This window comes from Arachis hypogaea, chromosome 11 (assembly GCF_003086295.3).
Source record: "Arachis hypogaea cultivar Tifrunner chromosome 11, arahy.Tifrunner.gnm2.J5K5, whole genome shotgun sequence".
NCBI lineage: Eukaryota > Viridiplantae > Streptophyta > Magnoliopsida > Fabales > Fabaceae > Arachis > Arachis hypogaea.
Window position 1 is genome coordinate 53,638,593 of NC_092046.1, and position 72,089 is coordinate 53,710,681.

Consider the following 72,089-nt stretch of genomic DNA (forward strand, 5'->3'; position numbering starts at 1 on the left):
ATCACCTCTCTTAAATGAAAAATGTTTTAATTCAAAAGAACAAGAAGTACATGAGTTTTGAATTTATCCTTGAACTTAGTTTAATTATATTGATGTGGTGACAATGCTTCTTGTTTTCTGAATGTATGCTTGAACAGTGCATATGTCTTTTGAAGTTGTTGTTTAAGAATGTTAAATATGTTGGCACTTGAAAGAATGATGACTAGGAGACATGTTATTTGATAATCTGAAAAATCATAAAAATGATTCTTGAAGCATGAAAAAGCAGCAAAGAACAAAGCTTGCAGAAAAAAAAAGACGAAAAAAAATAGAAAGAAAAAGCAAGCAGAAAAAGCCAAAGCTCTTAAAACCAAGAGGCAAGAGCAAAAAGCCAATAACCCTTAAAACCAAAAGGCAAGGATAAATAAAGAGGATCCCAAGGCTTTGAGCATCAGTGGATAGGAGGGCCTACAGGAATAAAATCCTGGTCTAAGCGGCTAAACCAAGCTGTCCCTAACCATGTGCTTGTGGCGTGTAGGTGTCAAGTGAAAACTTGAGACTGAGCGGTTAAAGTCAAGGTCCAAAGCAAAAGAAGAGTGTGCTTAAGAACCCTGGACACCTCTAATTGGGGACTTTAGCAAAGCTGAGTCACAATCTGAAAAGGTTCACCCAATTATGTGTCTGTGGCATTTATGTATCCGGTGGTAATACTAGAAAACAAAGTGCTTAGGGCCACGGCCAAGACTCATAAAACAAGCTGTGTTCAAGAATCATCATACTGAACTAGGAAAGTCAATAACACTATCTGAACTCTGAGTTCCTATAGATGCCAATCATTCTGAACCTCAATGGATAAAGTGAGATGCCAAAACTATTCAAGAGGCAAAAAGCTATAAGTCCCGCTCATATGATTGAAGCTATGTTTCATTGATAGTTTGAAATTTATAGTATATTCTCTTCTTTTTATCCTAATTTTGATTTTCAGTTGCTTGGGGACAAGCAACAATTTAAGTTTGGTGTTGTGATGAGCGGATAATTTATACGCTTTTTGGCATTGTTTTTAGTATGCTTTTAGTAGGATCTAGTTACTTTTAGGGACGTTTTCATTAGTTTTTATGTTAAATTCACATTTCTGGACTTTACTATGAGTTTGTGTATTTTTTTCTGATTTCAGGTATTTTCTGGCTGAAATTGAGGGACTTGAGCAAAAATCAGATTCAGAGGTTGAAGAAGGACTGCTGATGCTGTTGGATTCTGACCTCTCTTCACTCAAAATGGATTTTATGAAGCTACAGAACTCAAAATGGCGCGCTTCCAATTGCATTAGAAAGTAGACATCCAGGGCTTTTCAGAAATATATAATAGTCCATACTTTGCCCAATTTTAGATGACGCAAACTGGCGTTCAACGCCAGCTCTCTGCCCAATTCTGGCGTCCAACGCCAGAAACAAGTTGCAAAGTGGAGTTCAACGCCCAAACTGGCACAAAAGCTGGCGTTCAACTCCAAGAATGACCTCTCCACGTGTAGACTTCAAGCTCAGCCCAAGCACACACCAAGTGGGCCCCGGAAGTGGATTTATGCATCAATTACTTACTTCTGTAAACCCTAGTAGCTAGTTTATTATAAATAGGACCTTTTACTATTGTATTAGACATCCTGGATTGTATTCTGATCCTGTGATCACGTTTTAGGGGGCTGGCCATTCGGCCATGCCTGGACCTTTCACTTATGTATTTTTAACGGTAGAGTTTCTACACTCCATAGATTAAGGTGTGGAGCTCTGCTGTTCCTCAAAGATTAATGCAAAGTACTACTGTTTTCTATTCAATTCATCTTATTTCGCTTCTAAGATATTCATTCGTACTTCAACCTGAATGTGATGAACGTGACAATCATCATCATTCCCTATGAACGTGTGCCTGACAACCACTTCCGTTCTACCTTAGATTGAATGAGTGTCTCTTAGATCTCTTAATCGGAATCTTCGTGGTGTAAGCTAGAATGATGGCGGCATTCAAGAGAATCCGGAAAGTCTAAACCTTGTCTGTGGTATTCCGAGTAGGATTCAATGATTGAATGACTGTGACGAGCTTCAAACTCGCGAGTGCTGGGCGTAGTGACAGACGCAAAAGGAGGGTGAATCCTATTCCAGCATGATCGGGAACCTCAGATGATTAGCCGTGCCGTGACAGGGCATCTTGGACCATTTTCACAAGAGGAGGGGATGTAGCCACTGACAACGGTGATGCCCTTGCATAAAGCCAGCCATAGAAAGGAGTAAGACTGATTGGATGAAGACAGCGGGAAAAGCGGAGGTTTAGAGGAACGAAAGCATCTCTACACGCTTATCTGAAATTCTCACCAATGATCTACATAAGTATTACTATCCTTAGCTTATTATTTATTTTCGAAAACTACTTAACTATTTTATATCCGCCTGACTGAGATTTACAAGGTGACCATAGCTTGCTTCATACCAACAATCTCCGTGGGATTCGACCCTTACTCACGTAAGGTATTACTTGGACGACCCAGTGCACTTGCTGGTCAGTTATGCGAAGTTGTGAAGATATGTTTAGACCATGGTTCTGTGCATCCGTTTTTGGTGCCATTGCCAGGGAATCAATTTCGAACAACTATTCACAACCTAAGTAACAATTTCGCATACCACCTACCCTATGGCTGATGATATCATCTGTTGATTATATAGCCAACCCGACACGTCCTGGTAACTAACCATGGACAAAAACACCCATTGCGGAGCAAGTAAGTTTGAGCTACAACCCCCTTGGTACTACCTGCTTAACCCAAAGTGAGTAGAAGAACCACTACAACCGCTACTACCTAGGTGGGTGTTTGAAAGCTCAACCTGGAGCAAGTGGAATAATCCACTACTGTTGTTACTACCCAGATGTCACAATCACTGACCTGGAGTAAGCGGGATGTAAGAACCGCAAATTAATTAACCGATTAATTAACATAAAATAATAATAATTTAATTACCCAGAATAGGTTCAAAATTTTAGAATGTTAATTAGAAAATATAAATATGATATTTGGACTCAGTAGATTTTTTTTACTCGAAAAATGTAATTTTCTTCGAAAAATTGTATAAAAACACATACCGGTAAATTAACCGGCAGTGCCAACTTAAGTCTTTTCGGTACTACATGAGAATAATAAAAACTGTAGAAAAACTTAGAAAAATAATTAAAGTTGAAAACCAGATACTAATTTAAAAGGTTTGGCCCAAAGTTGGGTCAAACAGACCAAAAACACTAATGGGTTGGACCGGGTCCAAGTTGGGCTCAAGCCCAACATTATATAAGTCCCTTAAGTGGCCATTTTAGCCACTTTGAACACCAAACAGTAGCAGCAACATGAAATAGAAGAGAGGAGAGGTGAGGGTTTTATTTACTATTCATCATCTTCTTCTTGGAGCCATATCTCACTCTCCGAAGCTCCAATTCGTGTGTCGTCAGTTGCCACACGAAGCTCTCGTTGAGCTCTTTAATTTCATCTAAACAAAGTGGTAAGGAACCTTTAATTTCTTGCCCATTTCTTCCTTCTATAACAGATTCAAATTTGGCTATAGTGGATGAGTGGTTCTTGTGATTTTGATTATTTAGGTACAAGTTAACACCGGATACTTAGTGGATTTTGTCCTAATCAACTGTGGATAAGGTAAATTTGCTCTTATCCCTTGTGAATTCGTGTATTTAGGAACTCTAGGTATTGATCTATGGTAAATTATGCATATCTAGCTTAGAATATTGATTGTTGATGCTTGTTGAAGTTGATTGGTGGCTTTTGGTGAGTTGAGGCTTGTTGGAATCAAATCTTGGTGATTTTGTGCATATTGGGAATCGGCCAAGGTATGATTTCAGTTTTTCTATGTAATATATAATATTTCTGGACACATAGGCTAGTGACACATAGGATAGGTTGGATTGAAATGGCTTGTTGAATTTGTTGCATGATGATGCATGATGCATTGGTGACTTTGATGATCTGGATGAATAATGTTGTTGATGTTAATAAATAGTGTTGAATATTGATATTGTGAATGAATAAAGTTAATTATTATGATTGGTAGTGATAGAATGATGATTGATGAGGATGTTGGTGGATAAATGATTATAGTGTCATGTATTTGATATTTGAGATTGAGGATTATGAAATGTGAGTGAAAATTTGGTATGAATAGTAAACTGTGACACAAAGGGTAAGAATTGGTTATTGCTCTGCTTAGTTAACCTCTAACTATGAAGGAAAGTCAAGTGGAGATAATCAATTTGAGTCCACAAGTCCTAGTCAAATCCTAAGGAAAGACTAGAGTTAGTGTCATTCAAATCAATTAGCAATTTCCAATTGTCAATTAACAAAAGGCTTTGACAATTCAAGTGTCTCTAATTATCCAACCCCTAAGCCAAGAGTGAAATTCTACTCCATAGCTATAGTTGACATTTTCTCAAATAATTAGTGAGTAATAATAAAAGACATTGTGAAATTGAGAATAAAATTTGAATTGAAGCTATCTAATACAAGTATTTAACAACAATGAAGCAATTAACAACAATGAACATGAAATTCCTCAATGCATCAATAGAAATCAAAGTAACAAGATCCAAATCCAAGATTTACAATGCTAGAGTAACAAAAACACTAAATATAGAGTAGAAGAGTGAGATCTATGATGAGTCCATATTTTTCGATGTATTTTGGCTGGATTTGAATGGATTCTAGCATATAAACTCACACTTAAGCACCTAAGTAGCATACTTTTGTGTTTGATCCTTAATTTGGTTCTAAATGTGAAAACATGCGTTTAATGCTTAGATTAGTGATTTTTAATCCCACCTTTATGTCATTCGATGCCGTGATATGGTTTGTGAGTGATTTCAGGCCTTTGAGGCAAGAATGGATGGCCAAAAGTGGAAGAAAGCATGCGCAAGGGAGAAAACATGAAGAAAATAAGGAAAAGCACACAGAGCGAAGTGTGCGTATGCACGAGTACCTGTGCGTATGCACATGACGATTTTTAGCCGCGTGTGCGGACGCACACGTCTGTGCGTCCGCACAGGTCCCTGCACGTGATTGCATTAATGAATCATGTGCTGCGTGAATTTGGAGGCCTCTTGGCCCATTTTGGAAGGTTGGAATGCTGTCTTGGAGTGCTATATGAGGGGAGAATCAACACATATGAAGGCATGAGGACTTAGACTTAATATTTACATAGTTTTTCATAGTATTAGGAGTAGGAGTAGTATAGAGTAGAGAACTCTCCTAGGATTTATGTAGTTGTCTTGTAGCATTTTATATAAGCTTAATTTTGGGTTTTGATCATCTTTAATTGTAAGTACTCTCAATTTCCTCTTTAATTACATTGTCTTTACTTTCATTTCCTTTTGCTTCAAGTTACTTGTCCATACTTGCAATTTTGTGTTTTTTTTTTTTTTGAAGTTTTGATCAATGAATTTTATGTTTCTTGCCTCCTTTATGTTTGATTGCTCATTTATGTTTGGTTTTGTTGATAGTTGGTTATAGTTTTACATTTTCCTTTACAATTTCTCATACTTTACTTTCATGCACACAAGGTGTTTGTGAAAATGCTAACTTTAAGTTTTGAATAGATTTTTCCATCTTGGCTTGTGGTTTGAGTTCCTAGGATACTAGAGTCATAATGTCCGATATTTAGTGGTAATTCTTGGGTAGTTAGTTGATTCTTGTTTCCATTGACGCTAGCCTTTTATCAACTCGTTTGGTGAGTTGGTTAGGACTTATGGATTAAGGTCAATTATGCTTGCTTGACGTACTCCTCAATGGTTGGGGTTAACTAGGCGAGATTGACTCGTGATAATTACCATAGTTGTAGTTATGGCAATGATAGAATTCCTAGATTCTCACTCCCAAGTCAAGGCTCCCTTTATTGCATTTCTCGCAGTTTCGCTAGTTCTGATCTCATTTCCTTGTTGCTTGCATTATTTACAATTTTGCTCATCTCTTGGTTCTTTCATTGCTCAGTTCTTTTAATCTTTTGTTCTTTGATTGCAAAAATCCTTTTTGCCCTCGTAACAACCAAAAGAGTAACATTTCATTTGCATTCCTAGGGAGAACGACCCGAGGTTTAATTACTCTCGGTTTATATGTTTTGAATTTAATATTTGATCTTGAGGATTCATTGTTGGTTTGGACTATGCTACCAATGAATTGAATCTTGTTTTTGATCGATTCTGAACCACATAAAGAACCTCTTCGTCAAATTTGGCGCCGTTGCCGGAGATGCAAATGGTGTTATTTCTTTTGGTTGATGTGAATATATTAATAATGTAAATAGCACTTTTTGGTTGTTTGTTTGCTTTTGTTAGTAGGTTCTTGTTTATATTTTCTTCATGACTTTTTTACACCATTACCACAATGCACCCCAATGGAGACCAAACACTTACCTTTATAGTCACCAACCTTACACTCCATCCCCTCACTACATACAAAACCAAAACCCCTACCCTTATGAGTTTGGTTGTCAACCTGCATCACCTCAATCTTCATCTTCCTGCATGGATCAAGCCACATAAGAAGTACTTTTCATGCTCATTCAAGAACAACAAGAGTTCCGGAAGAAGCAAGAGCAAGTCATGTCTACCTTAGTGAAAGCTTTGGATCATCTACCTTCGTTACATTCATGCCACAAGCAAGAGAAATTGGTGGATGAATGTGTGGAACCAAGTGAAAAGTGTGGAGTGAAATAAGAATCGCAAAATTGAGAAGAATATGTCAAGTCACAACATGAAGTACAAAAGGAGATAAATGAAGAGTTAGTAAGAATTGATCAAGAGGATTCCATCGTTCAAGATTTTTTGTCCGACTTGGGTAATTCCTTCAATGACCTTCATGAGCCTCCTTTGGTTGATTTGGAAGGAGATGTTGATGTAGACTTCACACAACCTCTAATTTTTTACTTGAGTGATGATGAAAGAGATTCAAAAGAGGTTGAGGAAGATTCTAGTTGCCAAGAGGTGAAAGCATGTGTTTTAGAGCAATTTGAGTGGGTGAAGACTTCTCCAAAAAGTTTTCTAGCCCACATCAATATGCCGTTTTGGAGACGGATGGACAACTTCGAACCTTTCATGGAGTAGTGGATGGTGAAAAGAAGAACGTTGATTGGCCAAGAAATGGAAAGCTCATTAAAGGAGCCAATCCAACATTTGGAGCTCAACTTTGGTGCAAGAGTCAATCTAGTGGATTTCGGGGAATGCAAGAACATGTCAATGGTGATAGAGGAACTCAAGTATGAGATCCAGGCATTAATTTCAAGAGTCAACAAAGTTAGATCCTAGTTGCTAGCCTGAATTCTCTCATGAGTTTGATGCAATCTAATTGGGACCCCGGAGGTCAAATCAATAGCAAACTTGGTTGGAGATTCAAGGAGGAGTGGAAGCATAAGCCGCCCTGACAAGGATCTCCTCACCAAGTCCAACTTAGGACTATAAACCAAAGTGTTAGGTGGAAGACACCCCACCATGGTAATATCCTTCTAACTCTCTCTCTTTTACCTTTTGTTTCATGAATAATTGGCTATATTCCTTGGTTAGTTAGATTTATTTTGATGTTTGCTAAGTAATTTAAGTGGAATAATGTGTTTTTGGGAGATTTGTGATGTTTTGGGACTTGAAAACCTGTTTTGGATGCCAAGTTTGGTGCCTTAGAGTAAAAAATTTTGTTGTAGGAACAGAGACCTGTGCGTCCACACAGATCCCCTGTTTTCTCGTCCCTGTGCGTCCGCACATAGATGTGCGCTTGCACAGCCCTAAACACTCCCTCTGCTCGCAGCGAACGCACTCTTTGTGTGTCTGAACACAACCCTTTCTTTCCCTCTGTGCAACCACACACCTTTCGTGCGTCCGCACACTTACTCTGATCCTTAAAAAAAAGAGAGAGAAAAGAAAAAAACCACTCGTGCAAGCGCACACCGCGCACGCGTCCGCACAGCCTGTAGCGACCCCTCTGGTCGTGGCGACTGCACCCCTTGTGCGATCGAACGCCAACTCCTTTTCTTCTTTTGTGCGTCCGCACACCCCGTGTGTATCCGCACAGGTCGCGTTACACCTTCTGCCCGTAGCGTCTACACGACCTATGTGCGCTCGCATACCTCCTTTTACTTTCCTGTGTGCGTCCACACAGGTCCCTTTTCGAGCATTAATTCGAAATGGGGGAGTGTCACGCTTCAGTTCCAAACCCACACCCCTTTTTTTCTTCTTCTCTCCTTCTCTGAACACCAACCTCTAACCCCTCCGTCCATTCACGCAACCACCGCTAGCGACTGCTCCACCGCGCCGCTGTCGCCCCTACCTCCTTTCTCTCTCTATCTCTCTCTTTCTTCCCTTTCTTCTCATACATTTCCTCTGCCTTTCTGCTACTTGTGCGCTGCCGTGTCCCTACGTCAGAACCCTAGCTGTGCCCTCCAGTTCTGGCGAATAGCGACTAGCAGCAGCGAGCTTTTGTGCCGCTGTGACCGCACCCCCCGCCGTCCATCTCTTCTGCTTCTTCTCCCCTCTATATTACAGGTTTCACCCCCTGTTTTTCCTTCTCCTATTCTGTTTTCACTATTTTATTTTACATGTTTTTAATTCTGATTTTAATTCTGTTGTAGTTGCTAGGTGGTTATAGGTTAGATAACTTCTGATTTCGGATTGAATATGTGATGCTGGCTGTGTATTTTAGACTAAATTCTAGACTGAATATTGCTGCTTTGCTGAGACTGAGTGTTGTTCTTACCTGAATATGAATGTTGTCCCTGCCTCATTTTACCTGCCTACTAACTTTTGCACATGCTATGCTTGTTGAAATGCTGAATAAGAAAATTTTTGACTCATCTTCTATGTCTGATCAACACAGATTTTGAATTTTGTTTCGATTCTGCATTGTTGCTTTTTAATTGTGCAAATTTCTATTATTTTGGATGCTGCCTGAGATGATTAATGCCCTCTGTGTTCATGCTGAAGTATCAAACTGAACTCCATTTTGCTGTGAGATTATCTTGTTTGATACCAATTTGGTGGTGCATATCATCCTTTACTAATTAGTTTGCCAACTATGCACTTCTTTGCTGTTTTGTTCTTGAAACCAAATTGGATTGAAATTTACAGCGTTAACCATTCTATCAGGTACTTTTAAGGGCATAGCCTACTGATTTATGGCATTATGTGCTGATTGCCATTCCTTTTTGCTCACACACCAAACTAGCTTTAAACTTCCAATTTTGAAATCTGTTTGGTGTCATTAGGAGCAGTACATACATTGCTTTCTACGTGAATTGATCAAATGCTTATTCATGTGCCTTTAACATCAATGACCATATACATAGCCACTTGTTCCTTCATGTTTTTCAGCAATGCAATCTGTTTCTAATTAGGATATTGCTTTGACCAAGGGATTATGTATATGTAAATATTTCTTACTTATCAACATGAATGAGCACATGCTTTTACTGTGACTTTGATTTTTTCTCTTTTGTGCCAATTTTTGCAAACTCTTTCAATCTTCAAGGCACAATGGCAACAATCAATTTCCTTAATTTAATTCACATACATAATGCACCTAAGACATATCTATACTTTCATTGTTTGCTCACCCATTCATTGGTTACTTAGGTTGCTTAATCTTGGGAAACCACATTTCTTTTAAAACATCTCACTATTTTGTACATCTTTTCCCTGGATTGAATGTCTGTTTACTTTAGTAGCTATTACTTGAATTGTTTGATTATGTCCTCTTTGTTCTGTGAATTCTATCTGCTTCTCCTGAGTTGTATTCTGTTTTTGTCTTTTTCAGGATGACTTGCAAGGGGAAAGAGAAAGCCAATCCCTTGGCTCGCTCTCTTCCTGCGCCTCCCAGTACCCTACCCGACACATTCATCAATTTCGAAGCCCAAGAACAATTTAAGAAACTAGAAAACCGGCCTTTCATTATGAGAGAAAGCTCAACCTGCCTGAGAAATATGCGGATCAGATCCTTAACAGACTAAACTTTTATCATTGGAAATTCATAAAATTCGATCCGGTGGAAGTAAATGAACACCAGGTCAAAGAATTTTATGCAAATTTTCTAAAGAGGGATGCCCCAACCGTTTTTCTGAAAGGTGTCACCTTGGACACCTCTGACACTGCTTTAGAGGCCCTCTTGGATATTCCGCATATTCCTCCGGCTTGCGACGCTTACACTAAAATAATGAAGGATGTGTCGACGGGCAAGATTTCTTTGGATGTGGTTCTGGCGAAGATTGGCCAGCCTGAGGCTAGATGGGAGTACAGCAAAGGGGACAATGCGGTTCCGTTGAGCATTGCGTGCACTGATCTTAACCCAGAGGCAAGGATCTGGCAGCAGATCATAACTGACTATATTCTTCTGAGCATGCATGCCACGCATATTAGAGTCCCTGTGGCAGTGTTACTGTGGGCCATTCTGGAGGGAAAGAGGATCTCTGTTCTTCCCCTTATCAGAGAGTCAATAGGAAAGGTGAACCAACAGCAGAAATACAACATTACCTTCCCATCGTTGATCACCAGATTGGCTACTATGTCTGGAGTGGAGAGACGGCCAACAGACCGGATGTCTATCTACGTCAGCAAGCAGCCATTCCTACCATACGGTGACTACGACGGACCGCCGCAGAAGAAAAGAAAGACCACTGAGCCAACAACATCCTCTGCAGAGCCATCAGCACCTTCAGCACCTGCTTCAGCTCCTGCACCCACACTCCGTCCTCAGACACCAGTTGAGTTATGTCGGGAGATCCTCCAGGCCGTCCACCGCTTTGAGCGCCATAACGCTCGCCGCTTCCAGTGGATAGTGGCGAAATTTGAGGGTAGAGACCCTAGGCCACCTCCTCCAGATACACCTGAGCCCGAGACCGAGGAGCCTGCATCTGAGGAGCCAGCAGCTGAAGCTGGCCAAGCAGTCGAGCACCCTGAGCAGAGACCTGTGGAGCCTACGGTTGAGGAGGTAATAGTTCAGAGGGCTGAGGAGCCTAGAGTTGATGAGCCTACAGAGCATATGGTTGAGGAGCCCACAGCTGAGGAGCCTAGAGTCGAGGAGCAGGCAGTTGGACCTGAGCCGATAGTGGAGATGGCAGTTGAGACAGCTGACCCAACAGTTGAGCAGCCGAGAGCTGAGGCCGGCCCAATGACATCCAGAGCCGTCATTGTTTATCAGCGTCATCATCATCCACCACATTCTCATAGTTGACCCTCCCAAATCAATTATTTTGGCACGGAGGACCGTGCATCATCTAAGTGTGGGGGAGGTTCTTCTACTTTTGGGTGTAAATATTCTCTTCCAAACACTTGTCCTTTTAGTTTATTTTCAGTCTTTGTTATGCTTGTTGTGGATACTTTTAGTACTTTGACTTATGCACTTTTTACTTTGGTATATACGTATTAGTTGCCTCTAGTTATATCTAGTATTGCACTTTTATTTTGGTATATACATACATATCGCATCTTTACATTGCTTGGTATATAGTATAGATATGGATTGTGATTGGATAATGTGAATAGCTTATGCCTAGCTCATTTTGATCCTAATTGTTCATGTTACTTTTTGCTTGTTGAAAATCGGGAGAAGAACTAGGAAATTTTGAAAAAATTTTCCATCCATCTCATCATACATACGTATAGGAAATAAATTTTGGTGAAAAAAGAACAAATTCTTCAAGAATTTTGCTTCAAGGGCATTCTATTGAATTGATTTGAAAATTATTTTCAAACTTGCTTGAATGATTTCTTATGGAACATAGAAGAGTAAAGAACAAATACCTTGTGAGTTTTTTTAGCTATATTGAGTGGTTGCACATCTTAACCACTAATTTTGTTCATTTCGTGTTATATCTCTTCTATGATTGTAATCTTGGTTTTGCTTGATTTGTTATTTCCAATGATTGATGTTTTGAATTGCATTGAGCATGATTGATGCCATCTTTGTTTAAAAGCTTACTTTTCCCATATAGCCTACCTTTTGCAATTACCATTGTTAACCCCTTTGAGCTTTATCTACCCCATTGTTCTTGATTTTAGCACATCACAATCTTAAGAGAAAAAATCATGAATTACCTTGGATTGTATCCTTGATTAGCTTAAGTTGAAGAAGTGTATTTCATTTAAGTGTGGGGGAATCTTTGGGGAACTTTGGTAGTAAGGGAGAATGTTTAATTTGGATATTCATTGAAAATTATGGAGATGGGACATGTATGAACTACTTAACTATATGCAATTCTACTTTAAAAAAAAAAACACTCTTCCTCATAAGAAGGGGCGCGAAAACACCCTGAAGAGTGAACATAGGTAGTTGATGGGAGTACCTGTGCGTACGCACAGGACGATTTTCATCCGCGTGTGCAGATGCACAGACCTGTGCATCCGCACAGGTCCCTGCACGTGATTGCATTAATGAATCATGTGCTGCACAAATTTGGAGGCCTCTTGGCCCATTTTGGAAGGTTGGAATGCTGTCTTGGAGTGCTATATGAGGGGAGAATCAACACATATGATGGCATGAGGACTTAGACTTTATTTTTACATAGTTTTTCATAGTATTAGGAGTAGGAGTAGTGTAGAGTAGAGAACTCTCTTAGGGTTTATGTAGTTTTCTTGTAGCATTTTATAGAAGCTTAATTTTGGGTTTTGATCATCTTTAATTGTAAGTACTCTCAATTTCCTCTTTAATTCCATTGTCTTTACTTTCATTTCCTTTTGGTTCAAGTTACTTGTCCATACTTGCAATTTTGTGTTTCTTGAAGTTTTGATCAATGAATTTTATGTTTCTTGCCTCCTTTATGTTTGATTGCTCGTTTATGTTTGGTTTTGTTCATAGTTGGTTATAGTTTTACATTTTCCTTTACAATTTCTCAAACTTTACTTTCATGCACACAAGGTGTTTGTAAAAATGCCAACTTTAAGTTTTGAATAGATTTTTCCATCTTGGCTTGTGGTTTGAGTTCCTAGGATACTAGAGTCATAATGTCTGACATTTAGTGGTAATTCTTGGATAGTTAGTTGATTCTTGTTTCCATTGACGCTAGCCTTTTATCAACCAATTTGGTGAGTTGGTTAGGACTTATGGATTAAGGTCAATTATACTTGCTTGACTTACTCCTCGATGGTTGGGGTTAACTAGGCGAGATTGACTCGTGGTAATTACCATAGTTGTGGTTATGGCAATGATAGAATTCCTAGATTCTCACTCCCAAGTCAAGGCTCCCTTTATTGCATTTCTCGCAGTTTCGCTAGTTCTAATCTCATTTCCTTGTTGCTTGCATTATTTATAATTTTGCTTATCTCTTGGTTCTTTCATTGCTCAGTTCTTTTAATCTTTCGTTCTTTGATTGGAAAAACCCTTTTTGCCCTCGTAACAACCAAAAGAGTAACATTTCATTTTCATTCCTAGGGAGAACGACCCGAGGTTTAATTACTCTCGGTTTATATGTTTTGAATTTAATATTTGATCTTGAGGATTCATTGTTGGTTTGGACTATGCTACCAACGAATTGAATCTTGTTTTTGATCGATTCCGAACCACACAAGAAACCTCTTCGTCAATCTACAAACTAGAACAATGTAGAATTGAAATTGAATTCAGATCTAACCAAATGATCCAAGTGAAATTGGAATTAAGAAAGCCAAACCTAGAGAGAAGTTGGAGTTTCTCTCTCTAGAAACCTCCAAAACTAACTACTCAAAATATCTAAAATGTGTGTAATGTCTAAAGTGTGAGTCCCCTCCAATCCCTTGGTCCTTAAGATCTTTTCCCTCCAAAATTCAGCTCAAAATTGGGCCCGGAGCTCTTCAGAATTCACCAGTCATGATTTCACTAAAGAGGTCACGTGCCGAGCATCACGCGTACGCGTCGTCTGGGTTTTGCGATCCACGCGTACGCGTTAGGCGTGCGTACGCGTCGATGAGAGTTCTGCTCAGCCACGCGTATGCGTCCACGTTTACGTGCCTATCCCATATTTCAGCTCCCACGCGTGCGCGTCGGCCACGCGTGCGTGTCGATGCCAATGCTCCAAAGCTCTATTTTTCATGCTCCTTCCATTTATGCATGCTTCCTTCCTCTCTTCTAGACCATTCTTACCCCTATAAACTCTGAAATCACTCAACAAACAGATCACGGCATCGAATGGTAATAGAGGGAGATAAAAATATAGCATAATCAATGTCTAAAAAGCATGTTTTCAACCATCAAGCAAAATTGGAAAGGAAACACAAAATCATGCATTTTACATGGATAAGTGTGATAGAATGTTGATATAATCCTCTAAATTCTACACAAAGTAAACCCTAAAATTTGGGCTCATCACATACCCGGAGCAAGTGGACAATGCCACTGCCTACTCTCCGGTCACATATATGTCATTTAATTACAAATCATCATTACTCCATCATCCACATTAAATCAAGTAGCCTCTTCTTCAACTCCTCTGACACCAATTCTATCCTCTTCCAATCACTAATCTTTACTTTGTACCCCAAAACCTCACTAATACACCTTAAACAAAATTTTTAGAGGTTTTGGAAAATCAGAGAAATTATTGATAAATCAAAAATAGTGAGTTCCCATCAAAACAATAGTTTCAAAGGTTTACATGCGTGCCGAGAAGGTCAAACAGTGAAAAAGGAAGTTTTTGTGCAAAATAGGGTAGTGTGCGTAAGCATAGGTGCTGTGCATACGCACCCAACAGAACGACCATCCCACCCTGTGCGTACGCACCCTTTTCAGCATAAGCACACCCCAAATCACGTTTTCTGGTCTGTGCGTATACACAGCAATGTGCGTATGCACACACTAGAAATTCTGGTTTTTTGCACTTATGAAAAATTTAGTTTTCTACACCTAATTTCCAACGTCCATAACTTCCTCTAGAAAATTCGGATTTCCACAAACTTTATACCATTTTAAACCACTTGAAATTATCTTTAATTTGAAATAGATTTCATTCAAATCCAAAATCTGAGGATCAAGTCATGGATCGTCGAAGTCCATTAAAAATCAAGTTTTACCCAAAAGGTTCCAAAACCTCTATTTTCCAAATTTTCATTTTCAAACCAAACCACTATCAACCAAATCAATTCCAAAACACTCAAAATCAATACCAAATACTCATCAAACATTAATCAATCATCCAACCATTTAAACTATTAAATTCTCAATTCCTCAACTCATTCAAGTTCTTAATTTAATACACTTCAAGTCAATACTCATCAATAATTAATACAACAACATTTGCTCATATATCAACTCATACCCATTGAACTAATTCATTCTCATACTTGCACAATACCCCAATCATCATCACAATTCATTTAATTCCATTCCATTCCATATCATACATCATCACACAATACAAACATCATTTACCTTTCCCTGGACTCCGGTCCAGATTCACGGCCTTCGGGCCAATTCACGGCCTCCGGCCCAACATTTCTCAATTCAATATATATATATACATATTACTCATAAATGCACAATCATTATCCAATCTCAATATCATCTATACCAACATCAACTCTATAAATACCATATCAATTCATTCCATACTAATATCAATCTCATCCATACATTCACTACACACATCACCACATTCAAATATACTATTCAAGCTTATTCCTAGGGACATCTAACCTAGGAATTCACATTACACCACACGATACTTAAATGAAACTTAAATCGTACCTTAATAACGGTAGTCACACCCAACACATCATAACTCAAGCTTCCAAGGCTCTCAATCAACACCATTGAGCTTTTAGCCACCAATTCCTTGTTCCAAGTGCTCTAAATTCACCCAACAACACTAACATAACCAATTTCACATATACATAAATTTAGGATTCATAAAATTGATAAATTACAAGAGTTGGAGGATTTCTTGCCTTAACCCATAGAATTTGTTGATGAAACTCATCAATGGCTCATACTAGAGCACCCATAAATAACCAAAACCACAATATTTCCTCAAAATTCAAACCAAATTCAAAATGAAAGGTGAAAAATGAAACTGAGAAGAATGCTTAGAAATACTCAATACAATACCTAGATAGAGTTGAAGAGGAGGAAGAGAGTGACGCGTGGCCGTAAACGGCTCATCAATCAGAGTACTAGAGGGGAAGTTATGGTGGTTCGAAGTTGGATGTGAATAGTGCTAAAGGGTTTCTTCCCCTCCCTTCACTTCTAACCGAGCTCTCTCTCTCTCTCTCTCTCTCTCTCTCTCTCTCTCTCTCTCTCTCTCTCTCTCTCTCTCTCTCTCTCTCTCTCTCTCTCTCTCTCTCTCTCTCTCTCTCTCTCTCTCTGATGAGAATGAGCTGAATTGGGTGTGATGTAGGGTATTTATATTGTGGGCTTGAGACACTTTGGCCCGTTCACTCGGTTTAGCCCGTTGGCCTAACTTTGGGACAAAACCTTTAAATTAGTATTTTAATTCACTTTAACATATTTTTACTTTCCCCAAATTAAATTTTAACTTTTTATCCCATTAAATCATAATTAATTTTCTTAGACGTAGTACCGAACGGACTCAAGCCGGTACTGTCGGCTAAAATGCCACCTCGCATTTTTCGCTGAAAACTATGTTTTCCGACTCAGAAAAATCTACTGAGTCCAAATATCATTTCAGAATTTCCGAATTTCGATTGTTACATTTTCTCACTCTTTTTTCATATTTAATTAATTACTTAATTATCTACGGTTTGACCGGATTTTACGCATATTTTGCAAATATTATCCGATCTGCAGAGTCATAGGATCGGATACAATCTGCATTCTGATAGGATCAGATAGTGGATATTGCGTTTATATTCGCGTATCTGATCCGCAAATATGCACATTTAATAAATAAATAAATAAATATATAATTGAATAATATAAATGCCAAAGTTAACGAATTTATGCCCCAACCTAGTAATCCTAAATCTATACGCAGCGCTGCTATCCTTTTTCACCCAGAGGTCCTTCTTTTCTCAATGCTCACTTTTGACCTCATCCATCACCGCCACTCTCCTCCATCACCAGCTTCTTGTTCATCGTCGTGTCTCCTCCATTGTCTCCTCAAATCATGTCTATTTCCTCTCTTTCATCGTCTTCTCAGACCACGTCTATTTCCTCTTTTAGTTTCTTCAACATTACTCGCACTCTTCTCTTCCTCCATTTCTTGCGCTCCTCTTTTCCTCGTCTATTATGGTTCACCGTGGTTCTCTCTGCCTCATCCATCGCTATCGCGCTGGCTTGTTAAACCGTACCTCTGTTAATGTCATTTCTCTTTTCTTCCTTGCCGCCTTGCCTCTTCACTGGTTGCCTCCTCACATCTGTTCGTCGCCTCTATTTGTTAGCTCTATTAATCGTCACCATCATTATTCTTACAGAGGTGTTTTCGTCCCTCACGGGTGATTTTTTCCACTTCTCTCACCTTTTACTTACTGCTTATGTTCTTCAAAGACCAAATTTTGACATATATCCATGCTTTATTACTTGATTTGAGTATTGAGATTCGCCCCCTCTTTCCTTTGTATATCTGTAAATCGTGCATTACAGTTTATCAAATTCAGATGCTTGCTCTTATAATAAACATTTAGGGCTAGTAGTTGGATTTGAGTGGATGATTTTGCAATTTATTATATGGATACTCTTCATTCTGTAGCAACTCTAAACACGAGGCTTGTTGATCTTGGTAATCTGTAGTAAAACGTGTCTTAACCTGTTGATGTCGCGCATTAAGCTACTGTAAAACAAGAGAGATACGCAACTGAAGCAAATGCGCAAGGAGATTTCCCAATTCTTGCAGGTTGGCCAAGAGGCAATTGGTAGAATTTGGGTAATTGTTCAGTGTTTCATAATGCTTGTTAATTTTATTTCTATCTTGGCTCACTCTGCATTTTCTTTGTTGTTTGTTTGATTGCATTGATTTAAAAAGGTGCAACATATCATTCAAGAACAAAATATATGGGAGGCATATGATGTTTTAGAGTTATTCTGTATATTTGTTCTTGCTTGTGTACCTGTAATTGAGAGCCAGACGTAAGTCCATACAAATCTAAGTATTTGTGCTTATTGGACGGTGTGTTTTCTTTTTAATTAGCTTACGTGAAGTTAGTTTAAACTATAATCATACATGAAGATAAGTGATCGTGGATATTTTTTCTTTGATATTTGAAATTCTATGCATAACTTTTGAGTTTGTATTTTGATAAAATTATATAACTTTGGTTGATGACATTTCATGTAGTATTTTAAATTTAAATATATTCTAAGATTTATATTAGACTATAATTATATTTTAGGATTATTATTTATAATTTATTTATTATTTTATTTTAAAATAATTTTTTCGATTGAATCACGGTTAGACTAGTTGGATCAATAAACCAGTGATTACAATGGTTCGATGATCGGTCCGGTTCTCAGAACCTTATTTCAATTCACTCATATAAAATAAGAATAAAAGAAAATCCAAATCTAAATTTATTAGGTATTAAATAAAATAAAATAAAATATTATTATTTGTAGCATAAATATAATCAATACTTTTAGAATAAAAAAATATTAGATTCTTAAAAATGAATAAATAAATATTTTATATAGTAATTACTACTAAACATGACTCATTTCAAATAGTAACTACGCATAATTTATAAAATGTGACTCACTTCAAAGAATAATTGCACCTAAATTTAGATTATAATGATACAAATAAAATAAAAAGAAAAAATTGAATATCAAACTCTCATATTTTTTATATATATTGTTATAGATAAGAAAAAATAGAATTTTTTTCATGGAAAATAAAAAGGAAAACCAGAGAGTTAAAAGCAAGCACTTTTGTGCATGATAAATTTCATAATAAATTTACCATGATTATTCACCAAGCACACACTAAAATACATGATACACAGATCCCCACTAGTAGTTGAATACTTGAATATACTGGAGTACCTTTACGTTGTACTAGCAACTCAAAATACTACTTTGCAATCATTACTATTACTATAGTATTTATTCCACTAATAATCTACATAGGTTTAATTCCTGTAAAGAATGCGTTTAAATAGGGATCTTGATTAGTTACCTATCTTACGCCGTCGTCTAGTAATTAAACAAACTTGGATGATTGTCATAATTAAACTAAACAAACATTTCAAACCAACGCATGCCAATACCCAAATATATAGAGCGATTTTAATTTAACGACCACGTTAGAGGAATAATAATTTAAAATTATTTTATTTAACTTAGAATTCATAATTTTATCTATATAATATATGTAATATTTATAATTATATATTTATTATATTTAATATTACTTAATTATTCTAATAATAATTAAAAAATAAAAAATAAGTTTAATAATAATTAAAAAATATAAAATAAAATAATTTTAAAAAATTTATTTTAAAGTGATTTTTTATTATATTCCAAAAATTTTTGTTAATCTAGTGTTAGATTTACCTACAAGGTAAATATATAAGAAAACATTTGAAAAAATATTAATTATCCAATATTTAAAAAAAATCTCTATGCAAAATTTAAATAAATATAAAATCAGATACTATATGTGTCTATATTTATCATGTTATATTTTAAATAAGCGATTCATGATTTCTTTTAAAATAATTCATTTTAATTATTAATTTCTATTGTTTATTTTATAAATTACCTAAAATAATTTTTAACCCAAATAAGATAATTTATTTATAATTTTAAGGAAAAAGTATATTTTTTGTCCTTGAAATTTGTCAAAAATTTTAAAACTATTTCTAAGCTTTATTTTGTTTTAATTTTATCCTAAAAGTTTTACATTTTCATCTGTAACACCCTACCACACTAAACTTTACGCTTAAGTCGTAAAACAGAGGTGGTGTGGTATTATGACCTCTAAAATAAAATAAGTACATATAATAGCAGAAGAATTATAATATGCTAGGAGCCTTGAAGAATAGAGGAAACAAAAAAATCGGGAAATAAAAGCGCAACGCTTAAGGAATGAGTATTAACTTGCGTGCTAAGGAAACCATAACTATTAAACATATGATAACAGAAGTAGGAATAGAGTGCCAAAGATACAAAATAACAAGCTCCTAACTCAGCCTGCGAAGTCAAGACTGGCCGGAGAATATTTACACATATATACATACATATCCAAAACCTAAAAGTACATATACACAATCCTGCCTCTCCATAAACCTCTAAGAGGATCAAAAAGAACAAGTTATGCGGAGAGAAAGCTAAGTACATATATATTCATCACTGTACAACAAAACTATCCAGTAACCACTCTGTTTCAAGAGTCCAGACGCCTAACGAGGTGCCTCTTGAGCTGCATCTGAAAAACAACAACATAGTATGGAATGAGAACCGGAGGTTCTCAGTATGGTAAAGATGCCACGCACATAATATATAAGGTCCTGGGAATGCCAGAGGCAATCCTAGAACGCCGACACTCAGATTATAGAGCTTAAAGTATTAAACAAAAGCGATAAGAGGTGGTTTTCTAAGAATATTTAAACCTAACTTAACTTAACCTTAAATCTAAGTCCCATACTGCCATTCCTCCATACTTCCAACTCCATCATGCATTTTCACAGACAAATAGACAGATAAAGACAAGCACAAGAAGGTTACAATTACTGCAGGTAACAAATACACATTTAACATGGCAAATATATATAGTCACACCCAATTAAAGCACAAGCAAGTAATTCAAGTATTATGCATATGATGCATGCCTGTCCTATGGCTGAAGAGGCTCATCTGTCGGTTATCCAGCCATCCCGACAAGTCTGAATTGTCCTTAGACTGTCCCCCGACGTGCATCCCCAAGAGTCTATGCATAGCTTTATCTCAAATAATCAATATTACTCAATGGGGGTAACATTCCCAGGAATTTATATAGTGCCCGGTCACACTTACGTCGTAGGGTCAACAGAGTATCGAGTTTTCAACCTGGTACACGTGGTGGCAAGCCACGACACTTAATCCAGGGAACCTCATATCTCAGATCATTAAATTATTCAAGCCATATAAATAATTCAATTATAATTCATCAACGTCCACATCATTCTCAATCACATCTCATTCATCATCATACATCAATCATATTCAATCCTTATCCTTCATTATCACACATCCCATTCCGTCCATCAATAGTTCGAATTCAAAACATAATTCATTCTTTTCTAAATGAATTAAACTTAAAGCATGCTCATTTTCTTAATAACTCTAAATCAAACCATATAACCTTTGAATCTAAATCTTTTTAAATAATCATATAAACAAAATCTCTAATTTTTATAAAATTTCGGCAGTATCTCCTCTAAAACTCGGACTTTGCCACCCTTTTCGGGTCCAAACCTGCATTCTTTTCAATTCAACATACCCTTCCTCATCATCATAACAGTCACCACAATAAATCTACCTTAGATAAATAATTATACTCATACAATATTCGAATCCAACAACCAAAATTCAACTAAGGATCATAGTTCACAAATCCTAGGCTTCTAACACAAAATACCTCATTATCACAACAACCTCCATAATAGTTATACCTCAAATCAATAATTCACCAAATCATTAGTTAATCAACAACCACCAAACTAACCATGTTCATCAATAATAACATTCAACCATAATTCTCTCCAAATTAACATAACAACATTAACCATCCAAAATTAATAACTAATTATCCAATAAACTTCAACCAAATATATTCATCGACAAATTACTAAACATTAAACATACACCTGCATTCCAACTTATCCTATGGTCATCTAGCCTAAGTTTTCACAGAACATTATATATTAAATGCAAGAAACCTAAACCATACCTTAGCCGATTCCCAAGTATTATTCCAAGACAATTTTCCTAAAAGAACACAGCCCTTAAAACCTCAACTAATCTGCTTCCTCCAAGTTCCAGTATTCACAATTTGAAGCTCCAATTATTTATTCACAACCTAATACACATTTATAACACATATATATCCAATTTAATACTCAAAGCTCAAATTTAATAAAAATAAAATAGAATTATCGTATCCTCACCTTACCCAAGCTTCACATAAGTAAGAGTGAACGTTTCCCTCAAGTTAATTGGATCCTAAAACATCAGAAATCAAAGAAATTCAATCTTCCCACTCAAAATTCAAAAATTGGGGGAAAGATGAGACTGAGGTGAAATAGCAAGTTACCTATGAAATTTTTCTAGTAGAAACGTAGAGCTCGACGCGGTGAACGAAAAGTCGCAAACGGTGCGGCAATCGGAGCTCGGACGGAGAAGTTATGGCGTACGAAAGTTAACGTAAGGGTATTTCTCTTCTTCTCTTCCCTGGGAAGCTTGCTGCTTCATTGAGGAAATGAGAGAAAGAAGAGCCCGTGGCTCTTTTTAATGGGCTGGTCCGGTTGGACCAATAGTCCGGTCCGGGTTTGGTTCAATTGGTTCGGTCCTTTCGGTCCAATTTTTGACCGTTTTCTTCGAAATTAGTGTCAAAATTCTCGTTTCGATTAGCTCTACCCTAATTTAATATAATATTCACATTTCTAATCTTCCTTATTAAAAACTAATTTACTGACTAATTATCTACTAATTAATCGGGGTTTACATTCTACCGACCTAACAAAGAATTTTGCCCTCAAAATTCAAATCTAGTTACCTAAAAAGAGATGTAGATAGTCCGTTCGCATATCTGTTTTGAGCTCCCAGGTATGTTCCTCGATACCAGCTCGAATCCAAGCTACTTTTACCAATGATACTTCCTTCCCGCGTAATCGTTTAATACTAGTATCATCAATTCCCACTGGAATTACTGGAAGTGTTCAATCTTCTCTTTCTTGAATTGGTTTTGGTTCTAGAACATGACTTGCATCAGGAATATACTTCCAAAGCTGTGACACATGAAATATGTCGTGTAAATTCGAAAGATACGGTGGTAAGGCAATTCTATAAGCCACTGGCCCAATTCTCTTCAGGATCTCAAACGGTCCAATATAACAGGAATTCAGTTTCTTGGTCTTAATGGTTCTTCCCACTCCAGTGGTTAGTGTAACTTTCAAAAAGACATGTTCCCCTTCTTCGAACTCCAAAAGCTTTCGCTTCTGATCAGCATAGCTCTTTTGACGGCTTTGGACTATAAGCATTCGATTACGAATCTTTTTATTTGCTCAGTCGTTTCAGCTATCATCTCAGGCCCTAATAAACTCCTTTCTCCAGTTTCATTCCAACACAACGAAGATTGACATTTTCTACCATACAGAGCCTCATATGGAGCCATTCCGATGCTCGCATGATAGCTATCATTATAAGCAAATTCTACTAATGGCATATACCGGTCCCAGCTCGCCGGCTGGTCTAAAACATAAGCTCTTAGCATATCTTCCAAGGTCTGAATAGTTCTTTCTGACTGACCATCTGTCTGAGGGTGATACGCAGTACTCAAGCTTAGCTGAGTCCCAAATGCACGCTGGAAAGCTCCCCAAAATCTTGATGTAAAGCAAGGATCCCTGTCAGATATAATGGTAGAAGGCACGCCATGCAACCTAACAATCTCTTTGATATACATTCGAGCCAATTCCTCCATTGTGCAACTTATTCGGATAGGAAGAAAGTAAGCTGATTTTGTTAGTCGATCCACAAATACCCAAATAGCGTCACAACCAGATCGGGTTCTAGGCAACCCTATCACAAAATCCATTACGATACTCTCCTATTTCTATTGTGGAATCTCTAAAGGCTGAAGGGTCCCTGATGGTCTCTGATGCTCAATCTTAACCTTCTGACGCGTTAAATATTTTGACACAGGTAATGCCACATCATTCTTCATTCCTGGCCACCAGAACATTGCTTTCAGATCTTGGTACATTTTAGTGCTCCCTGGATGAATTGAAAATCTGCACTTATGAGCTTCCTTCAAGATACTCTGTCGCAGGTCCCAATATCTGGCACAACAATCCGATTCTTGAACCTCCAAGAACCATCATATCCTTCTGACACTTTTCACTGTTTTCCCTCTTTAATTGCTGGTAATACCTTACGTAACGCTTCACTGTCTTGATAAGCCTTCAAAAATTCTGATTTAAAATCACTTGAAATCTGCAACTAACTCAAACACAAAATTCCAGATTCTTCTCTAATTCCCAAATTCAAAACTTGAAATGCCTTTAGTAATTCTTCTTCCCAAAGCATCATCCAAGCTGCATATAAAGATTTCCGACTCAAGGCGTCTGCCACAACGTTCGCTTTTGCTGGATGATAATTCAATTCAAAATCATAATCTTTCAGAAGCTCCATCCACCTCCTCTGACGCATATTCAACTCTTTCTGCTAAAAAAGATACTTTAAACTCTTATAGTCTGAGAAGACATGAAACTTAACGCCTTAGAGGTAGTGCCTCCAGATCTTTAAAGCAAACATAACAACAGCAAGTTCCAAATCATGTGTCGGATAGTTCATCTCATACGGCCTTAATTGCCGTGAGGCGTATGCTACAACATTCTGGTGCTGCATCAGAACGCATCCCAAACCCTTCAGTGATGCATCACAATACACCTCAAACGGTTCACTCAATTCAGGCAATACCAACACGGGTGCAGTAGTCAATCTGTGCTTTAATGCTCAAAAATTCTATTCACACTCTGGGTCCAAATAAAAAGCGTATCTTTCCTAGTCAACTTAGTTAAAGGTAAGGCGAGCTATGAAAGTCCCTTAATGAATCTCCGATACTATCCTGCGAAACTTAGGAAACTCCTAATCTCTATTACTGAAGTTAATCACTCCCATTTCATCACTGCTTCTACCTTAGCAGGATCCATGGCTATTCCCTGCTTACTCACCACGTGACCGAGAAACTTTACCTCACTCTTCCAAAACTCGCATTTAGATAACTTAGCGTATAACTTCCTGTTTCTCAGAATTTGTAGCACAGTTCGCAAATGATCAGCATGCTCCTCTTCAGTCTTAGAATAAACAAGAATATCATCAATGAAGACAATAACAAAACTTGTTCAGATACGGTCAGAAAATCCTGTCCATATAATCCATGAATACTGTTGGGGCATTAGTTAACCCAAAAGACATCACTGTATACTCATAATGACCATAATGTGTCCTGAAAGCAGTTTTTGGAATATCTTCATCTCTAACCCTTATCTGATGATACCCGGATCGTAGATCAATCTTAGAAAACACACCTACACCTTGTAACTGATCCATTAGGTCCTCGATTCTAGGTAGTGGATATTTATTCTTCACAGTAATCTTATTCAATTGCCAATAATCGACACACAAGCGCATACTTCCATCCTTCTTCTTTACCAGTAACACTGGTGCTCTCCACGGAGAAACACTTGGTCAGATAAAATGCTTACCCAACAGATCTTCCAGCTGAGTCTTCATTTCAGTCATTTCTAAAGGTGACATCCTATAAGGAGTAATCAAAATTGGACCGGCTCCAGGCACTAATTCAATTGTAAACTCAACCTCTCGGTTAGGTGAAAATTCATTAATATCATCCGGAAACACATCTGGAAATTCACTTACAACTGGAATCTGCTCTGAGCTCTGATCATCACCTGACACTCCCGCAGTTAATAACATAATACCTTGACATTCAGTCCCAGAACAGTTTACTATCATAGAGTTCAAATAGTAACTATTCACCACAACTGGCGCTTCTGACCTTTCCGGCATAAACTATACTGACTTCTCAAAACAATCAAGCAAAATAGGATTCTTAAATAACCAATCTCTCGACTATCACAGCGCCACCTGCCTGCAGGATACATCGTGTCCCTTATCACCCATACTGAGTCTCACCTTGCAGTTGATAAGTTCCAAATTCAACCCATTGCTCCTCAGGAACCTGTTGAGCCTGCAACGCCCTTTCCATAGTCTGAATCTAATTATTTGTGTCAATAGGATTTGAGGTTCCCCTAAAAGTCAGAGGGCGAACTTTCAGAAATGTAGCAAGTGTCATAGGATTGTCCTCATCATTGTTGTTCCCGTGATTACCCTGGTTTATCTTATTACCCAGTCCCTCGGCTGTTGCCTGCATAGCAGCAGCCATATTTCCCAGAGTAGTCATAAAGTCTATTGGATCATTCTCTACCGGGCTAGGAGTAACGGTGCCTATCCTACTTCTACCTCGCTTGCGACCGCGTCCGCGAGTCGACATTTGGTCCTTATACACACTAAACAAGTGATATTAAGTTGATCTGTCTTAATATCGCAGGACTAATGCTTTAAGTTCCAAATGCATGCTCACAAACGTTTATGCCATATATATCAGTCAGATATCCTAATAGCACATAAACACATACACAGAGAATGCACAGAAGCACAATCAGTCCGTCTTTCAGGCTCTATAGGAACGAACTGCTCTGATACCAAAATGTAACACCCTACCACACTAAACTTTACGCTTAAGTCGTAAAACAGAGGTGGTGTGGTATTACGACCTCTAAAATAAAATAAGAACATATAATAGCAGAAAAATTATAATATGCTAGGAGCCTTGAAGAATAGAGGAAACAAACAAATCGTGAAATAAAAGCGCAACGCTCAAGGAATGAGTTAACTTGCGTGCTAAGGAAACCATAAGTATTAAACATATGATAACAGAAGTAGGAATAGAGTGCCAAAGATACAAAATAACAAGCTCCTAACTTAGCCTGCGAAGTCAAGACTGGCCGGAAAATATTTACACATATATACATACATATCCAAAATCCAAAAGTACATATACACAATCCTGACTCTCCATAAACCTCTAAGAGGATCAAAAAGAATAAGTTATGCGGAAAGAAAGCTAAGTACATATATATTCATCACTGTACAACAAAACTACCTAGTAACCAATCCATTTCAAGAGTCCAGACGCCTAACGAGGTGCCTCTCGACCTGCATCTGAAAAACAACAACACAGTATGAAATGAGAACCAGAGGTTCTCAGTATGGTAATGGTGCCACGCACATAATATATAAGGTCCTGGGAATGCCAGAGGCAATCCTAGAAAGCCGACACTCAGATTATAGAGCTTAAAGTATTAAACAGAAGCCATAAGAGGTGGTTTTCTAAGAACATTTAAACCTAACTTAACTTAACCTTAAATCTAAGTCCCATACTGCCATTCCTCCATACCTCCAACTCCATCATGCATTTTCACAGACAAATACACAGATAAAGACAAGCACAAGAAGGTTATAATTACTGCAGGTAACAAATAAACATTTAACATGACAAATACATATAGGCACACCCAATTAAAGCACAAGCAAGTAATTCAAGTATTATGCATATGATGCATGCCTGTTCTATGGCTGATAAGGCTCATCTGTCGGTTATCCAGCCAACCCGACAAGTCTGAATTGTCCTTAGACTGTCCCCCGACGTGCATCCCCAAGAGTCTATGCATAGCTTTATCTCAAATAATCAATATTACTCAATGGGGGTAACATTCCCGGGAATTTATATAGTGCCCGGTCACACTTACGTCGTAGGGTCAACAGAGTATCGAGTTTTCAACCTGGTACACGTGGTGGCAAGTCACGACACTTAATCCAGGGAACCTCGTATCTCAGATCATTAAATTATTCAAGCCATATAAATAATTCAATTATAATTCATCAACATCCACATCATTCTCAATCGCATCTCATTCATCATCATACATCAATCATATTCAATCCTTATCCTTCATTATCACACCTCCCATTCCGTCCATCAATAGTTCGAATTCAAAACACAATTCATTCTTTTCTAAATGAATCAAACTTAAAGCATGCTCATTTTCTTAATAATTCTAAATCAAACCATATAACATTTGAATCTAAATCTTTTTAAATAATCATATAAACAAAATCTCTAATTTTTATAAAATTTCGGCAGCATCTCCTCTAAAACTCGGACTTTGCCACCCTTTTCGGGTCCAAACCTGCATTCTTTTCAATTCAACATACCCTTCCTCATCATCATAACAGTCACCACAATAAATCTACCTTAGATAAATAATTATACTCATACAATATTCAAATCCAACAACCAAAATTCAACTAAGGATCATAGTTCACTAATCCTAGGCTTCTAACACAAAATACCTCATTATCACAACAACCTTCACAATAGTTATACCTCAAATCAATAATTCACCAAATCATTAGTTAATCAACAAACACCAAACTAACCATGTTCATCAATAATAACATTCAACCATAATTCTCTCCAAATTAACATAACAACATTCACCATCCAAAATTAATAACTAATTATCCAATAAACTTCAACCAAATATATTCATCGACAAATTAATAAATATTAAACATACACCTGCATTTCAACTTATCCTATGGTCATCTAGCCTAAGTTTTCACAGAACATTATATATTAAATGCAAGAAACCTAAACCATACCTTAGCCGATTCCCAAGTATTATTCCAAGACAATTTTCCTAAAAGAACACAGCCCTCAAAACCTCAACTAATCCACTTCCTCCAAGTTCCAGTATTCACAATTTCAAGCTCCAATTATTTATTCACAACATAATACACATTTATAACACATATATATCGAATTTAATACTCAAAGCTCAAATTTAATGAAAATAAAATAGAATTATCATATCCTCACCTTACCCAAGCTTCACATAAGTAAGAGTGAATATTTTTCTCAAGTTAATTGGATCCTAAAACATCAGAAATCAAAGAAATTCAATCTTCCCACTCAAAATTCAAAAATTGGGGGAAAGAGGAGACTGAGGTGAAATAGCAAGTTACCTATGAAATTGTTCTGGTAGAAACGTAGAGCTCGATGCGGTGAACGCGTAGCCGTAAACGGTGCGGCAATCGGAGCTCAGACGGAGAAGTTACGGCATACGAAAGTTAACGTAAGGGTATTTCTCTTCTTCTCTTCCCTGGGAAGCTTGCTGCTTCGTTGAGGAAATGAGAGAAAGAAGATCCCGTGGTTCTTTTTAATGGGCTGGTCCGGTTGGACCAACAGTCCGGTTTGGGTCTGGTTCAACCGGTTCGGTCCTTTCGGTCCAATTTTAGACCGTTTTCTTCGAAATTAGTTTCAAAATTTTTGTTTTGATTAGCTCTACCCTAATTTAATATAATATTCACATTTCTAATCTTTCTTATTAAAAACTAATTTACTGACTAATTATCTACTAATTAATCGGGGTTTATATCATCAAATATATCCCTAATAACTAAATTTTAAAAAAAATTAGGACTAATCCAATAATAATACATGATAATCATGTTTGATTTGCTTGTGTTAAAGGTTGTTCTTGCGAAAGTTATTTCTTAATTGGTCATAATTTTTTTGAAAAATTAGTTCTTAGAGGTAAATTTGATGCAAATCAAAAACTTCTAGAATAAAATTGAAACAAAATAAAACTTAGAGGTCCTTTTAAAACTTTTAGCAAATTTCAAGGACAAAAAATATACTTTATCCAAATTTTAAAAGAAAAAATAGAAAAATACATTAAAAATACTATAAGATAAGTAGGCTAAAAAATTTTAATATGAATAAAAGAGGCGAATTTTTACTAGATATGAAATTTTTGGGTGTATATATAGGTGGGTGGACGCTGTAAATACAGCAAGCGCAACACGCAGAGCACATGCTGACTCAGCACGCATGCAGCGTGTAGGGCACTTGTCGTAATCAGGAGCAACACGCACCCTGTGTGTTGTCCACATGGCGAACATCAAGCCAACACGCACTCTGCGTGTTGGAGACGTCTCAAATGCTAGTTGGATGGCATTTCAACACATAACCTGCAAGGTGAGTCTTCTGCCTATAAAAATCAAAATTTATTACCATTTTACTGCACTATTAGTGTGATAGAGGGCACTGCAAATATAGTGGTGTTTTCCTTTATCTATAAAATTCGAAAAAATAATACAAAAATAATTACAAAAAATAAAATAAAAATAATTATTAATAATTTGCATTAGTATTTATATTATTCATTAAAATTAAAAAATAAAAATTATAAATTACAATAAAATAAAAATAACATTAAAACAAAAATTAAAAATAATTATATAAATTCAAAAAATTACATCTTTTATATGTATATTATTTATTAATATTAATAACTATCATTATATTTATTATTTATTAATAACTACCATTATTATTTGTTAATATTAATAACTACCATTTATATTATTTACTAAATATATTAATCATAGATTAAAAATTAATAATATCATAACATAAAAGGAAATAAATAATTAATAACAAAAATTAAAAAAACATTTTATCTGTATTTTTATTACTTATTAGTTTCAAAAGTTACAGATTAACAAATTAAATTACAATAATATTATAACAAAAAATAAAAAATATCAAAAAACAAATAAAATTATTAATATTATCGTAATAAAATTATTAATATTATCATAGAAAAATAAAACATAAGTATTTAAATTATTTAATTTACTACGACTACTAATAATAATATTAACCCAAAAATTACGCTAATAATAATACATTTTAAATACTAAGCTCTAAATTAACAAATATACTAAACTTACACAATTAGGCTGTTCCAAATAATTAATAGCATGTTCTTCTGTAAATGTATAACCACATACCATTTTTTCAAGCATCACAATACCAACTCTCACCTTTGTCAAAGATCACCTTTCTCCCTCTCAATCTCTTTTAAAATCCTCCTGGAATGAACAATGAACAATGAAGCATGCGAAGCTCCCCCTCCCGCCTTTTAAAGGCACCAAAACATTAATACATTGGTGTTTCCGGAGCATGGATGATGGATGCGTGGAGACAGCCGGCCAAGTGGTCAACACGCACCCTACGTGTTGCCTAGGGGGTTGACATGTGGCTGGAAGACACTGATAAAAGTGCATTGGAACCAAACGAGGAATCTCTGCTCCTACAACAAGGACCATGCGTGTTGTCTGCATGCGCGACATGTGGCCACGAATCTTTGCTAAAGGAATCTTTACTGCTTCAACACACAGGGTGTGTAGTGACCAGAGCTTCACACGTGACAAATTTTTGCCAGAATCCCTGTAAAAATTGCCTCAAAATTCGGTATAGAATCCTTGCAAACTCAACACGCAAGGTGGGTGTGTAAGAGTTTTTACAACTCCACACTTCTGAAAAACACTCCAAATAACAATATTCAACAAATACACCACTTCTTTATCCATATTAAAAATAATTTATGAGCTAAGTAAGTAAAAACTGTTGACTTCTCATGTCAATAACAGTATGTTTATGGCACGAAAACACATGTGACTTCTAGCCTGGGGCTGGCAAAATCAGCCTCCTCATGAGACTCGTACGGAGTGGATTGTTGTCCACTACCAGCGTGTTGCACTTGTAAATGTATGTGCATTGCTAAATGACTTTGTAACCTAGCGAGTACATGGTCTAATGCGTGAATAATAAATGTTGAGATGCCAAGTTTGGAATGTCTGTATATTCTCGTTTTTGTGCTTCACAGACTGAACCTTTTATTGGTTTATTTTTCTTTTTTAATGTAGGCCTTGGGTTTTTATAAGTCCTCTTAATCCAGGACTTATTGTTATTACCCTTCTTCTTTTAATGCAGGCCTTGTTGTTGATGCCCTTTCTTCTTCTTCTTCTCCTTCTTCTCATTTTCTCAAAACTCTTCTTGACTTTACTGCCCACAAGCCCATATTATCCAAGAGAGAGAGATGTTGAAAGCATCGATCTTTGGAACACCCTCCAGTTGAGGTTCTCGATAAGTTGCTAATGAAGTTGAAGGAAGCAACAAGGAAAATGGCTTAGAGGGTTTAGACAGTAAGGAAAATGGCTTAGAGGGTTTGGGCGATAAGAAGAAGAATGAGAAGAGGAAGGTAAAGGATGATGCTGATGTGGCAACTGAATCTCCCAATGATGCTGAGAAATCAACGAAGAAGAAGAAGAAGAAGAAGAAGAAGAAGAAGAAGAAGAAGAAGAAGAAGAAGAAGAAGAAGAAGAAGAAGAAGAAGAAGAAGAAGAAGAAGAAGAAGAAGAAGAAGAAGAAGGGAGCAAAATAGTTCCAATCATGAAGGGGAAGTGCCACAAGCTACAGTGTTGAATGACAATAATAATAATACTAATACTGATAGCAGGTAATATAGCTTTTAATACTTTTATTGTAGAAGGCTAGTCGATAACAATGCAACGGGTGGATTTGTTTTTAGTAATATTGATGTAGTGTGATTATGTCCTGAAACTATTTTGTCTTTTTTATTTATGTATTTATTTATTTATTTATTTTTGTCTCTTTATATGTTGGGTGATATTTTCAGTTAAGATGGTTGTGATAATCCTACAAAGGTATATGTGGGAGGAATTTTCTATTACTCAACCGAGGATGATATTTGAAGTTATTTTGAAAGTGGCAAGTTTAGAGGGATTGCCATTATTAGTTTTAAGGTCAGTACTAATCACTTAAGCACTTTGCATTTCATTGTATTTCATGTTGAATATATAATGCAATCTTAAGTTGAATGAATGAATTTTTATTTGAGCTTCCTTGTATAGTAAGATTAATTGCAACTGCACTTTACTGATTTTAAGATGCCTATGGCATCTATTTTATCAGAAGGCTAGAATAGGAGTGCATATTAGTTCTCATTTTATGTGGGTGTGGATTCAGGTTGTCTAATGGTTTTCGGATCCAGTTCGGGTCTATTTTTCTGGGCTGGACTATGTCCCAAAAAAAACTAACCCAACGTATATACACAATGAAGAATAGACTCCCAAAAGAGTCGAGCCTTTATTTCAAATAATAACGAAGGAATAGACATAGTTGTGAGCATTCAAGTTCGGGAGGATTGTGATTTTGTTAGCGATTCTCTAGGATGGAAGAACGCATGCTGTGCTATCTAGTTTTTGCTGTCACGAAAGGGGCTCGCCTAGGTGTTTACTCAATTTAGGAGGAGGCAACGAGCAGGTGTCTAATTATAGTTTTTCTGAGTATCATGGTTTCAATAGCTACGAACACGCATTACAGTGCTTCAAATCGAGAATGGCTTCCATTGATGCTGACAAAGTGCAAATGCAGAAATGTTTGGAACACAGAGCAAGAAGGGTATGTTCTCTTCCGGCAGTAGCCGGCAGCGTGGATTGGTTTCATGTAAGTGCTTATAACCTGTCCTGAAAGTTGTCGTATACAGTTTTGTAGCATGAATGTAATTGTTGACTACCAAATGATTTTATTTAGGGCTTCCTGTAATTCCTGAAGAGGAACTAAACCCTGTTCCTGACTTTGCCATAGCCAACAACATGGAGTCATGGCTAGTGAAGATTTGCCATGATTCTGAAATACCTGGTCCATGCTTTTTCTAGTAAGAAAAATTTCTGAGAGAGTCTACTCCGTTTTATGGATTCATAGTGGTATTTCCTGGCAATCCATTTGAAGCTGCTATGGTTGCAAATGGTCATTTTTCTTTGGTTGAAAAGGCTGCCCGTGAAGACGCAGCTTTGGAAATAGTTGGTCGAGTACTAGAAACCACTGATAAGGAGATTCGCGATTATAACTACTTCAAAATTAATCTACTTCGCAACTCAAACAATGCATTCAAGGCAAAGCTTAGCCAGCTCGAAGATGCTCACGAGAAGCTGATAGCAAACTACGAAACCGTTGTGAACGCTCACATCAATGGGCAATCTCCTTGATTATGTTGTTTTCGTTTTTGTTTTGCCAAGGGTTCTATAATTAACTTAATGGGTTGAGGTTAAGGTATTTATATTTTCTAATTGTTTGGTATGTTGTATTTGGTGCTTGATGTTTTTTTTTGGCAATCTCCTTGATTGTGTTTTCAATTTTGTTTTACTAGGGGTTCTATAATTAACTTAATAGGTTGAGGTTAAGGTGTTTATGTTTTCTAATTGTTTGGTATGTTGTATTTAGTGATTAATGCTGCAATGGAGTAGTTAATTAACATGAATTTGTTTAACTTGTCAGTTCTTGATTTTTAATTTGCTTCAAAATGTGTTATTGCTAATAACTTTTGATTAATCAAGTACAAAATTGTAGGGTTATATTTTATTAGTATTTGACTAAGAAAAATTAATTGGTATGAGTAATAATAAATACCAGTGCTCTGTATGTGGCTTTTTTTGTACTGCTTACGCTGGTTGTAGTCACCTTTGTTCCAATCAAAGTCCTAAAGGGAGTAATTATTTTTTGTCGCCATTTGTTCAGCTATGCTTAGCATGGATTGTCATGACAGAGATTCCTTTGAAAATAGAGGTTAGGCAGTCGCTGGTTTCAAGATAGAGTCTGATAAGGCCAACTTGACTAGAAGATTATATTTGTTCCAATTCAATTAGGATAATATATATTGAACCTTTACCGTAATGTTTAATGCTGTGTGTTCTTTATTTTATTAATGTGAACGAAAGACCATAGATCAAGGGTAATTAAAATATAGAGGAAGAGTATTTCAATTGAATTTATTTTTGAATCCGATAATGGCAGTAATAACTAATTTTTTTCTCTAAAGTTGGTCAATTGTTTAGTTTGTTGCTTTGTTATGAGTATTATTGGTTAACAGGTACGTTAAAAATGTAGTAAAGTAGCATATGTTTTATAAAGTATACTAGAAATAAGACACTAACAACATTAAGGAAAGAATGTTGTTTTATCATTAAATATATTCATTATCTATGTTGTCGTTTTCATTGATAGCGAGTAAGAATAAAAAAAACTCTCTATCTCAGACATGATTCAGGCTAGCTTTTTATATGGTACAGGCTTTGCGTAGAATTTTTATACATATACAAACCCAATTTATTGGTTGTATCCCTTTGGTAGCAGTACTAACCAGAATTTTAATATTAGGAGTCAAAATTTTAATTTATAATTACTCTTAATTTTTTAAAAAATTTACAATATTCTTTAATCTTAACATTTTTTGTGTAGTTTAGTTATTCTGTTTGTTTTTATGATTTTATTAAACTTTTTAATTAAATTTTTATAATTTAAAAGTTTATAATTGAATTTTTATATTAGATAAAAATTATAAAATAGGTTCTTCAAGCTCTTTTTTTTGTTAAAAGATACAAGTACTTTTTAAAATTTTATTTTTGTATTTGATGTAAAATGCATTATGAAATATTCTAGTATTTTATATTTTTTTGCTAAAAAAATAACTAGTAAAAATATAATTACAAATTTTTATTTAACATAATTAAAATCCAATGATAAATTTTTAAATTATATGAATTTTATTAAAAATTTAGTAAAATTACAAAAAATAATAAAATAATTAAATTTTATTATAATTAATAGATTAGTATTTATAAAATTATTATTTGAAAAAATAAATTTATACCAAAATTATGTTTATTAAACATAAAAACAAAATATAAAATTAAATAACAATTTAATAATCATATACATAAAGAATTAAAGATGTCGAGATTTGGGAGATGATTCTACCATTGGGCAGCAGTACATACCACCCTTCACTAGTTATATTTGTCGTGATGACGTTCATGAAATTTGAGTATAAATTTACTAGTTGAACTCTGATGCATAGCAAGGGTTGGTCGTGTTTGACTTTTTAAAATTTTGCAATGGAGCCTTCAAAGATATGTCTTAGATCTGCCCTTACTCAAGAAGCCAAGTTGTTGACGTATGTATCTCAAACTCTCTATTAGAACTTCATGAATTATAGTTATAATAGTAGATTCTAATTTATTTTCTCCATCTGCCTAGGAATCAACGACTCAACTCCGAAGAGTTTATGGTTTCTGGAAAGGTTGCATCAGTTCTATTTTCTTTTGTGCAAGACCATGATGTTTTGAACATCATGTTTGATAATATTTTTGGTGGGGCGGGCAGTTCTAATGTGCATGTACCCAACCAAGATCATGAGGTCTTCGTCGGTAGTCCAGCCATAGTTTTTGCAGATACAGACGATGGCAGCCCTTCCGTGCAGGTAACGACACCGCCTGTTATGGGGAGAAGGCTCTTCCATTCACCAACTCCAACATGTTTTGGATCAGAACCTCCTAAGTGGTTGAGGGTTGGTTCAAGCACAAAGACATCTTGTGTAAGATTGGTTCGTTATATGAATCATGCTTGTTAACTCCATGATAGCGCATGTAGCTTGTGGTTTATGTTTTTCTTTTTTTACAAAGAAAAGTTGTAAGCCAAGGTTTAAGGTGATGTTTGACATGGACTTTAGCTGCTGGTATGCGAAGTTGTGATCATCAACAATGGTGCCAAAGGACTTGGAGCTCTCAAATGTGAATCACACTTTGTCACAATTCCGCACAACTAACCAGCAAGTGCACTGGGTCGTCCAAGTAATAAACCTTACGTGAGTAAGGGTCGATCCCACAGAGATTGTCGGCTGGAAGCAAGCTATGGTCATCTTGTAAATCTCAGTCTGGCAGATTCAAATGGTGATGGAGGATTGATAACTAAAAGATGAATAAAACATAAAATAAAGATAGAGATACTTATGTAATTCATTGGTGGATTTCAGATAAGCGTATGAAGATGCTTTGTTCCCCCTAAACCTCTGCTTTCCTATTGCCTTCTTCCAATTATTCATACTCCTTTCCATGGCAAGCTTTATGTTGGGCATCACCGTTGTCAATGGCTACATCCCGTCCTCTCAGTGAAAATGGTCCTGATGCTCTGTCACAACATCGGCTAATCAGCTGTCGGTTCTCGATCATGTCGGAATAGGATCCATTGATCCTTTTGCGTCTGTCACACGCCCCACAATTGCGAGTTTGAAGCTCGTCACAGTCATCCCTTCCCCAATCCTACTCGGAATACCACAGACAAGGTTTAGACTTTTCGGATCTCAGGAATGGCCGCCAATAATTCTAGCCTATACCACGAAGGTTCCAATCTTAGATCAGAAACCTAAGAGATACGCATTCAAGCCATTGCTAGTAGAACAGAGGTGGTTGTCAGGCACATGTTCATAGGTGAGAATGATGATGAGTGTCACGGATCATCACATTCATCAAGTTGAAGAACGAATGAATATCTTGGAGAAGAAATATACTTGAGTTGAATAGAAAAACAATAGTACTTTGTATTAATTCATGAAGAACAGCAAAGCTCCACACCTTAATCTATGGTGTGTAGAAACTCCACCGTTGATAATACATAAGAACAAGGGTCAGGCATGGCCCTGAGGCCAGCCTCCCAAAACGTGATCAAGTGTATGAAGTATGAGTAAAAGATGAGTAAAAGATGAAAATACAATAGCAAAGGGTCCTATTTATAGAAAATACATAGAGACTTTTCTTGGAGTTAAACGCCAGCTTTTGTGCCAGTTTTGGAGTTAAACGCCAGAATTCTTGAGCTGACTTGGTATGCCTGTTTGGGCCATCAAATCTCAGGCAAAGTATGGACTATTATATATTGCTGGAAAGCCCAGGATGTCTACTTTCCAACACAATTGATAGCGTGCCAATTGGGCTTCTGTAGCTCCAGAAAATCTACTTTGAGTGTAGGGAGGTCAGAATCCAACAGCATCTGCAGTCCTTTTTCAGCCTCTGAATTAGATTTTTGCTCAGGTCCCTCAATTTCAGCTAGAAAATACCTGAAATCACAGAAAAATACACAAACTCATAGTAAAGTCCAGAAGAGTGATTTTTATTTAAAAACTAATAAAAACATAATAAAAACTAACTAAAATATACTAAAAACATACTAAAAATAATGCCAAAAAGCGTATAAATTATCCGCTCATCAGCTGTAAAGACACTCTGTTGTTTAATTACTTGTTTTCTCAGGGCTATCTGATGAAGTGTGTGGATTTATTTTTAATTTTCTCTTAAATTATGTATGATTGTGTACGTATGTATGTTAAAAGATAAAATGAACTAAACACAGAGACACTGTGGTGAGAATGCTTGAATGTCGCCTCACTAGGCATCACATAATAACTCTAATTCCTGGATATCCGATCGATGGAAGAGTCATTGAAATGATGGCCATGCATAACACTTGCTCCATACAATACTTGAATCATCCATATTTTTGGTGCCTTCCACGTCATTTTGCTATGAGTTGATCCTTCACCCGGTATTTTCTTCTCTAGGGTTTGTTTTCAGTTTGCATCCCCGTATTTACATGCTAGGGATATTATTTTAGGAAGATGTTGTTAGGGGTTGTTGGTGGATGAACTTGCTGAAATATATTTGCCACTCTAGGTTAAGCCAAGTCAATTTCTCAATCCAGTAAGTAATTACATTCTTGTCAACTTGTTACAATTGACAATGCTGTTATTGCATTTTTATTAGAAAAGTTTTAAAATCCAATTGAATCTGGAATCAAATTTTCATCTCCGTCGAAGACATCTTCTTCCATTGGTATTGTGTCGCGGTTGACTTTGCTGATGAAACGGTATACCACCTGGACTCGTATCCAGATCCAAACATAATTGTCGACAGGGAAAGTCTAATGCACAACATGGTACGCGAGCTTGTTAATCAATGGACATCTCTTTTTTGCATTTTTACATGGTTCATTTTGTCTATTTGTGTATATTTCCAGGTTGGTAGGCTCCACGACCTGATGACATATCCCACTTATGGTCCTCTCCGAGCGTTTACACCAACAGACCTTTGCGAGTGGCCAATTAGGAGAGGGCAAGGGATCCTAAACTGCAACACAAGGTTATAGCTATAACTGTTTAACTGCAATTAAATTATTCAATTACATGTGACCGTGCTAACTGCAACCCCACCAATTCGAGGGCATGCAGTGATAGTGTAGTAGCTTGGGTAATTTCTTGGCTAGACCCAGAAGAAAGGTTCAATTCTTATGACTTTTTGAACCTCTTATTATGACCAAGGTTCTAAAAACCGGACCGATCCAAACGGTTCAACTGGGTTAACTGGAAACTAGTCAGGTAGCTGGTCCGGTTCACCTATAAAATTGCTCTGCAAAAAATTGGCAAAAAGCGGCCAAACCAGCGATTAACCGGCAAACCAAAAAAACCGGCTAGGTTTCAGCAAGTACCCGTTTTCCCCCAAGCCATGAAATGGCGTTGTTTTGGCACTGATTAAAAAAAAGGGAAAAAAGGGGCTGTGATAAAATAACGTTGCAGCCACTATCCTAAGTTTCCTCTTTGAAGAGGAGTAGTCACCCCCAACCCTAAATTTCTCTTCAACTTTCTTCCCCACAAATGCCACCGTCACCTCCACCAAATGCCGGAGTGAAGCGTCACCGTCGCATGTCAAAGCGTCCCTGTCACAGATCGAAGCAGCTCTCGTGGATCGAAGCGTCACCGTCTCCAAAGTGTTGGCGTTGTCTGGTCATCGGCTTAGTATCGTCGTGGTTGTCGTCTGCTTGTCATCGTCACCGAAGCGTTGGTCGTTGTCTAGCTCTAACCTTCTATGCTCTTCACTTTTTCCACAGTGAGTACTTCACTATTTTTGCTTTTCAATTAATTTTGTGTATTTAGTGTTGGTGACAAAATTGTATGAATTGGACATATTTGAGTTCATTGATTTTTGGTTTTGTCAATTAAATTTTATTCAGTGAAGAATATAGGGTAAATTGGAGTTCACAAATTCAGATGCAGAGTTCTTCTGAGTTCTTGTTCTGTTGAGTTTTTCTGAGTTCTTCAAAGTTCAATTTTAGAATTTTGCTATATAAATTCAATTATGCTATGTTGAATATTTATTTCAATTTTGGTATTTTGAATTTTTTATATAAATTCAATTCTGCTCTATTGAATTCGGCTATATTGAGTTTTGGTGAATTAACTGGATGAATTGTTGAATTTAATTATATATTACTGGAAAGCTGATGAGTGGATAATTTATACGCTTTTTGACATTGTTTTTAGTATGTTTTTAGTAGAATCTAGTTACTTTTAGGGATGTTTTCATTAGTTTTTATGTTAAATTCATATTTCTGGACTTTACTATGAGTTGGTGTGTTTTTCTGTGATTTCAGGTATTTTCTGGCTGAAATTGAGGGACTTGAGCAGAAATCAGATTCAGAGGTTGAAAAAGGACTGCTGATGCTGTTGGATTCTGACCTCCCTGCACTCAAAGTGGATTTTCTGGAGCTACAGAACTTGAAATGGCGCGCTTCCAATTGCGTTAGAAAGTAGACATCTAGGGCTTTCCAGCAATATATAATAGTTTATACTTTGGCCAAGAATAGACGACGTAAACTGGCATTCAACGTCAGCTCTCTGCCCAAATCTGGCATCCAGCGCCAGAAAAGGATCCAAAACCAGAGCTGAACGCCAGAAATGGATCAAAACCTGGTGTTCAACTCCACAAATGGCCTCTACACGTGCAACACTCAAGCCCAGCCCAAGCACACACCAAGTGGGCCCCGGAAGTGGATTTATGCATCAATTACTTACTTCTGTAAACCCTAGTGACTAGTTTATTATAAATAGGACCTTTTACTATTGTATTAGGCATCTTTTGATCATTTTTAGATCTCTAGACCTCCATGGGAGGCTGGCCACTCGGCCATGCTTACCCTCTATTCACTTATGTATTTTCATACGGTAGAGTTTCTACACTCCATAGATTAAGGTGTGGAGCTCTGCTGTTCCTCAAAGATTAATGCAAAGTACTACTGTTTTCTATTCAATTCATCTTATTTCGCTTCTAAGATATCCATTCGCACCCAAGAACGTGATGAAGGTGATGATTATGTATGACGCTCATCACCATTCTCCCCTATGAACACGTGCCTGACAAACACTTCCGTTCTACATGAAATAAGCTAGAATGAATATCTCTTAGATCTCCTAACCGGAATCTTCGTGGCGTAAGCTAGAATGATGGCGGCATTCAAGAGAATCCGGAAAGTCTAAACCTTGTCTGTGGTATTCCGAGTAGGATTCAATGATTGAATGAATGTGACGAGCTTCAAACTCGCGAGTGCTGGGCGTTAGTGACAGACGCAAAAGGAGGGTGAATCCTATTCCAGCATGATCGAGAACCGACAGATGAATAGTCGTGCCGTGACAGGGTGCGTGAGCATATTATTCACTGAGAGGAGGGGATGTAGCCACTGACAACGGTGATGCCCTTGCATAAAGCCAGCCATGGAAAGGAGTAAGACTGATTGGATGAAGATAGCAAGAAAGCAGAGGTTCAGAGGAACGAAAGCACCTCCATTCGCTTATCTGAATTTCCTACCAATGAATTACATAAGTATCTCTATCCCTATTTTATTATTTATTATTCAAAAACACCATTATCCATTTATATCTGCCTAACTGAGATTTACAAGGTGACCATAGCTTGCTTCATACCAACAATCTCTGTGGGATTCGACCCTTACTCACGTAAGGTATTACTTGGACGACCCAGTGCACTTGCTGGTTAGTTGTATTGAAGTTGTGAACCATGGTATTGGCACCATGTTCTTGGCGCCATTACCAGGGAAAGAAAGAGCCATGAATTTTACATAATTAAAGTGTAATCACGATTACGCGTACCAAGTTGCTCACGTTGCCAGGGATTGTTCGAGCCTGGACATCACAATTTCGTGCACCAAGTTTTTGGCGCCGTTGCCGGGGATTGTTTGAGTTTGGACAACTGACGGTTCATCATGTTGCTCAGATTAGGTAATTTTCTTTTTGTTTTGTTTTCGAAAATTTTTCAAAAATATTTCAAAAATTTCTCATCTGTTTTCGAAAAAAAAAATGTTTTTAAAAATATATTTTTATTCAAAATTTTTAAGAATGAATTCTAGTGTTTCATGAAGCATGTAAAGCCTGGCTGGCTGTAAAGCCATGTCTAAATTTATTTGGACTGAGGCTTGCAATTTGTTATCAAGAGCAATATACTCTGGTGTTAAAATGCTGAAGCTTGGCTGGCCATTGGCCATGTCTAGTGTTTTGGACTGGAACTTTCATTGAAAGCTTGGCTGGCTAGTGAGCCATGTCTAATTCCTAGACTGAAGCTATAGACTAACATGGCAAAATTCCTGGAGTTCATATTAAAAATTTTGGAATCCTTATTTTTTCTTTTTTTATATATAATTTTCGAAAAAAAAATCCAAAAAAAAATCCAAAAAAAAAATTTAGAAAATCATAAAAATCAAAAATATTTTTCTGTTTCGTGTTTGAGTCTGGAGTCATATCATAAGTTTGGTGTCAATTGCATGTGCATCTTGTATTTTTCGAAAATTTCATGCATTCATGGTGTTCTTCATGATCTTCAAGTTGTTCTTGGTAAGTCTTCTTGTTTGATCTTGATGATTTTTTGTTTTGTGTTGTATGGTGTTTTTCATATGCATTCTTGAATTCTTAGTGTCTAAGCATTAAAGAATTCTAAGTTTGGTGTCTTGCATGTTTTCTCTGCATATAAAATTTTTCAAAAATATGTTCTTGATGTTCATCATGATCTTCATAATGTTCTTGGTGTTCATCTTGACATTCATAGCATTATTGCATGCATTCATTGTTTTGATCTAAAAATTTCATGCATTGCATAATTTTCATGTTTTTCATAAAAATTTCAAAAATCAAAAAAATATCTTTCCCTTTTTCTCTCATCAAATTCAAAAATTGAGTTGACTTTTTTCAAAAATTTTTAAAAATCAAAGTTGTTTCTTATGAGTCAAATCAAATTTTCAATTTGAAAATCTTATCTCTTTCAAAATCTTTTTCAAAAATCAAATCTTTTTCAAAATTCTTAGTTATTTTCGAAAATTCCAAAAATATTTTTCAAAAATCTTTTTCTTATTTTTATATCAAATTTTCGAAAATAACATAATCAATTAATGTTTTGATTCAAAAATTTCAAGTTTGTTACTTACTTGTTAAGAAAGATTCAAACTTTAAGTTCTAGAATCATATCTTGTGATTTCTTGTGAATCAAGTCATTAATTGAGATTTTAAAAATCAAATCTTTTTCAAAAACTAATTTCTATCATATCTTTTCAAAAATATCTTATCTTTTTCAAAAAAATTTGATTTCAAAATATCTTCTCTAACTTCCTAACTTCTTATCTTTTCAAAATTGGTTTCCAAAATTTGTTTCAACCAACTAACTAACTTTTTGTTTGTTTCTTAACTTTTTCAAAACTACCTAACTAACTCTCTCTCTCTCATTTTCGAAAATATCTTCCCCCTTTTTCAAAATTTCTTTTTAATTTATTAATTATTTTAATTTTTAATTTTTAAATCTTAATTTTCGAAAATTACTAACATTTTTCAAAAACTATTTTCAAAAATCACTAACTCTTTTTCAAAAATTATTTTCGAAAATTCTCTCTCTCCCATCTTATTCTATTTATTCATTCATATCCTAACATCTCATCTCACATCTCTGCCATCCTCACAGTTGTGTTTCTTCCATTATATTACATTCTTTGTCTCCCCCTTTTCTTCCACTTACAAAGGGATCCCTATACCGTGGTATAAAGGATCTCCATTATTATTATTATTTTTCTGTGCCCTCTTCTTTGTCATATGAGCAGGAGCAAGGATAAGAACATTCTTGTGGAAGCAGATCCAGAACCTGAAAGGACTCTGAAAAGGAAACTAAGAGAAGCTAAAATACAACAATCCAGAGATAACCTTTCAGAAATTTTCGAACAGGAAGAGGAGATGGCAGCCAAAAATAATAATAATGCAAGGAGGATGCTTGGTGACTTTACTGCACCTAATTCCAATTTACATGGAAGAAGCATCTCCATTCCTGCCATTGGAGCAAACAATTTTGAGCTTAAACCTCAATTAGTTTCTCTGATGCAGCAGAACTGCAAGTTTCATGGACTTCCATCTGAAGATCCTTTTCAGTTCTTAACTGAATTCTTGCAGATATGTGATACTGTTAAGACTAATGGAGTAAATCCTGAAGTCTACAGGCTCATGCTTTTCCCTTTTACTGTAAGAGACAGAGCTAGAATATGGTTGGACTCTCAACCTAAAGACAGCCTGAACTCTTGGGATAAGCTGGTCACGGCTTTCTTAGCCAAGTTCTTTCCTCCTCAAAAGCTGAGCAAGCTTAGAGTGGATGTTCAAACCTTCAAACAAAAAGATGGTGAATCCCTCTATGAAGCTTGGGAAAGATATAAACAGTTGACCAAAAAGTGTCCTTCTGACATGCTTTCAGAATGGACCATCCTGGATATATTCTATGATGGTTTATCTGAGCTATCAAAGATGTCACTAGACACTTCTGCAGGTGGATCCATTCACCTAAAGAAAACGCCTGCAGAATCTCAAGAACTTATTGACATAGTTGCTAATAACCAGTTCATGTACACTTCTGAAAGGAATCCTGTGAGTAATGGGACGCCTATGAAGAAGGGAGTTCTTGATGTTGATACTCTGAATGCCATATTGGCTCAGAATAAAATATTGACTCAGCAAGTCAATATGATCTCTCAGAGTCTGCATGGAATGCAAGCTGCATCCAACAGTACTCAAGAGGCTTCTCATGAAGAAGAAGCTTATGATCCTGAGAACCCTGCAATAGCAGAGGTGAATTACTTAGGTGAACCTTATGGAAACACCTATAACTCATCATGGAGAAATCATCCAAATTTCTCATGGAAGGATCAAAAGCCTCAACAAGGCTTTAATAATGGTGGAAGAAACAGGTTTAACACTAATAAACCTTTTCCATCATCCACTCAGCAACAGACAGAGAACTCTGAACAAAATACTTCTAATTTGGCAAACTTAGTCTCTGATCTGTCTAAGGCCACTGTAAGTTTCATGAATGAAACAAGATCTTCCATTAGAAATCTGGAAGCACAAGTGGGCCAGCTGAGTAAAAGGATCACTGAAATCCCTCCTAGTACTCTCCCAAGCAATACAGAAGAGAATCCAAAAGGAGAGTGCAAGGCCATTGACATAAGCACCATGGCCGAACCTGTGGGGAGAGGAGAGGACGTGAATCCCAAGGAGGAAGACCCCCTGGGACGTCCAGTGATCAATAAGGAGCTTCCCTCTGAGGAACCAAAGGACTCTGAGGCTCATCTAGAGATCATAGAGATTCCATTGAACCTCCTTATGCCCTTCATGAGCTCTGATGAGTATTCCTCTTCTGAAGAGAATGAGGATGTTACTGAAGAGAAAACTGCCAAGTTTCTTGGTGCAATCATGAAGCTGAATGCCAAATTATTTGGCATTGATACTTGGGAAGTTGAACCTCCCTTGTTCATCAATGAACTAAGTGATCTGGATCAACTGACATTGCCTCAGAAGAAACAGGATCCTGGAAAGTTCATAATACCCTGTACCATAGGCACCATGATCTTTAAGGCTCTGTGTGACCTTGGTTCAGGAATAAACCTCATGCCCCTCTCTGTAATAGAGAAACTGGGAATCTATGAGGTGCAAGCTGCTAAAATCTCCTTAGAGATGGCAGACAACTCAAGAAAACAGGCTTATGGACAAGTAGAGGACGTGTTAATAAAGGTTGAAGGCCTTTACATCCCTGCTGATTTCATAGTCCTGGATACTAGAAAGGAAGAGGATGAATCCATCATCCTAGGAAGACCTTTCCTGGCCACAGCAAGAGCTGTGATTGATGTTGACAGAGGTGAAATAGTCCTTCAATGGAATAAGGACTCCCTTGTGTTTAAAACTCAAGGATCTCCCTCTGCAACCATGGAGAGGAAGCAACAACAGCTTCTCTCAAAGCAGAGTCAACCAGAGCCCCCACAGTCAAACTCTAAGTTTGGTGTTGGAGAGTCTCAACAAAGCCCTGCACATCTGTGAAGCTCCATGAGAGCCCACTGTCAAGCTATTGACATTAAAGAAGCGCTTGTTGGGAGGCAACCCAATTTTTATTTATCTAACTATATTTTTCTTAGTTATATGTCTTTGTAGGTTCATGATCATGTGGAGTCATAAAATAAATATAAAAATTGAAAACGGAATCAAAAACAGCAGAAGAAAAATCACACCCTGGAGGAGCATCTGTCTGGCGTTCAGCGCCAGAACAGAGCATGGTTCTGGCGCTGAACGCCCAAAATGGGCAGCTACTGGGCGCTGAACGCCAGAACAGGCATGGTTTTGGCGTTTAACGCCAGAAATGGCACACAAATGGGCGTTGAACGCCCAAAATGGCCACCAACCTGGCGCTGAACGCCCAGAGTTGTGTGCAAGGGCATTTTGCATGCCTAAATTGGTGCAGTGATGTAAATGCCTTGACACCTCAAGATCTGTGGACCCCACAGGATCCCCACCTACCTCATCATCTCTCTTTCCATTCATGATCATCCCTTTTGTTTTCCATTTACCACTCACATCTATACACCCACTACCTTCAAAATTCAACATCTCTCTCCCACCCAATCCCACCCATATGGCCGAATACACACATCCATCCATCTCCTCCATATCTTCTTCTTCTTCTTCTATTCTTTCTTCTTTTCCTCGAGGGCGAGCAACATTCTAAGTTTGGTGTGGTAAAAGCATAGCTTTTTTGTTTTTTTCATAACATTGATGGCACCTAAGGCTAGAGAAACCTCTAGAAACCTCTGTAATCCATGGGAGGCTGGCCACTCGGCCATGCTTACCCTCTATTCACTTATGTATTTTCATACGGTAGAGTTTCTACACTCCATAGATTAAGGTGTGGAGCTCTGCTGTTCCTCAAAGATTAATGCAAAGTACTACTGTTTTCTATTCAATTCATCTTATTTCGCTTCTAAGATATCCATTCGCACCCAAGAACATGATGAAGGTGATGATTATGTGTGACGCTCATCACCATTCTCCCCTATGAACACGTGCCTGACAAACACTTCCGTTCTACATGAAATAAGCTAGAATGAATATCTCTTAGATCTCCTAACCGGAATCTTCGTGGCGTAAGCTAGAATGATGGCGGCATTCAAGAGAATCCGGAAAGTCTAAACCTTGTCTGTGGTATTCCGAGTAGGATTCAATGATTGAATGACTGTGATGAGCTTCAAACTCGCGAGTGCTGGGCGTTAGTGACAGACGCAAAAGGAGGGTGAATCCTATTCCAGCATGATCGAGAACCGACAGATGAATAGCCGTGCCGTGACAGGGTGCGTGAGCATATTATTCACTGAGATGAGGGGATGTAGCCACTGACAACAGTGATGCCCTTGCATAAAGCCAGCCATGGAAAGGAGTAAGACTGATTGGATGAAGATAGCAGGAAAGCAGAGGTTCAGAGGAACGAAAGCACCTCCATTCGCTTATCTGAATTTCCTACCAATGAATTACAAAGTATCTCTATCCCTATTTTATTATTTATTATTCAAAAACACCATTATCCATTTATATCTGCCTAACTGAGATTTACAAGGTGACCATAGCTTGCTTCATACCAACAATCTCCGTGGGATTCGATCCTTACTCACGTAAAGTATTACTTGGACGACCCAGTGCACTTGCTGGTTAGTTGTATCGAAGTTGTGAACCATGGTATTGGCACCATGTTCTTGGCGCCATTACCAGGGAAAGAAAGAGCCATGAATTTTACATAATTAAAGTGTAATCACGATTACGCGTACCAAGTTGCTCACGTTGCCAGGGATTGTTCGAGCCTGGACATCACAATTTCGTGCACCAAAAGCCCAGGATGTCTACTTTCCAACGCAATTGAGAGCGCGCCAATTGGGCTTCTGTAGCTCTAGAAAATCCACTTTGAGTGCAGGGAGGTCAGAATCCAACAGCATCTGCAGTCCTTTTTCAGCCTCTGAATCAGATTTTTGCTCAGGTCCCTCAATTTCAGCCAGAAAATACCTGAAATCACAGAAAAACACACAAACTCATAGTAAAGTCCAGAAGAGTGATTTTTATTTAAAAACTAATAAAAACATAATAAAAACAAACTAAAATATACTAAAAACATACTAAAAATAATGCCAAAAAGCATATAAATTATCCGCTCATCACAACACCAAACTTAAATTGTTGCTTGTCCCCAAGCAACTGAAAATCAAATAGGATAAAAAGAAGAGAATGTACAATGAATTCCAAAAACATCTATGAAGATCAATATTAATTAGATGAGTGGGCTTTTAGCTTTTTGCTTCTGAACAGTTTTGGCATCTCACTTTATCCTTTGAAGTTCAGAATGATTGGCATCTATAGGAACTCAGAATCTAGATAGTGTTATTGATTCTCCTAGTTAAGTATGTTGATTCTTGAACACAGCTACTTTATGAGTCTTGGCCGTGGCCCTAAGCACTTTGTTTTCCAGTATTACCACCGGATACATAAATGCCACAGACACATAACTGGGTGAACCTTTTCAGATTGTGACTCAGCTTTGCTAGAGTCCCCAATTAGAGGTGTCCAGGGTTCTTAAGCACACTCTTCTTTTTGCTTTGGACCTCGACTTTAACCGCTCAGTCTCAAGTTTTCACTTGACACCTTCACGCCACAAGCACATGGTTAGGGACAGCTTGGTTTAGCCGCTTAGGCCAGGATTTTATTCCTGTGGGCCCTCCTATCCACTGATGCTCAAAGCCTTGGATCCTTTTTATCACCCTTGCCTTTTGGTTTAAAGGGGTATTGGCTTTTTCTACTTGCTTTTCTTTTTTCTTTTCTCTCTCTTTTTTTTTTGCAAGCTTTTCATTGCTTTTTCTTGCTTCAAGAATTAATTTTATGATTTTTTAGATCATCAGATAACATTTCTCCTTTTCCTTTCATTCTTTCAAGAGCCAACAATTTTAACATTCATAAATAATCAAATTCAAAAATATGCACTGTTCAAGCATTCATTCAGAAAAATAATAGTATTGCCACCACATCAAAATAATTAAACTGTTTTAAAATTTGAAATTCATGCACTTCTTTTTCTTTTTCAATTAATCATTTAAGAAAGGTGATGGATTCATTTTCATAGCTTTAAGGCATAGACACTAAGACACTAATGATCATGTAATAAAGACACAAACATAGATAAACATAAAGCACAATTTTCGAAAAACAGAAAATAAAGAACAAGGAAAATAAAGAACGGGTCCACCTTAGTGATGGCGGCTTGTTCTTCCTCTTAAAGATCTTATGGAGTGCTTGAGCTCCTCAATGTCTCTTCCTTGCCTTTGTTGCTCCTCTCTCATGGTTCTTTGATCTTCTCTAATTTCATGGAGGAGGATGGAATGCTCTTGGTGCTCTACCCTTAGTTGTCCCATGTTGGAACTTAATTCTCCTAGGGAGGTGTTGATTTGCTCCCAATAGTTTTGTGGAGGAAGATGCATCCCTTGAGGTATCTCAGGGATTTCATGATGAGGAATTTCCTCATGCTCTTGATGAGGTTCTCTTGTTTGTTCCATCCTTTTCTTAGTGATGGGTTTGTCCTCATCAATGAGAATGTCTCCCTCTATGTCAATTCCAACCGAATTGCAAAGGTGACAAATGAGATGAGGGAAGGCTAACCTTGCCAAAGGAGAGGACTTGTCCGCCACCTTATAGAGTTCTTGGGATATAACCTCATGAACTTCCACTTCCTCTCCAATCATGATGCTATGTATCATGATAGCCCAGTCTATAGTAGCTTCGGACCGGTTGCTAGTGGAAATGATTGAGCGTTGGATGAACTCCAACCATCCCCTAGCCACGGGCTTGAGGTCATGCCTTCTTAGTTGAACCGGCTTCCCTCTTGAATCTCTCTTCCATTGAGCGCCCTCTTCACATATGTCCATGAGGACTTGGTCCAACCTTTGATCAAAGTTGACCCTTTTAGTGTAGGGGTGTGCATCTCCTTGCATCATGGGCAAGTTAAATGCCAACCTTACATTTTCTGGACTAAAATCCAAGTATTTCCCTCGGACCATTGTAAGCCAATTCTTGGGGTCCGGGTTCACACTTTGATCATGGTTCTTGGTGATCCATGCATTGGCATAGAACTCTTGAATCATTAAGATTCCGACTTGTTGAATGGGGTTGGTGAGAGCTTCCCAACCTCTTCTTCGGATCTCATGTCGGATCTCCGGGTATTCGTTCCTTTTGAGTTTGAAAGGGACCTCGGGGATCACTTTCTTCTTGGCCACAACTTCATAGAAGTGGTCTTGATGCACCCTTGAGAGGAATCTCTCCATCTCCCATGACTCGAAGGTGGAAGCTTTTGCCTTTCCTTTCCTCTTTCTAGAGGTTTCTCCTTCCTTTGGTGCCATAAATGGTTATGAAAAAACAAAAAGCTTTAGATTTTACCACACCAAACTTAGAAGGTTGCTCGTCCTCGAGCAAAGAAGAAAGAAGAGAGTAGAAGAAGAAGAAATAGAAGAGATGGAGTGGGCTTTGTGTTTCGGCCAAGGGGGAGAAGTGGTGTTTAGGTTGTGTGAAAATGAAGGAGTGAAGATGGGTTTATATAGGGGTGAGAGGGGGGTGTATGATACGGCTATAGAGGGTGGGTTTGGGAGGGAAAGTGGTTTGAATTTGAATGGTGAGGTAGGTGGGGTTTTATGAAGGATGGATGTGAGTGGTGAAGAGAATGGTAGGATTTGATAGGTGAGGGGGTTTTGGGGAAGAGGTATTGAGGTGATTAGTGAATGGGTGAAGAAGAGAGAGAGTGGTGGGGTAGTGGGGATCCTGTGGGGTCCACAGATCCTGAGGTGTCAAGAATATCTCATCCCTGCACTAGGTGGCGTGCAAAACACCCCCTTTCTGCCAATCCTGGCGTTAAACGCTAGGCTGCTGCCCATTTCTGGCATTTAACGCCAGCTTCTTGCCCATTCCTGGCGTTAAACGCCAGTCTGGTGCCCTTTTCTGGCGTTAAACGCCCAGAATGGTGCTAGACTGGGCGTTTAACGCCCATTCTGCTACCTTTACTGGCGTTTATACGCCAGTAACTGTCTCCTCCAGGGTGTTTTATTTTTCATTCTGTTTTTTACTTTGTTTTTGCTTTTTCAATTGTTTTTGTGACTTCACATGATCATCAACCTACAGAAAACATAAAATAACAATAGAAAATAGAAATTTAAAGTAAAAATTAGGTTGCCTCCCAACAAGCGCTTCTTTAATGTCAATAGCTTGACAGTGGCTCTCATGGAGCCTCACAGATGTTCAGAGCAATGTTGGAACCTCCCAACACCAAACTTAGAGTTTGAATGTGGGTGTTCAACACCAAACTTAAAGTTTGGTTGTGGCCTCCCAACACCAAACTTAAAGTTTGGTTGTGGCCTCCCAACACCAAACTTAGAGTTTGACTGTGGGGGCTCTGTTTGACTCTGTATTGAGAGAAGCTCTTCATGCTTCCTTTTCATGGTTACAGAGGGATATCCTTGAGCTTTAAACACAAGGGAGTCTCCATTCACTTGAATGATCAATTCTCCTATGTCAACATCAATCACAGCTTTTGCTGTGGCTAGGAAGGGTCTACCAAGGATGATGGATTCATCCATACACTTTCCAGTCTCTAGGACTATGAAATCAGCAAGGATGTAATGGTCTTCAACCTTTACCAAGATATCCTCTACAAGTCCATAAGCCTGTTTCTTTGAATTGTTTGCCATCTCTAGTGAGATTCTTGCAGCTTGTACCTCAATGATCCCTAGCTTCTCCATTACAGAGAGAGGCATAAGGTTTATGCTTGACCCTAGGTCACACAGAGCCTTCTCAAAGGTCATGGTGCCTATGGTATAAGGGATTGAGAACTTTCCAGGGTCCTGTCTCTTTTGAGGTAATCTCTGCCTAGTCAACTCATCCAGTTCTTTGATGAGCAATGGAGGTTCATTCTCCCAAGTCTCATTACCAAATAACTTGGCATTTAGCTTCATGATTGCTCCAAGGTACTTAGCAACTTGTTCTTCAGTAACATCTTCATCCTCTTCAGAGGAAGAATACTCATCAGAGCTTATGAAAGGCAGAAGTAAATTCAATAGAATCTCTATGGTCTCAGTGTGAGCCTCAGATTCCCATGGTTCCTCATTAGGGAACTCCATGGAGGTCAGTGGCCGTCTATTGAGGTCTTCCTCAGTGGGAATCACTGCCTCTTCCTCCTCTCCATGTTCGGCCATGTGAGATGTGGTTATGGCCTTGCACTCTCTTTTTGGATTCTCTTCTGTATTGCTAGGGAGAGTGCTAGGAGGGAGTTCAGTAATTTTCTTACTCAGCTGATCCAATTGTGCCTCCAAATTTCTAATGGAGGACCTTGTTTCAGTCATGAAACTTTGAGTGGTTTTGATTAGATTAGAGACAATGGTTGCTAAGTCAGAGGGGCTCTGCTTAGAATTCTCTGTCTGTTACTGAGAAGATGATGGAAAAGGCTTGCCATTGCTAAACCTATTTCTTCCACCATTGTTGTTATTGAAACCTTGTTGAGGTCTCTGTTGATCCTTCCATGAGAGATTTGGATGATTTCTCCATGAAGGGTTATAGGTGTTTCCATAGGGTTCTCCCATGTAATTCACCTCTTCCATTGCTGGGTTCTCAGGGTCATAAGCTTTTTCTTCAGAGGAAGCTTCCTTAGTACTGCCTGTTGCTGCTTGCATTTCAGACAGACTCTGAGAAATCATATTGACTTGTTGGGTTAATATTTTATTTTGAGCCAATATGGCATTCAGAGTATCAATCTCAAGAACTCCTTTCTTCTGAGTTGATCCATTATTCACATGATTCCTTTCAGAGGTCTACATGAATTGGTTATTTGCAACCATTTCAATGAGTTCTTGAGCTTCTGCAGGCGTCTTCTTCAGATGAAGAGATCCTCCAGCAGAGCTATCCAATGACATCTTGGATAGTTCAGACAGACCATCATAGAAGATTCCTATGATGCTCCATTCTGAAAGTATGTCAGAAGGGCACCTTCTGATCAATTGCTTGTATCTTTTCCAAGCTTCATAGAGGGACTCACCATCCTTCTGTCTAAAGGTTTGGACTTCCACTCTAAGCTTACTCAATTTTTGAGGTGGAAAGAACTTTGCCAAGAAGGCATTGACTAGATTTTTCCAAGAGTTCAGGCTTTCCTTAGGTTGTGAATCCAACCATGTTCTAGCTCTGTCTCTTACAGCAAAAGGAAAAAGCATAAGTCTATAGACTTCAGGGTCAACCCCATTGATCTTGACAGTGTCACAGATTTGCAAGAATTCAGCTAAAAACTGATGAGGATCTTCCAATAGAAGTCCATGAAACTTGCAATTCTGTTGTATTAGAGAAACTAATTAAGGCTTAAGCTCAAAGTTGTTTGCTCCAGTGGCAGGGATAGAGATGCTTCTCCCATAGAAATCAGGAGTAGGTGCAGTAAAGTCACCAAGCACCTTCCTTGCATTGTTGGCATTGTTGTTTTCGGCTGCCATGGTTTCTTCTTCTTTGAAGAGCTCTGTTAGGCCCTCTAAAGAGAATTGTTCTTTAGCTTCTTTTAGCTTTCTCTTCAAGGTCCTTTCAGGTTCAGGATCAGCTTAAACAAGTATGCCTTTATCTTTGTTCCTGCTCATATGAAAGAGAAGAGAACAAGAAAGTAGGAAATCCTCTATGTCACAGTATAGAGATTCCTTGAGGTGTCAGAGGAAAAGAAGAATAGAAGGAGAAGGTGGAGAAGAGAATTCGAACATATAAAGAAGGAGGGAGTTCGAATTGTACCTTGAGGAGGAGTCTTAGTCCCTTAAATAGAAGGATGTGAAAAGAGGGGAAGAATTTTCGAAAATAAATTAAAAAGATTTTGAAATAATTAAAAATAAATTTGAAAATTTGATTGAGATTTTCGAAAACTAAGATTGGGAAAGAAATCTAGTAATTTTTGAAAAAGATTTTGAAATTAGAAAAAGATATGATTGAAAAAATTAATTTTGAAAAAGATGTGATTGAAAAGATATGTTTGAAAAGATATGATTGAAAATCAATTTAGAAAAAGAAAAATTTTAAAATTAAAGTTGATTACTTGACTATCAAGAAATTAAAAGATATGATTTTAAAATTTAAAGTTTGATCCTTTCTTAATAGGCAAGTAACAACTTGAAAATTTTGAAGTAAATCTTTAATTGAAGCAAGAATTTTTGAAAATGGTAAAAATAAATATAAAATGGAAAGAAATTGATTTTGAAAGAGATATGATTGAAAAGATATGATTTGAAAAAGATTTGATTTTAAAAAAAAATTGAAAACTTGAAAAAAATGTGAATTAAAAACAAAATCTTCCCTCTAGTGTCATCTTGGCGTTAAACGCCCAGAATGGTGCCCATTCTGGCATTTAACGCCCAAATCTCAACCTTTTTGGGCGTTAAACGCCCAGCCAGGTACCCTGGCTAGCGTTTAAACGCCAGTTTTCCTTCTTCACTGGGCGTTTTGAACGCCCAGCTTTTTCTGTTTGATTCCTCTGCTAACTGTTCTAAATCTTCAATTCTCTGTATTATTGACTTGAAAAGACATAGTTTTAAAAATATTTTTTGAATTTTTGATGATGAGAATCAATAAAAATGCAACTAAGATCAAATAAACAATGCATGCAAGACACCAAACTTTAAATGTTTGTATACTAAGGACTATGACAATGTAAAAATGCATATGAAAAATAACAAAACACACTAAACAAGAGAATCTAAAGATCAGAGCAAGAAAATCATCAAGAACAACTTGAAGATTAATGAAGACACATGCATGTAATTTTCAAAAAAATGCAAGAAAAATAGAAACATGCAATTGACACCAAACTTAAAAATTGATACTAGACCCAAACAAGAAACATAAAATATTTTTTTGATTTTTATGGTTTTATAATTTTTTTTTTTATTTTTGAAAATTATATGGAAAAGAGAATAAAGGGATTCAAAATTTTCAATAAGAATTCTAGGAATCATTGCAATGCTAGTCTAAGACTCCGGTCCAGGAATTAGACATGGCTTACTAGCCAGCAAAGCTTTCAATGAAAGCTCCGGTCCAAAACACTAGACATGGCCAATGGCCAGCCAAGCTTTAGCAGATCATTGCTAACAACAGCAAAATTGATAGAAATCAACAAGCTCTTGTGATGATAAGTTGAAACCTCAGTCCAAAAGATTAGACATGGCTTCTCAGCCAGCCAGACTTCAACAAATCATCATGAAACTCTAGAATTGATTCTTAAAAATTCTGAAAAGCACCTAATCTAAGCAACAAGATGAACCGTCAGTTGTCCAAACTCGAACAATCCCCGGCAACGGCGCCAAAAACTTGGTGCACGAAATTGTGATCATCAACAATGGCGCCAAAGGACTTGGAGCTCTCAAATGTGAATCACACTTTGTCACAATACCGCACAACTAACCAGCAAGTGCACTGGGTCATCCAAGTAATAAACCTTACGTGAGTAAAGGTCGATCCCACGGAGATTGTCGGCTTGAAGCAAGCTATAGTCATCTTGTAAATCTCAGTCAGGCAGATTCAAATGGTGATGGAGGATTGATAACTAAAAGATGAATAAAACATAAAATAAAGATAGAGATACTTATGTAATTCATTGGTGGATTTCAGATAAGCGTATGAAGATGCTTTGTTCCCCCTGAACCTCTGCTTTCCTATTGCCTTCTTCCAATCATTCATACTCCTTTCCATGGCAAGCTTTATGTTGGGCATCACCGTTGTCAATGGCTACATCCCGTCCTCTCAGTGAAAATGGTCCTGATGCTCTGTCACAACATCGGCTAATCAGTTGTCGGTTCTTGATCATGTCGGAATAGGATCCATTGATCCTATTGTGTCTGTCACACGCCCCACAATCGCGAGTTTAAAGCTCGTCACAGTCATTCCTTCCCAGATCCTACTCGGAATACCACAGACAAGGTTTAGACTTTTCGGATCTCAGGAATGGCCGTCAATAATTCTAGCCTATACCACGAAGGTTCCAATCTTAGATCAGAAACCCAAGAGATATGCATTCAAGCCATTGCTTGTAGAACAGAGGTGGTTGTCAAGCACATGTTCATAGGTGAGAATAATGATGAGTGTCACGGATCATCACATTCATCAAGTTGAAGAACGAATGAATATCTTGGAGAAGAAATAGACTTGAGTTGAATAGAAAAATAATAGTACTTTGTATTAATTCATGAAGAACAGCAGAGCTCCACACCTTAATCTATGGTGTGTAGAAAATCCACCGTTGATAATACATAAGAACAAGGGTCAGGCATGGCCCTGAGGCCAGCCTCCCAAAACGTGATCAAGTGTATGAAGTATGAGTAAAAGATGAGTAAAAGATGAAAATACAATAGCAAAGGGTCCTATTTATAGAAAACTAGTAGCCTAGGGTTACAGAAATCAGTAATTAATGCAGAAATCTTCTTCCGGGCCTACTTGGTGTGTGATTGGGTTGAGCATTAAAGCATTTTCGTGTAGAGACTTTTCTTGGAGTTAAACGCCAGCTTTTGTGCCAGTTTTGGAGTTAAACGCCAGAATTCTTGAGCTGACTTGGAACGCCTGTTTGGGCCATCAAATCTCGGGCAAAGTATGGACGATTATATATTGCTAGAAAGCCCAGGATGTCTACTTTCTAACGCAATTGAGAGTGCGCCAATTGGGCTTCTATAGCTCCAGCAAATCCACTTTGAGTGCAGGGAGGTCAGAATCCAACAGCATCTGCAGTCCTTTTTCAGCCTCTGAATCAGATTTTTGCTCAGGTCCCTCAATTTCAGCTAGAAAATACTTGAAATCACAGAAAAACACACAAACTCATAGTAAAGTCCAGAAGAGTGATTTTTATTTAAAAACTAATAAAAATATAATAAAAACTAACTAAAATATACTAAAAACATACTAAAAGTAATGCCAAAAAGCGTATAAATTATCCGCTCATCAGTTGCAAAGACACTCTGTTGTTTAATTACTTGTTTAATTATAACTTGTCCTGAAAGTTGTCGTATACAGTTTTGTAGCATGAATGTAATTGTTGACTACCAAATGATTTTATTTAGGGCTTCTTGTAATTCCTGAAGAGGAACTAAACCCTGTTCCTGACTTTGCCATAGCCAACAACATGGAGTCATGGCTAGTTAAGATTTGCCATGATTCTGAAATACCTGGTCCATGATTTTTCTAGTAAGAAAGATTTCTGAGAGAGTCTACTCCGTTTTATGGATTCATAGTGGTATTTCCTGGCAATCCATTTGAAGCTGCTATGGTTGCAAATGGTCATTTTTCTTTGGTTGAAAAGGCTGCCCGTGAAGACGCAGCTTTGGAAATAGTTGGTCGAGTACTAGAAACCACTGATAAGGAGATTCGCAATTATAACTACTTCAAAATTAATCTACTTCGCAACTCAAACAATGTATTCAAGGCAAAGGTTAGCCAGCTCGAAGATGCTCACGAGAAGCTGATGGCAAACTACGAAGCCGTTGTGAACGCTCACATCGATGGGCAATCTCCTTGATTATGTTGTTTTTGTTTTTGTTTTGCCAAGGGTTCTATAATTAACTTAATGGGTTGAGGTTAAGGTATTTATATTTTCTAATTGTTTGGTATGTTGTATTTGGTGCTTGATGTTTTTTTTTTTTTGGCAATCTCCTTGATTGTGTTTTCAATTTTGTTTTACTAGGGTTCTATAATTAACTTAATAGGTTGAGGTTAAGGTGTTTATGTTTTCTAATTGTTTGGTATGTTGTATTTAGTGATTAATGCTGCAATGGAGTAGTTAATTAACATGAATTTGTTTAACTTGTCAGTTCTTGATTTTTAATTTGCTTCAAAATGTGTTATTGCTAATAACTTTTGATTAATCAAGTACAAAATTGTAGGGTTATATTTTATTAGTATTTGACTAAGAAAAATTAATTGGTATGAGTAATAATAAATACCAGTGCTCTGTATGTGGCTTTTTTTGTACTGCTTACGCTGGTTGTAGTCACCTTTGTTCCAATCAAAGTCCTAAAGGGAGTAATTATTTTTTGTCGCCATTTGTTCAGCTATGCTTAGCATGGGTTGTCATGACAGAGATTCCTTTGAAAATAGAGGTTAGGCAGTCGCTGGTTTTAAGATAGAGTCTGATAAGGCCAACTTGACTAGAAGATTATATTTGTTCCAATTCAATTAGGATAATATATATTGAACCTTTACCGTAATGGTTAATGCTGTGTGTTCTTTATTTTATTAATGTGAACGAAAGACCATAGATCAAGGGTAATTAAAATATAGAGGAAGAGTATTTCAATTGAATTTATTTTTGAATCCAATAGTGGCAGTAATAACTAATTTTTTTTCTCTAAAGTTGGTCAATAGTTTAGTTTGTTGCTTTGTTATGAGTATTATTGGTTAACAGGTACGTTGAAAATGTAGTAAAGTAGCATATGTTTTATAAAGTATACTAGAAATAAGACACTAACAACATTAAGGAAAAAATGTTGTTTTATCATTAAATATATTCATTATCTATGTTGTCGTTTTCATTGATAGCGAGTAAGAATAAAAAAAACTCTCTATCTCAGACATGATTCAGGCTAGCTTTTTATATGGTACAGGCTTTGCGTAGAATTTTTATACATACACAAACCCAATTTATTAGTTGTATCCCTTTGGTAGCAGTAGTAACCAGAATTTTAATATTAGGAGTCAAAATTTTAATTTATAATTACTCTTAATTTTTTAAAAAATTTACAATATTCTATAATCTTAACATTTTTTGTGTAGTTTAGTTATTCTGTTTGTTTTTATGATTTTATTAAACTTTTTAATTAAATTTTTATAATTTAAAAGTTTATAATTGAATTTTTATATTAGATAAAAATTATAAAATAGGTTCTTCAAGCTCTTTTTTTTTTGTTAAAAGATACAAGTACTTTTTAAAATTTTATTTTTGTATTTGATGTAAAATGCATTATGAAATATTCTAGTATTTTGTATTTTTTTGCTAAAAAAATAACTAGTAAAAATATAATTACAAATTTTTATTTAACATAATTAAAATCCAATGATAAATTTTTAAATTATATGAATTTTATTAAAAATTTAGTAAAATTACAAAAACTAATAAAATAATTAAATTTTATTATAATTAATTGATTAGTATTTATAAAATTATTATTTGAAAAAATAAATTTATACCAAAATTATGTTTATTAAACATAAAAACAAAATATAAAATTAAATAACAATTTAATAATCATATACATAAAGAATTAAAGATGTTGAGATTTGGGAGATAATTCTACCATTGGGCAGCAGTACATACCACCCTTCACTAGTTATATTTGTCGTGATGACATTCATGAAATTTGAGTATAAATTTACTAGTTGAACTCTGATGCATAGCAAGGGTTGGTCGTGTTTGACTTTTTAAAATTTTGCAATGGAGCCTTCAAAGATATGTCTTAGATCTGCCCTTACTCAAGAACCCAAGTTGTTGACGTATGTATCTCAAACTCTCTATTAGAACTTCATGAATTATAGTTATAATAGTAGATTCTAATTTATTTTCTCCGTCTGCCTAGGAATCAACGACTCAACTCCGAAAAGTTTATGGTTTCTGCAAAGGTTGCATCAGTTCTATTTTCTTTTGTGCAAGACCATGATGTTTTGAACATCATGTTTGATAATATTTTTGGTGGGGCGGGCAGTTCTAATGTGCATGTACCCAACCAAGATCATGAGGTCTTCGTCGGTAGTCCAGCCATAGTTTTTGCAGATACAGACGATGGCAGCCCTTCCGTGCAGGTAACGACACTGCCTGTTATGGGGAGAAGGCTCTTCCATTCACCAACTCCAACATGTTTTGGATCAGAACCTCCTAAGTGGTTGAGGGTTGGTTCAAGCACAAAGACATCTTGTGTAAGATTGGTTCGTTGTATGAATCATGCTTGTTAACTCCATGATAACGCATGTAGCTAGCTTGTGGTTTATGTTTTTCTTATTTTACAAAGAAAAGTTGTAAGCCAAGGTTTAAGGTGATGTTTGACATGGACTTTAGCTGCTGGTATGCAAAGTTGTGATCATCAACAATGGTGCCAAAGGACTTGGAGCTCTCAAATGTGAATCACACTTTGTCACAATTCCGCACAACTAACCAGCAAGTGCACTGGGTCGTCCAAGTAATAAACCTTACGTGAGTAAGGGTCGATCCCACAGAGATTGTCGGTTGGAAGCAAGCTATGGTCATCTTGTAAATCTCAGTCAGGCAGATTCAAATGGTGATGGAGGATTGATAACTAAAAGATGAATAAAACATAAAATAAAGATAGAGATACTTATGTAATTCATTGGTGGATTTCAGATAAGTGTATGAAGATGCTTTGTTCCCCCTGAACCTCTGCTTTCCTATTGCCTTCTTCCAATCATTCATACTCCTTTCCATGGCAAGCTTTATGTTGGGCATCACCATTGTCAATGGCTACATCCCGTCCTCTCAGTGAAAATGGTCCTGATGCTCTGTCACAACATCGGCTAATCAGCTGTCGGTTCTCGATCATGTCGGAATAGGATCCATTGATCATTTTGCGTCTGTCACACGCCCCACAATCGCGAGTTTGAAGCTCGTCACAGTCATCCCTTCTCAGATCCTACTCGGAATACCACAGACAAGGTTTAGACTTTCCGGATCTCAGGAATGGCCGTCAATAATTCTAGCCTATACCACGAAGGTTCCAATCTTAGATCAGAAACCTAAGAGATACGCATTCAAGCCATTGCTAGTAGAACAGAGGTGGTTGTCAGGCACATGTTCATAGGTGAGAATGATGATGAGTGTCACGGATCATCACATTCATCAAGTTGAAGAACGAACGAATATCTTGGAGAAGAAATAGACTTGAGTTGAATAGAAAAACAATAGTACTTTGTATTAATTCATGAAGAACAGCAGAGCTCCACACCTTAATCTATGGTGTGTAGAAACTCCACCATTGATAATACATAAGAACAAGGGTCAGGCATGGCCCTGAGGCCAGCCTCCCAAAACGTGATCAAGTGTATGAAGTATGAGTAAAAGATGAGTAAAAGATGAAAATACAATAGCAAAGGGTCCTATTTATAGAAAACTAGTAGCCTAGGGTTACAGAAATCAATAATTAATGCAGAAATCTTCTTCCGGGCCTACTTGGTGTGTGCTTGGGTTGAGCATTTAAGCATTTTCGTGTAGAGACTTTTCTTGGAGTTAAACGCCAGCTTTTGTGCCAGTTTTGGAGTTAAACGCCAGAATTCTTGAGCTGACTTGGAACGCCTGTTTGGGCCATCAAATCTCGGGCAAAGTATAGACTATTATATATTGCTGGAAAGCCCAGGATGTCTACTTTCCAACACAATTGATAGCGCACCAATTGGGCTTCTGTAGCTCCAGAAAATCCACTTTGAGTGTAGGGAGGTCAGAATCCAACAACATCTGTAGTCCTTTTTCAGCCTCTAAATCGGATTTTTGCTCAGGTCCCTCAATTTCAGCTAGAAAATACCTGAAATCACAGAAAAATACACAAACTCATAGTAAAGTCCAGAAGAGTGATTTTTATTTAAAAACTAATAAAAATATAATAAAAACTAACTAAAATATACTAAAAACATACTAAAAATAATGCCAAAAAGCGTATAAATTATCCGCTCATCAGCTGCAAAGACACTCTGTTGTTTAATTACTTGTTTTCTCAGGGCTATCTGATGAAGTGTGTGGATTTATTTTTAATTTTCTCTTAAATTATGTATGATTGTGTACGTATGTATGTTAAAAGATAAAATGAACTAAACACAGAGACACTGTGGTGAGAATGCTTGAATGTCGCCTCACTAGGCATCACATAATAACTCTAATTCCTGGACATCCGATCGATGGAAGAGTCGTTGAAATGATGGCCATGCATAACACTTGCTCCATACAATACTTGAATCATCCATATTTTTGGTGCCTTACACGTCATTTTGCTATGAGTTGATCCTTCACCCGGTATTTTCTTCTCTAGGATTTATTTTCAGTTTGCATCCCCGTATTTACATGCTAGGGATATTATTTTAGGAAGATGTTGTTAGGGGTTGTTGGTGGATGAACTTGCTGAAATATATTTGCCACTCTGGGTTAAGCCAAGTCAATTTCTCAATCCAGTAAGTAATTACATTCTTGTCAACTTGTTACAATTGACAATGCTGTTATTGCATTTTTATTAGAAAAGTTTTAAAATCCAATTGAATCTGGAATCAAATTTTCATCTCCGTCGAAGACATCTTCTTCCATTGGTATTGCGTCGCGGTTGACTTTGCTGATGAAACGGTATACCACCTGGACTCGTATCCAAATCCAAACATAATTGTCGACAGGGAAAGTCTAATGCACAACATGGTACGCGAGCTTGTTAATCAATGGACATCTCTTTTTTGCATTTTTACATGGTTCATTTTGTCTATTTGTGTATATTTCCAGGTTGGTAGGCTCCACGACCTGATGACATATCCCACTTATGGTCCTCTCCGAGCGTTTACACCAACAGACCTTTGCGAGTGGCCAATTAGGAGAGGGCAAGGGATCTTAAACTGCAACACAAGGTTATAGCTATAACTGTTTAACTGCAATTAAATTATTCAATTACATGTGACCATGCTAACTGCAACCCCACCAATTTGAGTGCATGCAGTGATAGTGCAGTAGCTTGGGTAATTTCATGGCTAGACCCAGAAGAAAGGTTCAATTCTTATGACTTTTTGAACCTCTTATTATGACCAAGGTTCTAAAAACCGGACCGATCCAAACGGTTCAACTGGGTTAACTGGAACTAGTCAGGTAGCTGGTCCGGTTCACCTATAAAATTGCTCTGCAAAAAATTGGCAAAAAGCGGCCAAACCAGCGATTAACCGGCAAACCGAAAAAACCGGCTAGGTTTCAGCAAGTACCCATTTTCCCCCAAGCCATGAAATGGCGTTGTTTTGGCACTGATTAAAAAAAAGGGAAAAAAGGGGCTGAGGTAAAATAACGTTGCAGCCACTATCCTGAGTTTCCTCTTTGAAGAGGAGTAGTCACCCCCAACCCTAAATTTCTCTTCAACTTTCTTCCCCACAAATGCCACCGTCACCTCCACCAAATGCCAGAGCGAAGCGTCACCGTCGCATGTCAAAGCGTCACTGTCGCAGATCGAAGCAGCACTCGTGGATTGAAGCGTCACCGTCTCTGAAGTGTTGGCATTGTCTGGTCATCGGCTTAGCATCGTCGTGGTTGTCGTCTGCTTGTCATCGTCACCGAAGCGTTGGTCGTTGTCTAGCTCTGACCTTCTATGCTCTTCACTTTTTCCGCGGTGAGTACTTCACTATTTTTGCTTTTCAATTAATTTTGTGTATTTAGTGTTGGTGACAAAATTGTATGAATTGGACATATTTGAGTTCATTGGTTTTTGGTTTTGTCAATTAAATTTTATTCAGTGAAGAATATAGGGTAGATTGGAGTTCACAAATTCAGATGCAGAGTTCTTCTGAGTTCTTGTTCTGTTGAGTTTTTCTGAGTTCTTCTAAGTTCAATTTTAGAATTTTGCTATATAAATTCAATTATGCTCTGTTGAATATTTATTTCAATTTTGGTATTTTGAATTTTTTATATAAATTCAATTCTGCTCTATTGAATTCGGCTATATTGAGTTTTGGTGAATTAACTGGATGAATTGTTGAATTTAATTATGTTGAATGTCGTATGAATTGTATGAATTGATATATTCATCTGGATTTTGGATTGTTGTCATTTTGAATTTAGATGGAATAGCCACATAATGATCAGCAACCACAACATAATGCTGTACAAGAATCTCAAATAGGTTCCTCTCGAGGAAAATTTGACCCAGTTTGGGAATATTTCATTGTAAAGTATGATAAAAGTCACAAGGCACAATATACTTGTATCTTTTGTTTGAATACTTATAATGGAGGGGGGTATATAGGATGAAATATCATCTTGCAAAAATTTCTGTACAAATTAAAGTATATAACAAAGTCACTGAAGAGGTTGAAGTATTGTTTGTTCATTTAATGATGATTATGACTTCTGATGAGTAGTGTCTTTGTTTAGTTGAAGTATTGTTTGTTCAATGTTGTTTCTTTTAGTCGCAAAACATTTTGTGTTTGTTATTTATGTGCGTTTTGATTTTTTTAGTTATAAACTTTGATATTTGAAGTTGTTTATGACCTTTTAATGATAAATTATGGATAATTTATTTTGTGAAATTGTAAAATTTTAAATTTTATTAGTTTAGAAATTATTGAATTTAAATTTTTAAAATTATGTATTGAATTTTTTATAATTTTACTCTATATTTAATTAAACCGGTTCAACCACGATTTTACCCCGGTTGAACCATTGAACCAGTCACTCGATCGATTCGATGACCAGTCTGGTTCTCGCAACCTTGATTTACCACCGGATACATAAATGCGACAGACACATAACTGGGTGAACCTTGTCAGATTGTGACTCAGCTTTGCTAGAGTCCCCAGTTAGAGGAGCCCAGAGTTCTTAAGCACACTCTTTTTGCTTTGGATCACGACTTTAACCACTCAGCCTCAAGCTTTTCACTTGGACCTTCATGACACAAGCACATGGTTAGGGACAGCTTGATTTAGCCGCTTAGGCTAGGATTTTATTCCTTTGGGCCCTCCTATCCATTAATACTCAAAGTCTTGGATCCTTTTTACCCTTGCCTTTTAGTTTAAAGGGTTATTGGCTTTTTGCTCTTGTCTTTTGATTTAAAGAGCTATTGGCTTTTTCTGCTTGATTTTTCTTTCTCTTTCTTTTTCTTTCTTTTTCTTTATTTTTCGCCAAATTTTTTTTTTACAAGCTTTGTGTTTTTCACTGCTTTTTCTTGCTTCAATAATCAATTTTATGATTTTTCAGATTATCAATAACATTTCTCTTTTTTCATTATTCTTTCAAGAGCCAACAATTTTAACATTCATAAACTTCACTATCAAAAATATGCACTGTTCAAGCATTCATTCAGAAAACAAAAGTATTGCCACCACATCAAAATAATTAAACTATTTTCAAGATAGAATTCAAAATTCATGTACTTCTTTTTCTTTTTTTCAGAAAATATTTTTCATTTAAGAAAGGTGAAAGATTCATGGAACATTCATAGCTTTAAGACATAGACACTAAACACTAATGATCATGTAATGAAGACACAAACATAGTCAAAACATAAAGCATAAAAACCGAAAACAGAAAAGAAAATAAACAAGGAGATTAAAGAACGGGTCCACCTTAGTGATGGTGGCTTCTTCTTCCTCTTGAAGAACCAATGGAGTTCTTGAGCTCCTCTATGTCTCTTCCTTGCCTTTGTTACTCCTCTCTCATGGCCTTTTAATCCTCTTTGATTTCATGGAGGATGATGGAGTGCTCTTGGTGCTCCACTCTTAGTTGCTCCATGTTGGAACTCAACTCTCCTAAAGAGGTGTTGAGTTGCTCTCAATAGTTATATGGAGGGAAATGCATCCCTTGAGGCATCTCAGGGATTTCTTGATGAGGGACTTCCTCATGCTCTTGTTGAGGTCCATGAGTGGGCTCTCTTCTTTGCTCCATCCTCTTTCTAGTGATGGGCTTTTAAGATGAATCTCTCCATCTTCCATGACTCGGAGTTGGAAGCAACTGCCTTCCCTTTCCTCTTTCTAGAGGTTTCTCCGGCCTTAGGTGCCATTAATGGTTATGGAAAAACAAAAAGCAGAGCTTTTTTCCACACCAAACTTAAAAGGTTTGCTCGTCCTCGAGCAAAAGAAGAAAGAACGGATTAGAGGAATAAGAGATGGAGGAGATGGAGGTGTGTGAATGATTCGGCCAAGGGGGGTTTTAGGTGGTTATGATGTGTGAAAATGACGGAGTGATGAGGGGCTTATATAGGAGTGGGGTGGAAAGGGAATTCTTGTAATAGGGGTTTGGTTTGGGAGGAAGATGGTTTGAATTTGAATGGGTGAGGGTAGGTAGGCTGTATGATGGTTTTGGAGGAGAAATAGAGGTGATTGGTTGAGGTTATTTTGGGAAGAGTGCTATGGAAAGGTGTGAAAAGGAGAGAAAAAGAGTTGGGATAGGTGGGGATCTTGTGGGGTCCACAGATCCTGAGGTGTCAAGGAATTCTGCTCCCTGCACCTGGAGTTTAAACGCCCTCTATGTGCCATTTCTGGCGTTTAACGCCAGCTCTGCTGTCTTTCCTGGCGTTAAACGCCAGGCTTATGCCCCTTTTTGGCATTTAACGCCAGCCAGACACCCTTTTCTGGCGTTAAACGCCAATATGTCTCCCAATTCTGGCGTTTAACTCCCAGAATGCTGCCAGACTGGGCGTTAAATGCCCATTCTGCTATCCTTACTGGCGTTTAAATGGTAGTAAGCCTGTCCTCCAGGGTGTGCTGTTTTTGATGCTGTTTTTGCTTCCGCTTTAATTCTGCAGGTGTTTTTGTGACTCCACATGATCATCAACCTAAAGAAAACATAACATGGCAATGGAAAACAAATGTCTATAAAAAATAAATATAATTAAATAACATTGGGTTGCCTCCCAATAAGCGCTTCTTTAATGTCAATAGCTTGACAGTGAGCTCTCAGAGAGCTTGATAGAGACTCAGAGCTTAATGGTGGCCTCCCAACACCAAACTTAGAAGTTGAGTGTGGGGGCTCTGTTTGACTCTGTATTGAGAGAAGCTTTTCATGCTTCTTCTCCATGGTTACAGGGGAAGATCCTTGAGCCTTAAACACAAGGTAGTCCTCATTCAGTTGCAGGACTAACTCTCCTCTGTCCACATCAATCACAGCCCTTGCTGTGGCTAGGAAAGGTCTTCCAACGATGATGGATGCATCCTCATCCTTCCCAGTGTCTAGGATTATGAAGTCAGCAGGGATGTAAAGGCCTTCAACTTTCACTAAGATATCCTCTACAAGTCCATAAGCCTGTTTTATTGATTTGTCTGCCATCTCTAGTGAGATTCTTGGAGCTTGTACCTCAAAGATCCCCAGTTTCTCCATTACAAAGAGTGGTATGAGGTTAATACATGAACCAAGGTCACACTGAGCCTTCTCAAAGGTCATGGTGCCTATAGTACAAGGTATTAAGAACCTTCTGGGATCTGGTTTCTTCTGAGGTAATTTCTACTGAACCAAGGCATTCAGTTCATTGATGAGCAATATAGGTTCATCCTCCCTAGTCTCATTACCAAATAACTTGGCATTCAGCTTCATGATTGCTCCTAGATACTGAGCAACTTGCTCTTCAACAATATCTTCATCCTCTTCAGAGGAAGAATACTCATTAGAGCTCATGAATGGCAATAGTAAGTTCAGTGGAATCTCTATGGTCTCTGTATGAGCCTCAGATTCCTTTGGTTCCTCATTAGGGAACTCCTTAATGGTCAGTGGACGTCCATTGAGGTCTTCCTCACTGGAAATCACTGCCTCTTCCTCCTCTATAGGTTCGGCCACGTTGGATATATTGACGGCCTTGCACTCTCTCTTTGGATTCTCTTCTGTATTGCTTGGGAGAGTACTAGGAGGGATTTCAGTAACTCTTTTACTCCGCTGACCCACTTGTGCCTCCAAATTTCTGATGGAGGGCCTTGTTTCAGTCATGAAACTGAGAGTGGTCTTAGATAGATCAGAGACTATGGTTGCTAAGTCAGAGAAACTCTGCTTAGAATTCTATGTCTGTTACTGAGAAGATGATGGAAAAGGCTTGCTATTGCCAAACCTATTTCTCCCGCCATTATTATTATTGAAGCCTTGTTGAGGCTTCTGTTGATCCTTCCATGAGAAATTTGGATGATTTCTCCATGAAGGATTATAGGTATTTCCATAGGATTCTCCCATGTAATTCACCTCTTCCATTGCAGGATTCTCAGGGTCATAAGCTTCTCCCTCAGAGGAGGCTTCTTTAGTACTGCCGGATGCAGCTTGCAATCCAGTCAGATTCTAAGAAATCATATTGACTTGCTGAGTCAATATTTTGTTCTGAGCCAATATGGCATTCAGAGTATCAATCTCAAGAACTCTTTTCTTCTGAGTCATCCCATTATTCACAGGATTTCTTTCAGAAGTATACATGAACTGGTTATTTGCAACCATTTCAATGAGTTCCTGGGCTTCTGTAGGTGTTTTCTTCAGATGAAGAGATCCACCAGCAAAGTGGTCCAATGACATCTTGAACAATTCAGATAGACCATCATAGAATATATATAAGATGATCCATTCTGAAAGCATGTTAGAAGGATACCTTCTGATCAATTGCTTGTATCTTTCCCAAGCTTCATAGAGGGATTCACCTTCCTTTTGTCTGAAGGTTTGAACTTCCACTCTAAGCTTACTCATCTTTTGAGGTAGAAAGAATTTGGCCAAGAAAGCATTAACCAACTTTTCCCAAGAGTTTAGGCTTTCTTTAGGTTGTGAGTCCAACCATATCCTAGCTCTGTCTCTTACAGAAAAAGGGAAAAGCAAAAGTCTGTAGACCTCGGGATCAACCCCATTGGTCTTAACAGTGTCACAGATTTGCAAGAATTTAGCTAAGAACTGATGAGGATCTTCCAATAGAAGTCCATGAAACTTGCAATTCTGCTGCATTAGAGAAACTAATTGAGGCTTAAGCTCAAAGTTGTTTGCTCCGATTGCAGGAATTGAGATGCTTTTGGAAGTTGGTGTAGTAAAGTCACCAAGCATCTTCCTTGCATCTCTAGCATTGTTGTTGGGTTCGGCTGCCATGTCTGCTTCTTTTTCGAAATTTTCTGTAAGGTCCTCTCTGGAGTGATGTGCTTTAGCTTCTCTTAGCTTCCTCTTCAGAGTCCTTTCAGGTTCAGGATCAGCTTCAATAAGAATGTCCTTATCCTTATTCTACTCATCTGAAAAAGAAGAGAACAAAGAGAGTAGTGGAATGTTCTATGTCACAGTATAGAGATTCCTTTATGTGTCAGAGGAAAAGAAGAATAAAAGAATGAGGTAGAGAGAGAATAAGAAGAATTCGAACACACAGAGAGGGAGAGGGTTCGAATTATTATATGAGTAGAAGAGAAATATTAGTAAATAAATAAAATAAATAGAAAGAGATGAGAGAGAGTATTCGAAATTTTTTTTAAGTAAAATAAAAGAAAAATATTTTTATTTTTATTTTAATTATTTAGTTAGTGTTCAAAAATATTAAAAGAAATAAAATAAAATTAGAATTTAAAATAATTAGTTAATTAAAAAGAATTTTAAAAAAGTGGTTAGTTGTTTTCGAAAATGAGAAGTGAAAAAGTAGTTAGGTGGTTTTGAAAAAGATAAGAAATAGTAAAATTTTAAAATTAAAACAAACAAGTCAAGTAGTTAGTTGAAAAAGATTTGAAAATAAATTTTGAAAAGATAAGAAGTTAGAAAAATATTTTGAAATTAAAATTTTAAAAAGATATGATTGAAATTTATTTTGAAAAAGAATTGAAAAAGAAATTAAAAAGATTTGATTTTTAAAATTAAAGTTGATGACTTGACTAACAAGAAACTAAAAGATATGATTCTAGAATTTAAAGATTGAACCTTTCTTAACAAGAAAGTAACAAACTTGAAATTCTTGAATCAAAACATTAATTGTTAGTAAAGTTTTCGAAAATATGAAATAAAAATAAGAAAAAGATTTTGAAAAATTAGTTTTAAAATTTTCGAAAACATTAAAAGAAAAATAAAAAAGATTTTGAAAAATTTTAAGAATGAAATTCGAAAATCATAAAAAATGAAAAAGAATTGATTTTGAAAAATATTTGAAAAGATAAAGTTTTTAAATTGAAATTTTGACTTGACTAACAAGAAACAACTAAATTTTAAAAAGTTTTGACCAAGTCAACTCAAAATTTCGAAAATTATGAGAAGAATAAGGAAAAGATATTTTTTTGACTTTTGAATTTTTTTATTGAGGAGAGAGAAAAATAACAAAATGAAACAAAACATAAAAATTTAAGATCAAAACAAGAAAAATATGCAAAAACACTTTGAATGTCAAGATGAACACCAAGAACACTTTGAAGATCAAGATGAACGTCAAGAACATATTTTTGAAAATTTTTAAGAAAAGAAAGACTTGCAAGACACCAAACTTAAAAATTTTTAATGTTTAGACACCATGAATTCGAAAATGCACAAGAAAAACAAGAAAAGACACAAAACAAGAAAAATTAAAGATCAAACAAGAAAAATCATCAAGAACAACTTGAAGATCAAAGAAAAATACAATGCATGAATTTCCGAAAATCTAAGAAAAATTAAAAGCATGCAGTTGACTCCAAACTTAAAATTTGACACTAGACTCAAACAAGAAACACAAAATTTTTTGCTTTTATGATTTTATTAATTTTTTTTTTTTTGTATATTTTTCGAAAAAATTTTGGAAATAGAAAATAAAGGTTGAAACAAGAAAGAAGGTTACCTAATCTAAGCAACAAGATGAACCGTCAGTTGTCCAAACTCGAACAATCCCCGGCAACGGCGCCAAAAACTTGGTGCATGGAATTGTGATCACACTTTTCACAACTCCGGTACAACTAACCAGCAAGTGCACTGGGTCGTCCAAGTAATAAAACCTTACGCGAGTAAGGGTCGATCCCACGGAGATTGCCGGCTTGAAGCAAGCTATGGTCATCCTGTAAATCTTAGTCAGGCGGATTCAATTGGTTATGAGTTTTGATAATTGAAAGATAAATAAAACGTAAATTAAAATAAAGATACTTATGTAATTCATTGGTGGGAATTTCAGATAAGCGTTTGGAGATGCTTTGTTGCTTCTGAACCTTTGCTTTCCTATTGTCTTCATCCAATTATGCGTGCTCCCCTCCATGGCAAGCTGTATGTTGGTGGATCACCATTGTCAATGGTTACCATCCGTCCTCTCAGGAAAAATGGTCCAGGTACGGTTCCTGTACGGCTAATCAACTGTTGGATCTCTCGTCTCGGATGAAAAATACCAGGCACAGCTACCGCACGGCTAATCATCTGTCGGTTCTTACTTGTGTCATAATAGAATCTCTCTATCCTTTTGCACACTGTCACTGCACCCAATATTCGTGAGTTTGAAGCTCGTCACAGTCATCCCGTCCCAGATCCTACTCGGAATACCACAGACAATGTTTAGACTTTCTGGATCTCAGGAATGCTGCCAATTGGTTCTAGCCTCTACCACGAAGGTTCTAATCTCACAGATTCGAATGCTCTGTTGTCAGGAGAGGCAAGTCAAATCCATGGATCAGAGACCCAAGAGACTATACTCCGACTATCATCCAATGACTACGTTGAACATCATGTAGACTGCTTGTGGTTGTCAGGCACGCGGATCTTGGCTAAGCGAGTAACGAAGATAGTGGGTGATTGTCACGGGTCACACCTTCATTCTAACTTAACTGAATTAAGTACAAGAGTATATCTTGGAGAAGAAGTAAGCATGAATTGAAAGAGAAACAATAGTACTTGCATTAATTCATGAAGAACAGCAGAGCTCCGCACCTTAATCGATGAGGTGTAGAAACTCCACCGTAGAAAATATATAAAAGAAAAAGGTCTAGGCATGGCCAAATGGCTAGCCTCCCAAATGTGAAAAATGGCATAAGCTTTGAATACAATAGTAAAAAGTGCTATTTATACTAAACTAGTTACTAAGGATTACAGAAAATAAGTAACTAAGTGCAGATAATGCAGAAATCCACTTCCGGGGCCCACTTGGTGTGTGCTTGGGCTGAGCATTGAGTTTTACACGTGCATAGGCCTTTTCTAGAGTTAAGCGTCAGCTTGGATGCCAGTTTGGGCATTTAACTCCAATTCTGGTGCCAGTTCCGGCGTTTTACGCCAGAACAAGGTCTCTGGCTGTCGTTGAACGCCAGTTTGGGCCATCAAATCTCGAGCAAAGTATGGACTATTAAATATTGCTGGAAAACCCAAGATGTCTACTTTTCAACGCAATTAAGAACGCACTAATTGGGCTTATGTAGCTCCAGAAAATCTACTTCGAGTGCAGGAAGTTCAGAATCCAACAGCATCTACAGTCCTTTCTCAGCCTCTGAATCAGACTTTTGCTCAGATCCCTCAATTTCAGCCAGAAAATACCTGAAATTACAGAAAAATACACAAACTCATTGTAAAATCCATAAATGTGATTTTTTCATAAAAACTAATAAAAATATAATAAAAAGTAACTAAACATACTAAAAACTACCTAAAAACAATGCCAAAAAATGTATAAATTATCCGCTCATCACATAACTAAGAACTTAGCAAAACCCTGTAAGCTTCCTTGTCTGTCCTAAAAAGAGAAGTAGGGCGCGTGTACGCAAAATTCACACTA

The 72,089-nt window shown here is 37.0% G+C and overlaps 3 long non-coding RNA genes and 2 other non-coding genes across 5 annotated transcripts; 3 read left to right on the forward strand and 2 right to left on the reverse strand.

Moving 5' to 3' along the window:
* Window positions 1-26,662: 26,662 nt before the first annotated feature.
* LOC140176531 (uncharacterized) lies at window positions 26,663-28,953 on the reverse strand. Its single transcript, XR_011868143.1, has 3 exons — window positions 28,787-28,953; window positions 28,641-28,695; window positions 26,663-26,920 (listed from the first exon to the last, which is right to left on the reverse strand). It is a non-coding gene; the product is annotated as an uncharacterized lncRNA (long non-coding RNA).
* Window positions 28,954-31,655: 2,702 nt separating this feature from the next.
* Window positions 31,656-33,951, forward strand: LOC112721121 (uncharacterized). The gene is made up of 3 exons (XR_003812137.2): window positions 31,656-32,130; window positions 32,311-33,140; window positions 33,228-33,951. It is a non-coding gene; the product is annotated as an uncharacterized lncRNA (long non-coding RNA).
* Window positions 33,952-35,539: 1,588 nt separating this feature from the next.
* On the forward strand, window positions 35,540-36,537 carry LOC112723891 (uncharacterized). The gene is made up of 2 exons (XR_011868144.1): window positions 35,540-35,646; window positions 35,730-36,537. It is a non-coding gene; the product is annotated as an uncharacterized lncRNA (long non-coding RNA).
* A 7,437-nt stretch (window positions 36,538-43,974) lies between these two features.
* Window positions 43,975-44,082, reverse strand: LOC112724760 (small nucleolar RNA R71). Its single transcript, XR_003163907.1, has one exon. It is a non-coding gene; the product is annotated as a small nucleolar RNA R71 (small nucleolar RNA).
* Window positions 44,083-52,698: 8,616 nt separating this feature from the next.
* LOC112725478 (small nucleolar RNA R71) lies at window positions 52,699-52,802 on the forward strand. Its single transcript, XR_003164584.1, has one exon. It is a non-coding gene; the product is annotated as a small nucleolar RNA R71 (small nucleolar RNA).
* Window positions 52,803-72,089: the final 19,287 nt, after the last annotated feature.